Raw genomic sequence first — 72089 nt, 5'->3', positions numbered from 1 at the left:
GGCTTCCCTGACAACAGCTCGGTGTCATTAAAGTGACGTTTTGAACACGTTTGTATTTCAGGCGCCGAAAAAATTACAACCATCCTTCGTATAAAAATTAATTAATTAATTTAAATAGATTAAAAAAATTCGTTAATTTATTTATTTATAATAAATAGGTATTGTCTTTTCTAAAATATTTTTATTAATCATATATATTAGGTAAAATTAGGTTAAAATATATATTTGATCCTTTAACTTTGTACAAAGTTTCAATTTTGTCCCTTAATTTTAAAAAGTATACTTTTAGTCCTTTAACTTTAAATTTTTTTTAAAAAAATGATGACATTAAGATTTTAAATGTTAATAAAATATTCTCAAATATTAATAAATTAAGTTTAATTTTCAAAACATCTATGATTGTTACAAAAAATAATCATTAAAGCCTAATGATTTTAGGGTTAAATGACCAAATGTATGTTTTTTAAAATTAAGGAATCAAATTAAAACTTTGTACAAAGTTAAACGGCCAAATGTATACTTTAGCCGTAAAACTACCATTTGATAAAATATTTAACTATACAACTACTATAAAGCCTGTCTTTAAAAAAATAGATAAATATGATAAACAAAGTGAATTTAAATCTTATATTTAGGACCAAATTAAAAGTTAAGCCAGATCTTATATTGAAGATAGGAGGTAATATATTTTAATAAACAATTTGGCCAAACTTTTCTAAATTAGGTTCATTTAGTAAAATTAAAAGGGGGAATTACAATCAAGTCCTACAGAAGAAAAATAATTACTAAAAGATCCTAATAATAACCTCAATAGCTTATAATGACAAGTCCTATAGTGAAAATGATAACCTCAGAGACTTGTTTTTCAATTGTTTTCCTTACTTAAGACCTCATTGTAATTCTCCCAGATTAAAAAAAAGATACAACCCACATGCTTGTACAAGTTGTACCATTCAAGCTAGTATACTAGGTAATTTTTTTATTGAGATAAGGTGTAAATTTGCCTTCGCAACTATATGACTAGGTGTTATAGGTGTTCGGAAGTTTTGAAGATCTTAGGACCTGTTTGGATAGCAAGCCAAATCATAATTTGGAGACTCAAACCATGGTTTGGGAAAAAAAAATCCAAACAGGCACAAATTATCTAAAACCATGATTTAGGTTAAAACTATGGTTTCGGGAGAAGTGAATCCATTCTGCTTCTGGCTCAAATTGCAGAGTGTGATTATGCCTATTAAAGTAAATCTCAACAATAATATGACTTTAACACCCCATAATTAATTTTTTATAAACATATTTAATCTTATATCTTATAAATAAATATACCCATATTAATTATTTATTAATTACATTATCTTATGTATTATTAATTATGTTGGTAAAAAATATATTATTAACAATTTTATTCCTTCAAATTAAAATATATCATGCAATCTATGTTTTAGGTAATTATCATATTAACTTATACTTTTTTTAATAATTTGTACATATAAAAAGTGCTTCTTATGACAATTATCAAAACACTCTCACTTCTCAGAATCACTTTTTCACAAAATCTATTTTTTTCAGAAACTATTCTCCAAACCATAGTTTGGTTTCATTCAAAGCCCGAGAGTTTAAAAAATGTAACAATTTTTCCCTGGCTATTATTTCGGTTAAATTTGACATTGACCAAACTATTTACATGGCGGCTCGTTGAGTGTCGAGGACTGGAATGAAGGGTGAAGGAATCTCAAAATAGAACTCTCTCACGTCTCCCCCTCCGTAACACTCCTTTGTCCATAAAAGATGAAGAACAGTCCCCAGATAAGATGCACTATTACAAAATACTTCTGTGTTTTATTTATAGGATAAAGGGAGAAGATGTTTTTTAATCCTATATATAGGATATTGAGAAATTTTTTTTGTATGAATATACTGTTTTACTTTTCATTTATTATTATATTGATTTTATTTACGTGAAGTATAATGTATATTAAATAAAAATAAAATTAGAAAGTTCTTAAATTTTAAATAAGAGTTAATGAAATTTAAGATTTTCTTTGATCTATGTGAAATATATTGGAATTAACTTATAAATAGGGTAAGATGAATAAGCAATTTTCATCTGTTCTAAAGCCATATATTCATTTATTTATGGGGTGACGTTCACTGCAAAACATAGATACTAGTTATATATTTGTCTGTGTCAAAACTGACAAATATGGGCATCCTATTCATTTGTTCTAGATAGAACAAACGAACAAATATACTTGTTTTTTTTTAAAAAAAAAAAAAAGTAATGCAACATTTGCACAAACAATTTTTACAACCTACAATTCAGCAAAAGCAAAACAAACTACAAACAACGCAATTCATCAAAACCAAATCCATCGTGTCATACTTTCCATACAAAAATAACACTTTAATTAATTCCATACAAACTTAATCTAATCATGATATAATATAAGAAAGTTCTAAAACTAGAGAATCTACCTTAGTTAAAGCAAAAAGAACCAAACATCCTAACAAAACTAATTATAACAATTTTATCCAATTAAGTTCAATTCTAACAAAACTAAAGCAATTCAGAACTAAGTTAAGCTGCTTAATCCAACACAATCAAATACAACAATTTTAGCAATCCTTTAAAAACACACAAAATTTTTCAACTTCTTCACAATCTCAAATACCATTTTCAATTTTCGAGTTTACTAGCAAACTATGTCATACTCATTTTGGAAAATTTTTTTTTTGACAGAGTTGAAATTTAAGTTTTTGCTTGTTGACAACTGATTAATCACTCTAGGAAGCATGAATCAAGTGGAAATCAAAACCCTTTCCTCATCCTCCACGTCCATATTCACGCCCTCCTCAATTTCAAACTTTCTCTGCGAATCATAACAAATGGTGTAAGAAAAGCTCTACGCAAATACCATCTATCTGTTTAAGATTAAGCAGGCTAATTGTTCGGTCGGTTAATATTAACTTATTATTTTCTTTAGCCTTAGTTTCAATATCTTTGAATATCGAAACAACTTATGGACAGAATATGGTCTCAGAGATGAAAGTAGATTGAATAGAAGAATCAACGCTAACTCCATCATTTGAGACCTGTGGGATTCATAAGCAAGGATTAACTTCAGTTTTGGTATTTTTCAATATGTTCATTGAGAAGTATTCTTTTCAATATGAAAAAAAAACATTTGTAGTACTGGTGGAACCTTACTTAATATTCAACTCAAGCTTTCCAATATAGTTTGAATCATAGCTCTCCCAACACTACTACCTACCATATAATAAAAATGAAATTATAAAAAAGCTATCCATTGCATAAGCCAACATTTTAACAAACATGGTTATATACAATCACATTTCAAGAAAGTCACACACACACACGTATATATATGTTCAAATAACATTTACAGCTTTCTAAAATTCAATGTAGCGATTAAACATTGAGTATACTCAATTAGTTATTATATTCTAATCAACACACACACACACACATTCAAATAACATCTAAAACTTTCTAAAATTCAACATAGAGACTAAACATTGAAAATACTCAATTAACTATTATATTCCAATCAAATTTCTCTCCTAGACATTTTCATAAACATCTTATATGTATTAAGGTTCAAACAAGTTTACCAAGTTTTTCAATCTTCAAATGCAACCCAATCAATGTTGAATACTTCCTAAATGCAATTCTTACCAACAATCAATTTAAATCCAAAACCTACACACCCACACAACACTTACATTCATCCCTCTCAAAACCCATAAAATCCACATAATATAAAAGCCCAAACCCACATATCTTGCATGAAAGAAAAGGAGCTCATGAGCGTCAATTCACTGTTGGAAGAAAAGAATGCACCATCGCTACTGGAAGAAAGAACCCATGTTCATGGAGATTTGGAGAGGTCGTAGGCATCTGGCCGTCGCTGCTAAAAGACGAGAAGTGGCGAGAATATAGAGTCTTAGTTCATGTTGAACGTTGAGAGGTTGTGGGAGAAGAGAAGACAAGCTGCTAGAAGAGAGGAGCTTGTGGCGAAGGAGAGAAGAGAGAAGAATGGCGTTGATGCGTGCGTTAGGGCAATCTGATTGAAGAAGCTGAGCAAAATTTAGAGGAAAAAGACATTTTCATCTGTTACATACTCGTCTGTTACTCAATGTAATAGATGAGTATGTGTGCCCACGCAGGATAACAAATGATTATAAAGGTCTTCTTTTTTTTTTCTCTAGTTTTCAAAATAGACAAAAATAGGGAATGAAAATAAACTAATTTGTACTAGTGACGATGGCCTTGATTGCTTTTTGGGTTTCTTGCCAAGGTTACACACCACCTAGATTTGCTATTTCGCTTACTTGTGGCTTCCTGGATTTCTTACCGGCGTCATGCACAACTTTGGAAATTAAAAAGACTGGGGGGGGGGGGGAGAGGAATTTTCTGGAATGAGATGAGGGTTATGCGGAAGAGAGAAAGAGAGAGATGATGAGGTAGTGTACCATGCGGCTATCACATAAACAATTTAGTCAAACTAAAGGTCAAATTTAGCTGTGGCAACGATTAGGGCAAAATTGCTTTATTTTTTAAAACTTTCGAAGCGATACTAAGACTTCAAAAACTTTTAGACTTTCATAGCTCCTGACAATGTACTTTCAAGAAAAATTTGCATCTCATTTTTTTATTTTAAAAAATTTTCATCACATTTCATAATTTTATTGTCGCAATTCTAAACACGAGCACGTTTTGGCAGATCTCCCTGCATCATGTCCCAATGAAAACATTACGTTTTGTTTGTTCAAGGATATATTTTGGTATGCATACACACAAAAGCTTTCCAACTCTATTTATAAGTCATTTCTAATATATTTTAGTTAAAGAAAAAATATTAAACCTCATTAAATTTGTCTTAAATTTTAACATCATTTCAATTTTAATTAGAAATTTCTATTAGCATATTTGTTTATATTTGAAATTCTAATAGATATTATTCAAATCCCAATTAAAATATTATTCAAATTTAAAATTAATTATTAATTTCTTCATTTGAAATTTTGATTAAAATCCCACCTAAGATATTATTTAAATCCAAAATTAATTAATAAATTTTTCATTTGAGCCTCCAGTTGAAATCTGATTTAATTATAATGCTCCATATTTAATTTAATATATTCAAATTCCAATCAAGATATTATTCAAATCTCATTAATTGAATATGTTTGAATCTCATAATGCCATACCTGACTCATTTTTAAATGAATTGGGTATAACAAGATTTTAAGAGTATAGTTGATTGATGATGATTTTTACCCATATTTAATATTTATGGATTTTAAGAAAATAACAATCTATATAATACTAAATGAAAGGCAAAATAATAATTCATTCATGTCAAAAATTTGATGATGTGATTTATAAAGAGTACTAAATAAAACACCTTATACCTTTTAGAAGTATATGTGTGTGTATACATTTCTTCTGTCCCTAATGATAAGATCTAATTTTTTGAATGGGTTTGTTCCTTTTATAAGATTCTTTTTGAGTTTGTCTAAGCACTTAATGCATTATTACTTATTTTACCCTTAATTTAATGTATTTAATACATTCTCTTTCTTTATTTATTTCACTATTACCCTTTCACGTTTATTTATATATAGAGGTATATTTAGAAAAAAAACTACATTATCTACATATTAATTACTTTTAACTAATTTTAACTAATTTTCTAAACTGCGTAATTTAGTTAAAAGGATCTTATAATGAGGGATGGAGTAGTATTCAATTTGATGTTGGTTATCCATCAAAACAAAGGACATACTTTTTTTTCTCACTGTTTTGCTCATTACACATCCAAGTCATCAGATCAAAATTTGAAAGAGGTTTAAACTTAATATTTACAAATTATTTTTTATTTTTAACTTATTATAATTTTATATTTTAATGAAAATTTTATAAAATTTAAACCATTCAAAATTTAAACTAATGGTTGAAATGTATAACGAAGAGGAAGTTAAATTAAAAGAATGATAACCCCCCCCCCCCCCCGGCATACAGGCATAGTGGCATACATCCTCTATCGCTTATCGAGACTTTTCTATCATTTGTTAAGGTGAAAGATACAGTAAAGTCAATAATTGGATAATTGTTTTTAATCTTATTTAAAAGGATTATTTATCAAACTATCATTTTGTTAATATTATTAGAAGATTCTAAATTTAATCATTCTAGACATGTGATAATTACTCTTATAAAAAATAACATATGATAATTGCTTCAAATTATATATCATAACAAGATAATAAATGTGATGATTACTTTACCTATATGAATTACCATATGGACTCTAATTTCAGAATTCTGAAGAGGTCTCCTATATCATATACTTTTGCTTTTTCTTGCACGATTTCTTTTACCTAACATTGTTATCTAGAGTAAAAAAGAAAAAACTCATGGTTGCATCAAGAACATATAAGAATATGTTGAAAATATTAAACCCACATTAGTTTTGGTTAACATCTTATTTTAGTTAAGATCTTTGTTAACTAAGACTCTATATAAAAGGTATTATTATAACGTGTTTTAGTGTGTGGGGTAATTTAATCCTCACCCAAAAAAAAAAAATTAACATAGGTTCTAGCCTCATGAATACCCTGAAAATTTAGGGTAAATCACTTTTTAGAAGAGTTTATTAGTTTCTTGTAAACATTAATTCTTAATTGATAATTTTTTTATTTAGTTAACATGATATCAAAGCCAAGTTTGATCCTATGACCTGTGAGTTAGGGTTTATCACTCTTTTTCTACAACTGAGTGACATGGGAAGAGCTTGAGGGAAGGAAATCAAAGCCCTCTAACTCTATTGAAGGTTTAGGTTCATATAAAACATTTGTTTTTATCCTCACTTGCTGTGAGATTAATATTAGTAAGGTTATAAAAATATCATTGTATAATAACAAGAAAATGGAACCTTATTAGTTTCTTCTTCATATTTTGTCTTTCCTTCCAACCAAAAAGTTGTTGCGACAAGTTTCTTATGTAAAAGATGGAGGCTACTTTGACACTCTCTTCCCATACTTGTCACTGATGATATAAATTTTCCTAATTTTGAAATTTTCATTAAATCTATTGAGGATGCCCTTATCATAGAAGATTTGAAATTTCTCAAAATTTTTTGTCTTTTAATGTTTCTCCCATAAAGATTAACATTTGGATTAATGCGTTTATCAATAATAAAATCAACCATCTAGAGATGTGGTTTCCATTTAGATTTAGCTCTAGATTGCCCTCTAGGATATTTAATTGTAGGACCTTTAGGATTTTAAAGTTGAAGGGGATAACCTTCAGTGCTCTTTAGGCTGTTAGTTTACCTTTTCTTAAAATTTTGTATTTTTATAACATTATATTTGTAAACTTGAACTATATGGCAGTGCTTGTTTCTGGATATGAGACAATTTAATTCTCACCAAAAGATAGGTTAATAAAGATCCTCAAGAGTGCAGGGTAGATTATCTTTTAGAATGATTAATTTGTTTATTGTAAATATTGATTCTTGATTAATAAAATTCTAATTTGTCTAGCTAACATGGTATCAGAGTCAAATTTGATTCTGATACCTGTGGGTTATAAGCCCATTATGCTCTTGCTACGAGTGACATAGAGAGCTTGCGAGAAGAGAGCAAATACCAACAAGAAAGAGCAAATATCAGTAAAGGTAATTGAAGCTCTGTTATCGAAAGCTCAAGTTCTTCGTATGAAATATTTGTTTTTATCTTCATTTGCTATTAGAGGCCAGACAATAATAAATGACAAGATTAGTATCTCATTAGACTCATTACTTCTTCATATTTTATTTTTCCTTCCAACTAAACAAGTCGCCGCCACAAGTTTCTTGTCCATGAGATGGAGGCCACTTTATGATATATATTTTCTTGATCTTGAAATCTTCATTTAGTTTGTGGATGATATGCTTATCTTAGTATATTTAGAATTTTTAAAAAATTTTGGTCTTAATTGTTGGACATTTAATGTGCTCCTTATGGATATTAACACCTGGTTAACATATTAATCAATAGCAAAGTTGAGCATCTAGAGATATGATGTTCATCTAAATTTAACATTAAGTTGCCCTCTAACATATTCAACTGAATAGGATTTTAAAAATGAATGGGAATACACACACATGTATCCAATAGCGAAGCCTCTTTACCTACTGCCTCTTGTATCGAGGGAGCTTGCAAATTCTATTTTGAGCAAGCCTCTTATGGGTTGTGAGGAATTTCTCTTATTTTTATATGAGAGCATGTATAGTTTAAATTGTCCCATTAAAAAAAAATACACATATATATACACATATAAGTTATGCTTCATCTGGTTCTTAATTGTTGAGTACGTACTTCTAGCATGTTTATAATATAATATATTTTGTATAAAATATTAACTTTTTTCCCATCTAATATGACTAACTAATCATAAAGCTTTCTAGTTAATAGTAACCGACCTCTTCTGACCAATGGCTTTTAATGACGGTAATATTTTATAAAAATTAATCAATTTTATTAGATTATTTAAGGTTATTACTAAGTGCTTATAATAAGAATTGGAAGGAATAGTAATTACAATATTTATAAAAATTATAAATAGTTCAACTCTTCTGAAACTCTTTTTTCATCCGTTAATTCAATTAATGGCAAAAAGGCGCTATGCGACATCTCAATTCATAAAATCAAATAGTAATTTTGGCACTGATGCGGCAGAGTTAAATGTAATTTTCACTATTCTAATCAATAGTATTATAATGAAATGAATAAGCTTCTAGAATATTCGATTTCAGGGACTATTAGAACTCACCGTGTTCTTCATTAATTTTGAAGACATAAACTATATTGATTTAAATACACATGGTGTGTCTCTCATTTTATAGATACACACACACATGTATGTGTATGTATGTTGTTCCTCTTGCTAAGAAATGTTAGTATAAATTATAGGGTTTTGGTTTCATATAATGTGGATGCGTTCCATTCAAATGAAAAAAGACTCTTATAAATATACCAAATAAATTCTCATTGGATGATCTTGTTCAACATTCAGAAGCAAAGTATTAAACAAGTGTCTAAACCGTATCTTTGAATTTAATAAGATGATTAATTTCAAACTTTGGACGCCACAGACGCATCATTTTTATTTCCATTTGATTTATTAATAGCACATTATATTGCTCTCCATATTAGAGATAATACAAGTCACTTTCATATTTTTTTTTTAGGAAAAAGGGTTTGGTGATAACAACACTTGTCACGAGATTATAAGCAATGGGGTGCGTGTGACTATATAATTCTAATGTAAGGAAAGCCGTCTAATAATATTAAAATAGGCCCAGGAAACAAGGTTGCAAATTACTTGAAGTATAAAATAGCTAGGTTTTAAAATATATTATTGTCTACTAAATTTTGTAGAGATTAGACCTAGCTTAGTCGGTTGAGTTGTTAATTTTTTCTTTGACTGCCAAAATAATTAATATATAAGAAAACTTGTTAAGTATGCATATTTCAATTAATTGATATATGATCTTTTACTTATTTTTTTGATAGTCACGCATGCAAGCAACTAATGATATCACGTTTTTTTATTTTCATATCGTTGTCTATGCATATATATGGATAAATTATAAAAAGTTAGGGGTTTATTATCACATTTTTAAAAATTAGGGAGGTTATTTGCATATGATTCTAAATTGAAGGAAATTTTATGTAATTTACCCTTGGGTTAATACAATATTTATTCCTAAAATTTGGATTCATTTCAATTTTGATATCTCAAATTTCAAACATGTGATTTTAGTTTCTAAAATTTAATTCGTATTAAAATGTTAGTTCTTGAAGATGTAATAGTGTTAAAATTTGTTGAAATGCCATAAATGGCATTAAAGTAGTGACGTATACTCATTAGACATTATCTAGTTAGTGTGGATAATAAATTATACAGAGGAGGATGAATTCTCAAAATACAGCATAGTGAATTGCTCCTCAAAAGATCAATGAGAGAGAAAAAGGCACTAAACGACTATGTTTTGAGGACTTTTTTTTTGTTTTTTTCTCTCTGTTATCCATATAAGACTTAGTTAGGTGTCATATGATGAGTCCACATCACCACTTTAATACTCGTTTCGATTCAAAATATAAGCTAAACTTTGCTACAAGGTCTTTTTTTTTATATAACATAACATTTATTTTTGTCTAAGCATTGAATGAGTTTTTTTTTTTAATTTTACTCCCATATATTCTCTTTCTCTTTTAATTTATTTATATATCTTTTACTTATTCTCTTTATTAACAAGGACATATTTAGAGAAAAAAAATACATGCCTTACATATTTATTCTTTTAAATTGATTTTAACTAATTTCTTAATAAATATAAATGGATAAAATTTATCTTATATTTTGAATCGGAGGGAGTACTATTTATGACAATTCAGCAAATTTTAACACCATTACATTTTGAGGTACTAATATTTTAAGACAAGTTAAATTTTAATTATTAAAATCATGAGTTTGAAATTTCAGACAATAAAATCAAAATCGGTCCAAATTTTAAAGTACCAAAAAATTATATTAACCTTGTATATTTTATACTTATATTGCTATTTTTAAAGCATGAGTAGACTCTGTCAACAGTAAAAATTTATCTCTCCTTAGTACTAAGGGGTAAATCACTTTCAACTAATTAAGTTGGAACGTAGCGTGTACAGAAGGGTTGATATTGGAACCCTAAATCACTTATTTAAACGATGAGAGTTCCTACCACTCACGTGTGTGTTTAAGCTGGTATATTTTAGTTACATTTTTGTTCATAAGCTCAAGAGGGGATATATGTTTAATCACAACAGTAATTAAATTGAAAGCCAGGGTAATATGCATGGTGAAAATCACAACAACAATTTATTAATAGTTTTTGGGACAAAACCATCCCCTCTCATTCAATTTACAATATTAAACATACAACGAATAAGTTAACACCAATACGTCAGCCTCTTTTGGACAAAACCATCCCATCTAATTCAGTTTAAAGTTAAACTTTTGTTTTTGTTTTCTTTTGAGAAAAGAAAAAAGGGAGAAAAAGTAGGAACCCACTAACGTGGAGAAGCATGCATGCACATCCATCAACCTGTCGATTCCTTTCCTTGTGTCTAAGCTTGGAGTACTGAATCTGCTGTATTCAGCAGCATCACTGATCAAAGGCGTCTGCTTTATACAAACGGACCCATACATACGAATCATAAACATTAAACAGAAAGAAAACGTGAGACTCTGTTCCTGCGTACGTGAAAGGGTGGGACCAAATATTACATTGTAGGTGGCATCAGCACAACACGTACGTATGTGTGGAGATCGAGGAGGGGCACCGCACCAGAAGCAACGTTAATATTAATGAGCATTGAGCAGTACTTCGCAGGTTGCCACAAGACGACTTGTATCACATTAACTTATGGCTCTGAAACAGCTTTGTCTTCGTGTGGCGGACCTTCTTCATCTTCTTCATCGTCATCTTTATCTTTCAAAACCTTATCTATGTACGAATCCATGAAAGTTATCGTGGAAACGCTTCAGATTTTCGTACGAAGTCCTCAGAGTCGTTCCTGAGGATGCCAGTGGGCAGTTATCAGAGTCACACTCATGTGCTCGAGTTAATTAATTGGAAAATTTGCCGTTATGTTAGGATTATATACACTAGCTGCCTCTAATTTAAGTATAAATCTTGTTTGCGTGTAAATTAGTTCTCTTAGTTTGAGTATATATATAACTTTAGCCTATGCCCTTTATATTTAGTACTGGAGAAGTATACAACTGTTTGTAAATTTTAATGCATGTCTATATACAGTAAGCTGTAGAGAAGGTGATGGGATTTATGTCATTCTATTTAGCTTTATTAGGAGAGAGGCAGAGTTAATTGCTTGTTTGGAGTTGGGGGAAGGCAGCCAACCGATACAGAGTAACCATACGAGTAGATCCAAGGTAAGATTAATGTCACACAGTAACCAGACTTCCTCCGCGGTTGCGGGTGGGAGCTAGTTAATTACGGATTGACATTAGATATAAGATTTTAACTTATTTTGTCTCTTATATTTATTATTAAATTTTTTTAATAAACCCTCCGGTTAATATCAATTAACCCTAAAAAAATTCTAAAATTTTACTGCACTCCCTTGGCCAAGAATATTCTTTATGTGAGAAGATGAAAATACCCTTACTTTTTTTGTATTGCAAATCACTGAATTTGTATTGTAATTGCTAAATTCTTATCGCAAACAGTCAAATTCTTGTTGTCCATCGCCAATTTGAGTTGTTCATTCATTCATTTTCCTCATAAATTTTATAGGATTTACAACTCAAATTCGGCTATTTACAATAAGAATTCAACGATTTGCACACAATATAACAATTTGTAACTCACTCAAGTAACTAAAGATAAAAGGAATTTTATTTTTTTTCTTGAAAAAATTGTTTAAATGGGTTATATTATTGGGTTATATTTTTGGTTTTTGATTAAATAGTTTTTCGTTATTTGTTTAAAACAGGTATCTGATAATAATATACAATTTGGTATTGTTATCATATCTTTTTTTTGTATGAATTTTTAATTTTTGATAAATTTCAACGTATAATTGGCTCTTGAATGGGTTTATTAAAATTTTTCTTTATTATTTTCTCACAAACTAAATGATCTGACTTTTAATATGATACATATAATCTAATATTAACAAAAATATTTTAAGAAAATCATGTCATGTTTATTATAATTAATTCATTCACTCTTTTATTTATCTAAATTAGTTAAATCACTCTTATATTAAGCACCTCAGGAGTAGAAACTAAAGAAATCAAAAACATGTTACATTTGTAAGAATTAATTAATTAATTAGTTTAGCTTCTTTAAACTATCCAAAACGGGATATATAAACTTTTTTTATTTTTTGTTTTGGGTAAATTTAAGAATATAAAAACCTCATACTAAGAGATATGCATAAAAATAATAACATGTCATAGTAGACTAGATTGGAGTAAGTATAATTTACCATATAAAAGATGCTCGTTCCACACACAAATTAAACACAAACTAGCGCAAGGATTAAAGGACCGGACTAGACCGGATGGTCGGACCAGTTGAACCGTCACCCGGACTTGTTAACGGTTCGGTTTGGACCAAAAAACCGTTCACATAGTTGACTCGGCTTAGACCGGAGTTGAGCTGTTATTAAGCCGGAACCAGAGTTGGACCGGAAACCGGAACGGTTTTTAGAAACCGGACGTTTTTTAGCCTAACTGAAAAAATACTAAAAATTTAAAAAAAGTAGAAGAAAAATAAAAAAATTGATCCCCTTAAATATCCTAATATATTTTTAGACTATTTATAACCATATAGTATTATTTTATTGAAAATTTCATATATTGTGGTGTTAAAATCGTGAGTCACTAGTCTTTTTGTTTTGATATTTGGTCTATCTTTTAAAAAAATATTTTGATTTGAATGAATTGATAATTTGTAATATCATTAAATATTTTAAACATACATAAATTTAAATATATAAGGTTTTAGTCCATTTTCAATTATTTCATTATAATTTTAGATTATTTAAATGTATTTCTAAATTATTTAATAATTTGATATTTTTTAGGGAAAATGACAGATAAAGAAGCTCCAAAATGTGAAATGCCAATTTGGGAAGCTAAGGAAATGTAATTACCCATAGGGAAGTCCTTCCCAAATTGGGATTTTGAAATTCAGTGAAATGACAAAAATGCCCTTTGTTCTTTTTTTTTTTTAAAAAAAAAACCCAGCCCCTCACCGGTGGCCGGCGACCGGCGGCCGCCGACCGCCTCCGGCCACCGGCGCCGGCCACCGTGTGGTGGCTGCCGGTGAGGGATTTTTGTGACAAGATTTTTTTTTGGGAATAGGATAATATTGGTTCAAAGTGGCAGGGGTGGGATTTGATCCCACAACCCCTTGGCCACTTGGACCAACAAAAGGATGGCCATTGGGCCATCAAAGATTTCTTAACCTTATAATGCAAACAAAAATATAAGTTAACTCTTTTACTGTGACTCCAGCTCGTGACAACAATTTATCTGAGGATGACAAGTCTTAATTGAGAAATAACAAGTCTAAATTTGATATTAACAAAGCAACTTTTCCTTATACATAACATAGCAGCATCTGCATTAATTAAAAATGATCATAATTTATTTAAAATGACACGTCTTTACTATAAATGACAAGTCTAAAATTGATATTAACAAGGCAACTTTTCCTTATACATAACAAGAAATAGCATCTACGTTAATTAAAAATGACCATAATTTTTTGAAAAAAACACGTCTTTACTGGAAAATGACAAGTCTAAATTTGATATTAACAAAGCAACTTTTCCTTATACATAACAAGAAAATCGAATAAATTGTTGTTATTTTTCAACAAAGACGTGTCATTTTTAATTAATGATCATAATTTATTTAAAAATGACACGTCTTTGTTGAAAAATAACAACAATTTATTCGGTATTTCTTGTTATGTATAAGGAAAAGTTGCTTTGTTAATATCAAATTTAGACTTGTTATTTCTCAATTAAGACTTGTCATCCTCAGATAAATTGTTGTCACGAGCTGGAGTCACAGTAAAAGAGTTAACTTATATTTTTGTTTGCATTATAAGGTTAAGAAATCTTTGATGGCCCAATGGCCATCCTTTTGTTGGTCCAAGTGGCCAAGGGGTTGTGGGATCAAATCCCACCCCCGCCACTTTGAACCAATATTATCCTATTCCCCAAAAAAAAAAATCTTGTCACAAAAATCCCTCACCGGCAGCCACCACACCGGTGGCCGGCGCCGGTGGCCGGAGGCGGTCGGCGCCGCCGGAGGCCAGTTGCCGGCGGTGGTCGCCGGTCGCCGGCCACCGGTGAGGGGCTGGTTTTTTTTTTGAAAAAAAGAACAAAGGGCATTTTTGTCATTTCACTGAATTTCAAAATCCCAATTTGGGAAGGACTTCCCTATGGGTAATTACATTTCCTTAGCTTCCCAAATTGGCATTTCACATTTTGAAGCTTCTTTATCTGTCATTTTCCCTATTTTTATATATACTAATTAATGTATATAATATTGTTTTAAATTAATTATTACGTCTAACCGAACGGTCCGACCGATCCGACTGATTGAACCATGACCTGTTGATCTTTCTAACTCGACTTCCGGTCCGGCCTTAAAACATTGAACTAGCGGTTTAAGATTCATTCACGCGGGAACCGTTCTAGTCTTTTCTTCACTTTTTTTTTCCTTTTAAGTGTACTACTTCTAGTCATTTATATAATATAATATAATAGCCAACACTCATTTGTGAAGGTTGAAAAAACTTAATTTAGTTATGGTAATAACTAAATGTGTGTTGGTAATCCTAAATTACCCTTTTAATTATATGCATTAGAATGGCCTCATGATAAAAAAAATTCCTTAATTTGTGCTGTGCAATTAATGAGAATACTCTAATGAAAAATTATAAATTCATGAGAAACAAAATGAATTATACCTTATATTTAGAATTAAAACAAATATCTTGTTTGACTCTTATATTTAGAACCAGCAGAAGTAATATCATTACAAGAGACAAGGACAACGACAAGGGCGGAAGACGCAGCCGGCTGTATTATAGTTGGCTTGACTTTCCACAAAGGCGTCTACTTGGCCTTAGCTCTCTTTGGTCCTTGTTTCCATTTTCAAACCAACTTTAATTACTACTTCCTATTTTAAATATAACAACTAGTTAATTAATTTGAATACATTAAAAAAATAAATTAAGTTAGTTATTTGTAATAAATAGGTGTTATCTTTTCTAAAATTTTTACTAATTACTAGTAAGTGTATTGGCTAAAACTATCATTATTAAAAGGATTACCTTAGGAAAAAATACATAAACATGAGAGACAAAATGGATTAAGATCTTATATTTAAGATCAAAATAGAAGTCAAACGAGATTTTAAATTAATGATCGGGAGGTAGAATAACTATAAAGTGCTTCTTCATTTGGGTATTGATAGTTTGATACTACTACCAGTTAATGAATCTTCCAAAACAAGCAAATCATGACGAATATTTCACATTATATTCCACAAGTTCATCATTTGCTATCTCAAGACTAACGTACGCTGAGATTGAAAGTGATGAGATAAATGCACTCATTTCCATGAATGAGTCATCCCTTTGTCTTCCTCTTTCTTCTCAAGTGCCACTGCTTTCCACTGCGTACTCACTTCTCAGTCTCATCCATCCCACATCCAAATCTTCCTTTTGGCTCTCAAAAGGAATAAGTTGGCTTATAATTTGATAAGCTGGTTTCTATAAAAATATTTACAAAATATATATTTTCACTTTCCTCCCGTTTATAATGAGGGACTTCCAGTTACTTCCCAAGTGATTATTAAATTATTAAATTTGTTTGTAAATGAAAACAAAATTCAAATTTATTCTTATTTAAAATCATGAGTTATATTTTGAAAAGCGCAATGTGAACTTAATAGGAATTTGTTCTAGAAAAAAACCTAAAAATTACAAAAAAAAAGAAGGATGACGCTACTTTCATTAGGGAATTAATAATATTTTTTTTTTTGTTATTCAGAATATCCACCCACCCAAACAGTAAGAGATTAATCTCTCAGAGTACTTTCAGGCTTTGAATTCATCTCCCAAAGGTTTTCTAGGCCCCTTTATACATGCCTTATGTCCTATTTGAAGGCCTTCTTTATGTATCGCTTCGATTTAGGCTTCATTTGTTGCAAGCAGAATCCATAAGTGATAATTATTGGTTGTGTATCTTAGGCTATATACAGCTTCTCCTCTTGATTTCTATAGGAGAGATAAATGAAAATTGCGTTTAACTTTAAATAGGAATAATATCGGGAAAAAAAAAATTATAACTAATACCCTACTCGATAATTTATCATAAATTAGAAAAATGTTTTATAATAGGAATTGGAGCTGTATATTTTTATACCCAGGGATTTCCATATCTCAAGCAAGTGTCTGGGCATTTGATCTCAACTCTTGCTGCGACTACTTTAAGTGGGGATTTATCCTTTATTTTTATCCTTCATATAATGAAAGAGATTTTTTTTTTCCGACAGAAAATAAACATAACCTCACCGAAAAAAAATCTCACTGTTGGGATTTATCAAAACCACTCGTGGTGGATTAGTATAAGCCCAAATTCATTTAAATAATTAGGACTTATCATATGAATAATTTAAATATAAGGGTCATAGAATGTGATATATTTGTTTTATTTGAATTAATTGAAGGAACAGACACTCATTTTAAGGGAGAAAAGAAGAGTCAGTTTTACAAGTAACTCTTAGCTGCACAAGATTTCCTGATTTCCTAATTCTGTGTGGATTAGCAGTTGGATTCAAAGCATGTTTATCATGCTTCACTTATATTATTAAGAAGAACATACGATCACTTTTAAGTTAATACCGTCTTTTAATTCTTAAAATTTGAGTTAACCCTCTCACTTTTATAAAGTGTGAATTGAATTTTGATTAATTGAACTAATTAATCTTCATTTTCTAGTAACCGAGTAGAGTGGGAGCACAAGATTCATGAGGTTAGTGTCTTTATAACCGAACAGTTTTCTTTATGCATGTTAAATTGTTTTATAATATCATTTTGGTCTTTAATATAAGTTATTTGTAACCTATTTTTGTATGTCAGTTAATGTATTAAATGGACAAAATTTTTTAATTTTACTCGTTAAATTTTTCGTTTTCTCTATATTTATAAACTATTCTCATATATCACCTTTTTTTCCGTTTATATGAGAATTAAATAAAAATAAAATTAAATACTTAGGATCAAAACTTTTCGTAGCATAAACAACAAAATCCAAAATCCAAATGTGTGGACTGAATTGGTTTCAATTTTCAACCTGAAAAGTCTCTATATTCACACAGCGGACAGAGAATTCACGACACGGATGTTTCTTTAGTGATGAGTTCACACTTTCCATTTCCACGAGACAGCTCAAGTAGGGCCCACAACCTCGAATTCCCAAGAAAAGCAGAGACCTTTTTTAATCCAAGCAAACATCCATTGGCTCCCAAAGAATAATATTATACGGAAGAAAAGGGCAGCAAAACCAAAGCAAAATGGACGCTGTCAGCACAATAAGAAGCACAAGTTGGAAAGTAGTCAGTAGTACTGATCACTCCCTTAATCACTTGGTTATCACTTGGCTTTCCATGATTGGTTGTTACTTATATCCTAGTAGAAAGCATTAAAAATAAAAATAGGAGATAAGAATTGAGATTGTAATTAAAAAAATCATTAAAATACTATGACTAAAGTATACTTTTAGTCTTTTAACTTAACATAAAGTTTTATTTAGTGCCTTAACTTTAAAAAGTAAACTTTTAGTCCTCTAATCCTAAAAATACTAACAAAAAATGATAATATTGAGCTTCCTGAATACTGATAAAATATTACTAAATGTTAATATATTAAGTTTAATATTTAAAACAACCATGATTGTTGCAAAAAATATTATCTAAGACTAACAATTTTTGGATTAAAGGACTAAAAGTATACTTTTTTAAGTTAAGGGATCAAAATGAAATATTATGTAAAGTTAAAGGACTAAAAGTATGCTTTACCCAAATATATTTAGTATAAGTAATTACTTATTGCATAAAATTAGACAAATCTATAGAGGTGGATTGGGGAATACACTTCCCCCTATGGTATTCCCTAATCCCACATACATGGGTTTGATTAATCTTATATAACAGGTAATCTCTTATGTTAGGTACTCTTTTAATGGGTTTTTCAACCCTAATTCTAATCACTATTCCTAATTTTCAATGTTTTTTTTTCCAAACACAATCTTATAGTTTTTCATGATTCGTTGGGGTGGTATGCGAAATGTCACTCTGTTCACTTATAGTATAAACCCACAAATTAAGAAATGGGTTTTTTTTTTAAATATTTGCTGCTCCTGTTCGTGACTTTCCATTGCGCATTGCAGCTTTCATTTGGGCCTAAATCCATATGATAGTAGCCCATTTTATCCTCTCCAAGTGTGTATTTGTGTTTTGGGCCTCCAATATATTGCCTCAGACTCTAAATACACATTGCGACCACTTGGATTACGAATATATTTCCTTTGCGTTTCCTCTGCTTTTTTTTTATTTTTTTATTTACCAACGCCTTTCCTTTGCTTGATCTAAAGTGGGAGGAATTGTCATCTGAATTCATATCAATGACTAATGACAAATGCAACAATACATTGTAACATTTACTCACATTTTATTTTAATAATGAATATTATTATCTTAACAACTGGGAGTATTCATAGGATAGGATGAGATTGGGACAACTTGGTCCAGTGTCCGGTTCCATCCTGAAGTCTTCTTAGTTCCAATTATGATGGGATGTCCTGTGAAAATGTTTTTAATTTTCAATGAAAAATTATATTACCATTTTGATTTTAATTTTTTTTTTTGCGAAAAGTAGTTAACCAAAATCTTATTTCCTTCCAAACACAGTTTTAATCATCTAAATAACATGTAATTAAGTAATAGTAGTTTAAGTGACAGTAATTAATATTTGATTTAACTAATAAAATAATCATGCTATCTTTTAAGTTTTGACAAGTAGAGATGGATTACTTAAACTTTTTTTTTTTTTTTATGTTTCAAAATTTCTCAAAGCACATGTTACGTGTGGAGACCATTATCATTGATTCCAATTAAGTCTAAACAATTGTTTACAAAAATGCATCATCATATCATACTGATTAAAGCTTGTTTAATTTACATTTTTAACTTTTTTATAAACATCAAAGTAAAAAACTTGTTTAAATATGTGACTTCTATATACTTCTTTAAACTTAATTTTTTTTTGGTATTGTTGGAATAGATAAATAAAAATAATATATAACAAAAATAAAAATTTAAAATATATGAATGTATATCTGGGGACGGACATGTCTCACTGCCATCTTGTCTCGTCATGATCAGAATCAGATCCAAGATGGGACGACCAGGACAAGACAACTGGGACGGGACAACATGAATAACCTCATTAACAACCATGGAAGCCCATGCTTCCAATGTTATACTATCTCTGGTGTTTAATATATGAACTAGATAATTAATTTGATGATATTAAAAAATTAATTATGTTAGTTATTATTTGTAACAAATACATGTTGATTTTCTTAAATTATCATGTTTAATTATGTGCATTGGAACTATCTGTTGATAGAAATTTTCTTAATACGTACAATTAATAATGATATTTTGAGGGGAAAAGTTATAAATTTTGGAATAAATAGTGGATTGAAAATTTATATTTATGACTAAATTTTAAAGGGTCAAGGATCATCCAACAACCTAAAGTAATTTTTTTAGATATATTTAGCATCCTAAAATGTCAAGTGGTACAATTTCACCCTTAATATATTAAAAACAGATAACAGCCCTTTTAGTTTGATTGTTAAATTGATTATTAGGACTGAAGTTTGACCCATGGATGTTTATTTGGTAGATTAGATGGCAAAATATGTGGCAACAAACTTTTTTTTCCCGGTTAAACAAAAGCTTTTTCTGATCCCAATTGAAGAGGTTTTAACGTAAGATGTTTTCTAGGTTTTGGTGAAACCTGTGTGTAAAGGCAAAGGCAATAGTGCAAAACTCCACAATAGTGTAGAACTCAACAAAAAAAAAATAATAGCGTGCATGTGAGGAAAAGAATCCATTCCCAGTAAGAATCGTTTACCTTTGTTTTTTTATTACCTTGTATGCTATAGCGAAATTCCACCATAGCCCTCAATTAAAAGTGGGTTTTACGAGCAAAGGTTTTTTTAATCAGAACATGGCGGTAGTGCAAATCTGAGAGATGATGTGGATTGGGATGAATATCATGTGGATGTGGGCGAAGATTATTTTGGGGTGCATGCAGATGATGTGGCCGATTGCGAAGCTGGTGATTTTCACTTCCTAGTCTAGATAATTTTTGAATTGTTTCTCCTCTATTATCACGCTCTCTTCTCTATTCTCTTGCTTCCAATATTATTTGCAAAATATATATAATTGATATGTGCGCTGTGATTGAAGATTGAACATCACAATTCGGTCCTCTATTTAAGCCAAGTTGAGTTGATTTATGCTTAACGAGAATGATCAAATATTGGGTCTATACAATTTATATATGGGTTATTTAGGATTGAGTCATTTTTGCGGTTTGAGATAAGCATTCTATGGAAGTTGCCTGCATATATCATCAATGTGATCCTCATCCAGTGCAAAAGTTCTCTCATATCTATCCTTTTGATTTTCAATAATATTTTCATTTATATATTAAATGCAGAGTTTAGCAGGACTGGGGATTGCTCACCACATTTGTTGGGCCATGTGATATGATGCTAATTTTTGTAGGATAACATATTTGATTTTATTTTCCTTTTCTCTAAATTTGCTTTGAACCATATTACCTCAACTTTGGTGTCTTGCATTGCGTGTGCACATTACTTTTCTATTGTTTCTTTTTTTGTTTTTTTTAACTGGTTGAATTTTCATTAAGATATGTGATAGCAAAAACTTCTAGAACAGTAATTGAAGAATGTAAAAGTGAGGAGGACGAATTAGCACTTGAAGAATCTGAAGGGGGGGAGTAAGAGTCAATAAATGAAGAATTTGAAGGTGAGAAGGAAGTGAGGAGGCAAGTTGACTTCTGTGGATTAGACAAAAGGCCCTTCTTCATGTTGGGCATGACATTTGCCAACCATGAAAAAATAAAAAGGGCTATTAACCAATAAGCAATAATGTATGAGGTTAAATTTAGACTATCAAAAAGTGAGCCTTCAAGAGTTAAAGCTATATGTCAAGAGGGATGTCCTTTCATTTTTTATGCTTCAAAAGATGGGGCCAACCCTGGATTAAAAGTGAAAACTCTGCGTTATGAGTATTAATAGAAAAGCAAATAAGCTATGGAAAATGGAAGAAAAGTATTTAATAGAATGTATGTCTGCTTTAATGTCTGTAAGGTGAGATTGATGTTCCATTTATATACTTTAATACCTTAAACTTGTATGTTGACAAAATAAAACGTACATCGAATGCACTATCAAAAGAGGTTGTTGTTGAAGCACTTGAAGTATGAGAAGAATGATGACTCGTAAATGTTGAAGATCTAGAAGTTGAAATCCTTGCAATTCCATGTCTAGCAGATGATGTGATTAATGTCCCTATAATTGAATGTTCTTTAAAAATAGTATTTAATGTGCTCTTGACAATAGCAATCTTCTCAGAAGAAGTGACATGATTAATTTTTGCATAACAATATTTGATGATATTCAACTTCCATCTTGGATCAAAAATCACAGCAAGTGCAAGAAGACATTGTAATTTTGCCAATACTTGTCAAACTTTTCTTTCATTCTTTTTTATATCTCTCTAATCATATCATCAATGCTCTTCACATTTGTATCAAGCAACATTTCAATTTTTGATCCTTGCATAAAATAAGAGTTGGCAGTCGGATAAGATAACTTATAAATCAACCTTGTTATCTTTTTAAAAGGTCTCAAAAAATTACACATTGCTTCTGTCCTATTCCACTCATTTGTCAGATTATAACACAATAGGTAATTTGAATATGATAAAGCAAAGTTTACAAAAGCACGATGGTATTTAAGTACACTCTCAAGCATTGCATAAGTAGAGTTCCATCTAGTGAGCACATCTAATCGCAAGCTCGTAGATGCCACCAACTTGCTCAACAATCATCCTTGCCTCAGAAGCCTTCAATCATTTAATGCTCTCTTTAATCTTCCACATAACAGTACTTGTCACTTTTAAACCTTCCTAAAATATCAAGTTAAGGATGTGGGTACAATATCTTATATGAAAAAATTCACCATTACAAATCAAGCTAAAGTTTTCTTGCAAAAGTAATTTTTCCTTCAGCAAGTCTTGCATGTTATCATTTGCAGATGCATTATCTAAAGTAATTGAAAATACTTTATTCTCAATCCCCCATTCTTTCAATCAATCATACACTTTTTTAGACAATAGTACTCCAGAATATGGAGGCTCTATCTTGCAAAATGAAAGTATCTTGCTATTTAGAATCCACTTTTCATCCACAAAATAAGCTGTCAAGCATATATATCCTCTAGAAGCCACTGAAGTCCAACAGTCAGGAGTCAAACATATTTCTACTCATACTTTTTTAAAATTTTTCTTTCAAATTGTCCTTTTGATGGTGGAAGAACTTCATAACATCAGCCACAATTGTTTTTCTAGTCATGAGCCTTACATTAGGATTCAACATCCTAAGTAGTTCTCTAATCTATCTATATTCAACAAATGAATAAGGAAGACCATGTTCAATTATGACCATAGTCATAACCTCCCTAACATGATTATGATCAAGTTTTCTAGACCTAATATTGCCTTCATTGTCCATCATCATCACCCTAGTATCATGGAATTTGTCTAGACCTTTACAAGACTTAATATGGCGATTTAAATGTGAAGTGCCTTTAGCTCCACCCGATGCATATAGACTATCACAACCATTATACTTTGCCTTCATTACCCCGTCGACCTGAACTCTACTAAGATACTTCCAAACATCAGACATCAAAGTTCTAGCTTTTAGACTTTGACTCTTTGGTCTCTTGAAGAGAAGATGACTGACCTTTGGGATTTACAGCTAATGATGCATTAGTCCCTTGAGCTTTCTCTTGTTGCAAGGAAGACATGATGCTACCAAATAATCACAAAAAAGAAATACAAGTTAAGACCAAAAATAAAGCCACGATGAAAATGGCTAACAGCCTAGCACGCAGTATTGGTGTATCAAACTTACTCAAAATCTTATATTTGAACTACTTGAAAGGCAATGAATGAACAGCAATCAACATCAGAAATGATTTTTGTTAGAAAAATCATGCAATTGATTGTTAATCCAGGAGAAGCAAAAAAAACATAGTTTAAAATACCAAGAATCAACACACAAGCATGGTGACAGCAAGGGGAGAGGTGGTCTAGTTGCTACCGGATGTCTAGAGTCTGGAGAAACTCACTCAAGGCAAGAGACACGCTGTACGCTGGTGAAGCTGCTGCTCAAGTTGACTGTCATAGATGTAGGGAAAGTAGAGATGAAACTTAAGAGGGTAAGACGAGATCAAGCGGCTGTGGCCAAGAGGGAGACAGCGGACTCATGGTCATGGGTGGTTGATGCTGGCCACTGAACGCTAGTCAATAGCTTGACGTCGTTACTAACAAGGAGATGCTAAGAAGCTGCTGCCCACTGCTCAAGTTGACTAATGACTGATACTGAAGCAAGGGAAGCTGAAGCACCAAAGCATAGGTGAAATGCGAGCTGGGTAGGCGAGATCGGAGACGGAGAGGCCACGATGGTGACTGCTTGATTGCTGGCCGACGGCGACACGATTGCAGGAGATTGAGGGGTGAGCTGAGAGTGATGACATTAAGATCTTAAAAAAATATACTTTTAGCCCTTCAATCCTAAAATTTTTTAAAAAATAATGACATTAAAATCTTAAATGTTGGTAAAATATTATCAAATGCTAACATATTAAATTTAATTTTCAAAATATCCATGATTGCTACAAAAAAAATCATCATTAAAGTCTAATGATTTTAAGGTTAAAGAACCAAATATTTGCTTTTTAAAGTTGAAAGATCAAATTAAAATCTTGTATAAAGTTAAAAGACTAAACGTATAGTTTAGCCTTGTTTTTAAAATCAACTTTGGTGAGTGCCAAGCATAATAAAATTAGAGAATGACAAATGCTTATACTGTCAGGCGTTGAAGGAAGGCACGTTGTCCGGCAACCCACGACCTTGCTCCTTGACGTAGTCCACAAGGTTGGCTTGCAGGCAGGATAAAGAAACAAAGGTGGTGAATCAATCAGCCATGAATGATGAGGGTTTTTGGTTATTGGGGCTGGAGTGTTTGATTTGGCTTTTTAGAAATCATTTTACAATATTCAAAGTACTACTTTATGTGATAGAAGTTTTATTTTGATTTATGTAAAAGTATATTTTTTTTAAGTGTTTTTAATATATTTCAAACACCTCCTAAAGAGATAATGAACAATAAATGGGAGGAGTATTTGAGTAATGGTTCTTAATTGGTAACTATGGCCGGAGAGGTACTTATCCTCTCTTTTTTCCCTCCCTCTTCCTTCTTTTTCTCTTTTTATAATCATTAAGCTAATATTTGAATGGTTGTAATCTTTTATAAAATTATTATTAAAATGTTAAATTTTAAATTAAAAATAATTAATTAAATTTAAATGGCTAAATTTGGACATGAATTATGCAATAGTGCTGCAATAAAAAACAAAAAATAATATTTTGTATAAAATTAAATCCAGACCATTCCACCGCGGCGTTTTTTTTCTGTTCACCTTATTTCGGAGACCCCAAAGAATCCTCCTCCTCCATCACTCTTTTTTTTTTTTTTTTAAGTTCTCCTGATTTTTATTCTCATATAAGCCTCCCATGCCTCACATTTCAACTATATATATTCCTCTGGTCCTACACAGAGAGGGGGGAGAAATTCTTTAAGATTTTCCCCTCATACCGAGTTTTCCGCTGTTGTTTTCTCAAGAACAAGAAGGAGGTTTTAGATTGTCTTGGATTTTGTCCTCAAATTATAGAATGTTCTGGGCTTGGGTATAAGCTCGCAGAATGCTGCAGAGAATCATAATTTGCTTTAGGAACATGCCACGGGTGGTAACCTTGCTTACTATGTAAAAAAGGGTAGGTACTTATCAAAGTGATATGTCCAATCTAGATTTGATACTTTTAGTTAATTAGTTTTAAATAATTTTTTCAGGGACCAAAAAGATGATTGAGGGTTATTTTTATTCTGGAGTGTTTGGGTCATTTTTTTAGTTAATTAGTTTTAATTGTCATTGAAAGTCTTTAATAAGCGTATCACATCAAAATATTAAAAACGATTAAAGGAAACAACAAAAAGCGCTGAGCAAATTTTTTTTTTTTTTAAAAAGAGCCCCCCATCAACTTCCGCGTCTTGGTAACAAAAAAAGAGAGGGTGATTAAGAATTTAAAAAAAAATAAATCAAAACTATGAGAAAGTTTAATTAAAAAGTTTCCATCGTTTTACTTTACACATGTTGAAATTTAACCTGCCAATCCGTCACTGTTTACTTTGGAACAAAGTCTTAAAGCAAAAGCAAATAGAGAAGAAATTAAAGCGTTCGTTCTCTGCGAGTCTCACGAGATTCTCGAGCAAGATGAGTTACGAAGCAAATAAAATGATCATGTCGTCTGTTAGTTTGCTTAGCTAAATTTTTTGAAATCCTTTTTGAAATCCCCATAAAGGTTCTTCATGAAATTTCTTCTATCTAACATTGTTAATAATAATAATAAAATTAAAATTATATTTAAATAATGATAAATAATTATCAGAATTATATTAAATTATGTTCTTCTTATTCAATCTTCTTGCTTCTTGATGATACATATTTATAAGTGATTTTAATAAATGAAATGTAAACATGATCAACATTTTCAAAATCACTTATAAAAAAAAATGTAAACAGAAATTACGGTTTAATGATCATCGCCACTTTCAACAAATATCATCCATAAAAATCATGATTACCTAAAATCACAATTATTTACTACTAATCCGATCAGTGCCTAAATCTCTTTAACGGAATGTTTAGATGAAAACAAAATTATGGTTTTAAAATGTTTTTACGGTATATGAAATAAATATAAAAGAGTTTATTTCGATTTATAAAAAATTATTTTTGAAAATCATTTTTCTCCTAATCAAACACCCCTTAAATCTCAAGTTTCGATCCAACCTATTTAAAAATTTGTATTTTATAAAAAAAAATACAGAGATAATAATTAATTATTATCATTATTGAAAAAGAACACGAAGAATTGCTTTTGCTCTTTGAAATTTCGAAGCATCGTCTTCGTCTCCTTAATCGGTACTCTTTCTCACACCGTCTTTCTCCTTCTTTCAGAGTCTTCCTCACACACACGCACACACACTCACTCTTGACTCCCACATTCAGAACAATTTCTTCTTCTAGGGTTTCTGCTTCGTTCATCTATGCCATGAAGAAGGCCTACCGACCCATTCACCATACGGGTTTCCCGCGAAACCCGGAATTCCATCGAAATTCTCACCCTCCCTCCAATTTTCGTCCCCGCTGGAAACCAGAATTTCGCCCCAATCAACGCCTGGACCGTCCACTGGAAACCTTTTCTCATGCCCGTCGACCTAATTTCGTCGTTCTGCTCCGCTCTGGCCGCCGCGATTTCACCAGGGCGGATGTCGAGGTCTTGATCACAAAATGCAAGTCCAAGCCCGAGAATTTTAGTGTTTTCCCCGGTGATCATGTTGCCGCCCGCCTAAACTTTTTTCAGTGGTGCGACGCGCTTGAGGCCTTTGTTTTCTTTTGGGAGTTTTGCCTCAATGAAGTTCATGAATTTATTCCGGAGCTCAAATCGCATGTTCTCGTACCTTCTGACATGGACGAGCTACGTGACCGACTTCGGTCCCTTTTCGCTGGTCATGTCAAGGGCTTAATGGAAGGCAAGGAAGTCAAAAGATGGCGTGAGGAAAGTGAGCGTGCCTCGAAGGAACTTGCGCGTTTAATGTATTTACTCCAAAAGCCGAATTCAATCGGCTCGTGGGAGGAGCTCCAAGAAAAGACAAAAGGGATACATTCAGAGAAAAAATTGATTGAAAGGAGAATAAAGGAGTTTCAGTCTGCCATGGAGTGTATATTGCGGTATCTCGAGAACAGCGAGGAGGATGAGGGTGGTATCTCTGTTTTCCGAAAATTGAAGTTTGATGAAACTTCGGATTGGAAGCGTATACATAGGATGATAATGCGGGAGCGTCGCAGACTTGAGGAGGGATTACCCATTTATGCTTACCGGATGGATATTCTTGAGGAAATACATTCTCAACAGGTACCTTATACGTACGTTTAAAAATATCGTAATTTCTTTTGAATTTGGTCAGTGGCTCGCTTTATCCAGCTGCTTGATTCTGAATATGCATACTGGGAATGCTTGAATTCTTATCTCTATGGAGGGCGTTTCGTTCATGCTATCACTTTAACTTGAAATCTGGTTTTTTAAGAGTTTTCAATTTGAGCCCACCTTGTTTATTGTTGACCGAAGAGGATTGTCATGTAGGAGCTTGAGTCCAACGGACCCAGCTTCCTTTTTTTTTTTTTTTTTTTTTTTGGGGGGGGGGGATTAGTGGAGCTCTGATCTTATCAGTGTCGCTATTAGGAATTGGTTCTCCTTCTAAACAAGAAACCATAACTTTCTTTTTTTCTCGTTTATTTGATATTGCTTTGACTGTTCTTCTAACTAGTATATATGCACACAGATAATGGTCTTAGTTGGGGAGACTGGCTCTGGTAAGAGTACGCAGTTGGTACAGTTTCTTGTTGATTCAGGCATAGGTGCTAATGAATCCATTGTATGCACTCAGCCTCGAAAAATTGCTGCCAGGTCATTGGCACTGAGGGTACGGGAAGAAAGTAGTGGATGCTATGGAGACAATTCAATCAAGTTTTATCCGACATTTTCATCCTCAAATGAGTTCAATTCTGGAATAATATTCATGACAGACAACTGTCTATTGCAGCAGTACATGAGTGATGATAATTTGTCTGGGATCTCATGCCTCATAATCGATGAGGCTCATGAAAGGAGCCTAAATACAGATCTACTGCTGGCATTGGTAAAGAGTTTGCTCTGTAGGAGGGTTGAAATGCGGCTCATCATTATGTCTGCTACAGCTGATGCAAAGCAGCTATCTGATTACTTTTATGGTTGCGGAATATTTCATGTGGTAGGGAGAAACTTTCCAGTCGATGTGAGATATGTTCCTTCTGCTTATGAGGGACACCTTGGTCCTACCATTGTTGCCTCATATGTTTCTGATGTAGTGAGAATGGCTACTGAAATTCACAGAACAGAGAAAGAGGGAACAGTTCTTGCCTTTTTGACCTCACAGATGGAGGTAGAATGGGCTTGTGAAAAGTTTGAAGCTCTCTCTGCTGTAGCATTGCCCTTACATGGCAAGCTTTCACCTGAAGAGCAGTTATGTGTTTTCCAGAACGTCCCTGGAAAAAGAAAGGTGATATTTGCAACTAATCTTGCGGAGACATCGCTCACAATTCCTGGTGTGAGGTATGTCATAGATCCTGGGTTGGTTAAAGATAGTCGATATGAGCCTGGCAGTGGAATGAGTGTCCTTAAAGTTTGCCGGATCAGCCAAAGCTCTGCTAATCAACGGGCTGGTCGTGCTGGGAGGACTGAGCCTGGTAGATGTTATAGGCTCTACTCAGAACTTGATTATGATTCTATGGCACCAAATCAAGAACCTGAGATTCGACGAGTTCATCTTGGTGTAGCAGTGTTGAGAATTCTTGCCTTGGGAGTGAAGAATGTGCAGGATTTTGATTTTGTTGATGCTCCAAGTCCTAGCTCTATTGAGATGGCAATTAGGAATCTAATTCAATTAGGAGCAATTAGATTGAACAATAATAATTATGAATTAACTGAAGAAGGCAGTACTTGGTAAAAATGGGTGTTGAGCCTCGGCTTGGTAAACTTATTCTTGGCTGTTACCAGTATGGTTTGGTCAAAGAAGGTCTTACCCTTGCAGCCGTGATGGCCAATGCCAGTAGCATTTTTTGCAGAGTAGGTAATGAAGATGATAAACACAGATCTGATTGTCGCAAGGTGCAATTTTGCCATTGTGATGGTGACCTCTTTACTCTTCTATCTGTATATAAGGAATGGGAAGCTTTGCCCCGAGAGAGGAGAAACAAATGGTGTTGGGAAAACAGTATTAATGCCAAGTCCATGAGGAGATGTCAAGACACCATTAAGGATTTGGAATCTTGCCTTGAGTATGAACTTGATGTTGTTGCTCCAAGCTACTGGCGATGGGATCCTTACAACTCTTCTGATTGTGATCGGTATCTGAAAAGGGTTATACTGTCCTCACTTTCTGAGAATGTTGCCATGTACTCTGGATGCCATCAACTTGGTTATGAAGTGGCATTGACTGGGCAGCTTGTTCAACTGCATCCATCTTGTTCGTTGCTAGTATTCACTGAGAAACCTAGCTGGGTAGTTTTTGGTGAGATACTCTCTGCTTCAAATCAATATTTGGTCTGTGTGAGTTCTTTTGACTTTGAATCATTGTGCAGCATTGGCCCTCCCCTTTTGTTTGATGTATTTCGGATGGAAAGAAAGAAGTTGCAAATGAAGATGTGGACTGGTCTTGGCTGTATTCTGCTTAAGAGATTTTGTGGAAAGGGAAACTGTAATCTGCTTGGTCTTGTGTCACGCATAAGGACAGCTTGCATGGATGAACGTATCTTCATTGATGTTAACGTTGACCAGAATGAAGTTCATCTTTATGCCTCCCCATCTGACATGGAATTGGCTATTGCGATGGTTAATGAAGCTCTGGAATATGAGAGAAAATGGCTGCGTACTGAATGCTTGGAGAAATGTTTGTATCATGGGTCTGGAGTCTCATCTCCAGTAGCTCTGTTTGGATCTGGTGCCGAGATAAAGCATTTGGAAGTTGAAAACCAGTGCTTGAGTGTTGATGTATGCCATCCAAATATAAGTGCATTTAATGATAAGGATCTTTTGATGTTCCTTGAAAAGAATTCCTCAGGTTGTATCTGTGCTGTGCACAAGTTTACAAATGTAGTACAGGAAGTTGAAGATAGAGAGAAGTGGGGCAGGATATCGTTTCTCTCCCCTGATGCGGCTAAAAGAGCTACTGAGCTAGATGGAGTGGATTTTCATGGTTCATCCCTGAGAATATTTCATTCACAGGCTACTAACGGAGGGGATAAAACATTTCCATTCCCTGCTGTTAAAGCCAAATTGTGTTGGCCTCGTAGACCTAGCAAGGGTTTTGGTATTCTTAAATGTGAAATAAAGGATGTTAATTTAATTTTAAAAGATTTCTATAACCTTGTAATAGGAGGGAGGTATGTTCGTTGTGAAGCTGGCAGAAGGGGCTTGGATAGTATTGTGATTGGCGGACTTCATAAAGAACTCTCAGAAGCTGAAATTTTAGATGTACTAAGAACTGCTACAAGTAGGAGGATTCTGGATTTTTTCTTGGTGAGAGGAGATGCTGGTGAGAATCCCTCATGGAATGCTTGTGAGGAGGCGCTTGTAAAAGAAATTTCTCCTTTTATGCCTAAAAGGCACCCCCACACGACTTCTTGCTGTGTTCAGGTGTATCCACCTGAGCCAAAGGATGCCTTCACGAGAGCTTTGGTCACTTTTGATGGAAGATTACATTTGGAGGCAGCAAAGGCTTTGGAGCAAATTGAAGGGAAGGTATTGCCTGGATGTCTTCCTTGGCAGAAGATAAAGTGCCAGCAGTTGTTTCATAGCTCCTTGACATTCCCCGTTCCTGTTTATCGTGTGATTAAGGAACCACTGGATAAGTTACTTGCTAGCTTCGCCTGTATAAAGGGTACTTTATCACTTGTAACTCCTAATTTTTTCCCCTTAAATTTCATATATCTGTTCCTTCTATACCAAATCTACATGGTTGCAATCCCTGGTTCACTTTTTGAGGCGAAGACTTATAATCTGATTATTGCTTAAGCTTATTCTTACCATTTTATTTGTGAATGTTATTCCCAGATTCTGATGAAAAGCATTTTTTTCTTCTTGTTATTTTGCTGAGATGCACTTGAGAATTTTGGGAAAAAGGAAGTGATTAATTCGTTTTTCTTATGGGGTCCTTCTGCTCTTGTATTATTCTTTTAATAGTTGTGCCACTGGAAGTTATATTTGTATGAGATTTTACTAATCCCATTTCATTTTCCGTAACTGAGTCTCATGAGACTCTAATGTGAGGCATATTGTAGTATATGGTTGATAAAATTATAGCAAAAGAAAATGGAAGTTGTATAAGGAAAAAATTGTACACTCTTGCAGTTTTTATTTTTCTAAGCCTCACATGGATTGTTGGAAGACTGTTTACGCAGTCAAATCATTTAAATCTACTGCACATTTAAATATATTTCTTACTGTGATATGAGTGCTAACATGTATTTCTATGATTAAAGGTCTTGAGTGGAACCTAGACATGACTGCTAATGGTTCCTACCGCATCAAAATAACAGCTAATGCCACAAAGACAGTGGCAGAGGTGAGGAGACATCTTGAAGAACTCACAAGGGGGAAAACAATTGTCCACAAGAGTCTTTCCCTTCCGGTTCTACAACTGCTATTGTCCAGAGATGGCATTAATTTTAAAAGCTCAGTACAGCAAGAGACAGAAACATACATTCTTTTTGACCGGCACAACCTGACTTTGCGGGTGTTTGGTTCCCCAAAGAAGGTTGAACTGGCCCAGCAGAAGCTAATTCAATCCTTACTCGCTCTCCACGAAAGGAAGCAGTTAAAAGTCCACCTCCGAGGGAGAGGTCTACCTCCTGATTTGATGAAGCAAGTGGTTAAGAACTTTGGGCCAGATCTCCATGGGCTGAAAGAGAAGATACCAGAGGCAGACTTTTCTCTCAACACACGTCGCCAGATAATCTATCTTCGTGGTAAAATGGAGTTGAAACCAAAAGTAGAGGAATTAATACATGAGATTGCCAGTTCAAGTAGTCATTTGGCTGAGAGACCTGGGACTGGATTGGACTGCCCAATTTGCTTGTGTGAGGTGGAGGATGGTTGTCAGCTTGAAAACTGTGCTCATTTGTTCTGTCGGATGTGTCTGGTGGAGCAATGTGAATCAGCTATAAGAAACCGGGGTAATTTCCCGATACGCTGCAGTCATGCGGGCTGTGGGGATCCCATTCTGCTTGTGGATTTGAAAGCTCTTTTATCTAACGATAAGTTAGAGGAACTTTTTAGAGCCTCTTTGGGAGCTTTTGTAGCTGCTAGTGAGGGCGCATACAGGTTTTGTCCATCTCCTGATTGTCCCTCCATTTATCGAGTAGCTAGTCCTGAGGCAGCAGGCGAGCCATTTGTTTGTGGAGCATGTTATGCCGAGACATGTACGAGGTGTCACTTGGAGTATCATCCATACATTTCATGTGAGAGGTACAAGGAGTTCAAGGAGGATCCAGACTCATCTCTCAAGGAGTGGTGCAAGGGGAAAGAACATGTCAAGACCTGCCCTGCGTGTGGCTATACAATCGAGAAGGTAGATGGGTGCAACCACATTGAGTGCAAGTGTGGGAAGCATGTCTGCTGGTTTTGCCTGGATTTCTTTGGAACCAGTGATGATTGTTATGACCATTTGAGAACTGTACACATGGCCATCATATAAATTGGCCTTTGCTTTCTCAATCTCCTTACAAAGCTGATTTAGTCATGTACATAATACGTAGGCTGAGGTAAAGTGTATAGCTTTAAGCTCCTGTATAGTGTATATGGGTTTTAACTCTTGTGTACAGCTTGTTTCAACGCTTACTCGCATCCTCACGTTTGAAGAATGCTTTTCCCTTTTACTTTCCTACAACTTTGCATATATGTATGTTGCTTTGTGGTAAACCAGGTGATCCCCAAAGAACATCTGCATCTACAACATCATGGTACAAATGGTTTGTCCTGATTGGGTTGCTCTGAGGAAAATATGTGGCTTTGCGAGCATGGGCCATTCAGTCTGTCACTCTCTTGAATGAGTGGTCTATTTTCTCCCCACCTCAGGAAATTGACTCCACCAACCAACCATTACCAACTATTCACCCCCTGTGCAAAAACTTTTTCCCCTTCTGAGATGTTAGTCTATAGACCCTATACTCTGTCAAGATTTCTCTGACCAGTCATGCAAGTTTATTGTTGAATTGTACAGTAACCAAATTTGGTTTGGTACCCCCTAACATCCATAGACATTCACATGTTAACTGATTCATGGTATGTGAAAAAATGATTTTGAATGATAGGTTTTTTTTTTTTTCCTCCTTCAAAGGCTGTTCAATCTAACTTTCTCAAACTGCTTTTGCTACCCAAAATCTTAGTTTCTAGGTCATTAATCACTTACTGATTTTTTTTTTTGGTGGTTAAGCGAAATGGCACAAAACCTTGGCTTAATATTGGTTTTGTTTGAAAAAATGATTTTGGAGTATGGAAAACATCAAACCGGTTGGTCAGGGACATGAGGTGAACCATAATGGGCAAAACCAATTTAAACATAGTTATTTATTTATTTTTTAATTTTTTTAAACTTTTCTTAAAATTAAGTTTTTATTTTTTATTTCCCAAGCTATGGTTTATGTAGATTTACATCTAATTAAAAATGAAGACTAACAAACAATGATTGTTAAAATATATTGCTTAAATATATGTACTTTTAGTCTTTTAATTTTGCACAAAGTTTTAATTAATCTTTTAGTTTTAAAAAGTATATATTTAGTCCTTTAATTCTCAAATTAAAAAAAAATGATGATCTTGAGATTTTCAATGTTGATAAAATGTTTTCAAATATTAATATATTAAGTTTAATTTTTAAAACAATCATAATTATTACCAAAATTCATCATTCAAGACTAATGATTTTAGGGTTAAAAGACTGAAAATATATTTTTTCAAGTTAATGTGCAAACAGAAAACTTGATCAAGGGCCAAATATATTTTAGCGCCATAAATCTATTACTCCTTCAGTCCTATTTATACGGCAGAAAGAGAATATATTTTTTGTCCTATTTATAGGGCATTAAGAGACATTTTTTGTGTGGATGTATAATTTTATCATTCATTTATTATTATATTGACTTTGTTTATATAAGGTATAATGTATATCAAATAGGGATAAGGTTGAAAAATTGTTGAATTTTAAATAAAAATTAATGAAGTTTAAAGTTTTTTTTGTCTTTATGAAACATATGGAAAGTGACTTATAAATAAAATTAGAGGAGTATAAAATTATAGTTTACAAGTATATGCCTTGTAGACAATTGAAATTACTCATTTGAATCTTAATATAAGACTTATTTAATTAATTTGATTGGATTAATAAAATTAGATAAGTTAGTTAATTATAATAAATATACCTCATAGATATTTTAAATCATGTAATATTTCAATCCTATTGTTTATGGTTTTTTTTTTGTTATTATTTATTCTCCCTTGTATAAAATATTTCACGGTTTAGTTGCGAACCAAGATACTCTTCTGATTCTATTTATAACTCACTTTTAACATGTTTCACAAGATCAAAGAAAACTTTAAATTTCATTAATTCTTATTTTAAATTCAACAATTTATCCTTGTTTAATATATATTATGTCTTACGTAAACAAAGTTAACATAATAATTAATGAAGGGTAAAATAATATATTCATACAAAAAATTTCTTTTAGTATTTTATGATAAAAAAATATTCTCTCTTTCTGCTTTATAAATAAGATTAGAGGAGTAATGGGAAATCAGATATCTTACCTCGCTATATGAATGACCAATTAGAACCCATCTTGTTGTGGTGCAACGTGAAATTGGTAAGATACGATGAAAGGATTTGGAAATTGTGGATCCTTTATGGTTGATGGAACTAAAGGGAAAGGTGAAAATTAACGCGTAAACGACTCCATTAAGGTCCATTGACTGGGATTGTAGCTGTGGAAAAAGAGACTCCCAATTCCAATTGGAACTCATCTTAGTCTTCTCACGCAAGAAGAATTCAGCCATGAAAGCGACCCAAGTAATGCCCCCTAGTTACTTGTCCACACGCTCTCCTCCTTAATCCCTATCAATATCACTTTTTTTAAAAAAAAATTTATAAGTCATTTATAAAAAAAAATTTGTTACTAAATATAAGTCACTTATAATTAGTGAATTTTTTTTTCAATTTTACCTTGGTTGATCTAAACAAACAAATATAAAACATATTTTTAATATTTTTTTAATAAGGATAAATGTAAAAACAATTATCAATTTAATATATTTATTGTTGGGCACTTGTAAATAGAAACAAGTGCTATCAATCAAGGATTTATCAAACAAGCTTCCAATAAATTTCCATATTCCCCCGAATTTTTTTTTTTTGGAATGTAGTGTAACGGGTTCACATTGTTTTTGAGCAAAATAATGGGTTCATTGTCACCCAAAAAAAAATATAATGGGTTCATATTTATTTTTCCCCTTCACTGCAAAAGTTCAATTTTTCTCACTGATCGTCTCTTCCTCTTCCTCTGTTTCCTGTAACTGCGCCATTTACACCATTCAACTGTACTTCCATGGCTTGTGGAAGAAAATGCAGTCCATTTCCTTCCCCTCTTCAATCGCCGGATCCGCTCTCGCAGTCCCATGGGCCATTCTTGTCCGTCGAAGTTGGTCATAACCTTGGTCAAATTCATGTTCTTCAAGTCGTGATGGCCGCCGTGGCTTCCATATTTGGTATGCTTCTCCTTTTTTTCGTTGTGCTAAAATTTTTGGGAAGGTACTTTTCGAGGAGATATTACAATAGGAGAAACAACCCACCGATACTGTTTGATATTCGCGGAGATTCCGCGTTCTCTGATGACGATGGACCGCCGATTATGCATCCGATCTGGTTCATCAACACCGTCGGTCTCCAACAATCCGTTATAGATTCAATCGCAGTCTTCAAATACAGAAAAGACGATGGATTAGTGGAAGGAACAGAGTGCTCTGTATGTTTAGGTGAGTTTCAAGAAGACGAGAGCCTCCGTCTGTTACCTAAATGCAGCCACGCTTTTCACGCTCAGTGCATAGATACGTGGTTGAGATCGCGTAAGAATTGCCCCTTGTGTCGTGCTCCGATAGTTCGTGAGACTTCCGGAAGAGAGGTAAGCGCCGCCGTGACTGTGCCTGAACTCAACGTCGCCGGCGAGACCCGTGCGGAGAACTCGGATAGTAGTGGTGGGGTAGGCAGTTCTCAGGTTGGAGAAGGTGAGAGTAGTGAATTGAGGCTTGAAGATGGTGATTCTGGGATTGTGCCAGCTGCTGAAGAGGGAGCAGAAGGTGAAGTTTCAGATAAAAATTTGGGTAATTCTGAGAAGATGAGGAGAGTGAGTAGATCAGTTTCAGTACATTCTTATCCTTCTACGTTTGAAGCACCAAATCAGGAGCTGAATTCTTATTCTCTACACTCGTTTTAAGATTGGACGCTCCGGGATCTATCTTCTCCATGCCATATATATACCTCAATCATATACAGAAGGAGGAATTCAGAGTAGAGAGTACAGAGCCAGAGCTCAAGTATTTCTCCTCTGTTAAAGTACTATGCATGTATTGTGGATTGACCCACCAAATCCTTGAAATTCTGGGTCTTGCATAAAAGTTAGTTGGATGTTAGTTTGCCCAGCTTTTCCAGGTAGTTAGATATGTTCATGGCAAATTAATTCGTGTGTATGTAAGAATCTCTGCATTCCCTTCAGAACTCAGAGAGATGTTTCAGTTTTGCTTCGCTTTCTCAGAAGAGACCGTTAGTCATTGTACAGTTGAGTTCGGCTTAAACTCTTTCCATTAGTCTTCATTGCTCTTCCGCACTAAATGTTAGGTTTAAGTTCAATAATACTATTTTCAATCCTAATTATAAGATTCCGTTTGTAATACCGAAGTCTTATAATTAGGACCGGAAGTAGTAATTTTACCCATTAATGGTTGGAGCCTCTTGTATTAAAAAAAAGAAAAAAGAAAAAAGAAAAAAGGCTGAAGCCTCAACCACAACTAGATCTAGAGAGAAGTTGCGAGCATTATCTTCTTGAAGAACTTCCGTGCTAAGGTTAACACGGTTGATACTATAGGCTTAGTATTGACCTCTAATGCGATAAACAAAGTACCTCCTACAGGCGGGCAGTCGGAAAGAGATGTAATGAACAAGAATTGTTCAAGTTAGCATATTATAAGATTAACGGGCTAAAATAATCATGAGCAGTTACAATATAGGTTTCATTATTAATAAAAATGCTGATGTTGAAATTGTAATTTTAAATGTTGACAAAACAATCTAAAAAGTATTCTTCCGTTCTATAGTATAAAACCTAATAAAAGAGTTTATATGTAAGATCTATTTCATATATTTATCAAATTTTTTTTCAAAATTAACTCTATTGATATTTCCTTAACAATAATCAAGTAAGAGATAGAGTGAGAAAATTAAGTAGGATATTTAAAGTGTTTTAGAAGAAAAACATACCACATTAACTAATCTAATTAGCATCCTTAATTTATTCAAATTGGTTAACTATGTCTTACATTAACAACCGGATGAGTAATATTTTAGTGTGCACTTTCAAAATAACAATGCTTGTTACAAAAGAATTAAATAATTGAAAATGTACTTTATTTTTTAAAATTAAATAATCAAACCAAAACTTTGTATACAATTAGAGGACCAAGGTGTATTTTTACCCATATTAAATTTTAATGATGCATATTAATTTATATTTTCTTAAAAAAATTAATAAATCTCAATCATTAAGATCAATCCAAGAGACTATAATTACGGTGGTCTCTTTGCCAAGTGAAGACAGGCCACTTTCCTCATAGAACAGGCAATAACACCAAAGCATAGTCTTGCCTTCCCAAGTTGCACGCTAATTTGATAGGACGTCTTAATCTACTTAACGTGTCCAAGAGAGAAATTTAGTCAAGCATTAAAATTAATACTAAAGCCATATGAAAAATTGGTTCTTTTTCCTTTTTCCATTTCCCCCCCCTCCAACGATATTCTGTGGAAACATCACACAGAATAGCAATGGGAGATCCAATGTTGATAGTCAAAGCCATCTTTTATAAACCAATATGTAAATTCTCTTGACCACCTGGCCAATTATGAAATAAACCAGATAAAGAACAACCAAAAACCCAAAATACGACAGAGGTAGACCAGTGAGTCCCATGACTTCTCCAATGGGTGTGAATGGAAGAGCAATTCCAATGGAGGAAATCACAACGGTGGAACAAATCACAGGCCACGAAGCTATGTCCTGTACAAATGGAATTTTCTCAGTGCGTATCAAGTGGATAATCAGAGTCTGCATCAGCAACCCCTCAACAAACCAAGCTGAATGGCAAAACTTTTGATCCCCAAAAGCCTTGTAGTAGAAAAAAATAAACAAAAGAGTCCCAACATCACATACAGTGCACACAGGATTATTCCACAATATGAACATAGGCAATGCTCTTTCTGACCATTTCTTAGGAGTCTTCACATAATCTTCCTCCATCTTATCCCATGGAATAGCGATCTGTCCTACACTATACAGGAAATTCTGAGTAAGAAGCTGCCTTGAAGTCACAGGCTCAAATTTAAGCACCAAGGTTGCTATGAGCAGCGAAAGCACACTTCCTATGTTAGCAATAACTGATGTTTTGATGTATTTCATTGTGTTTCCAAAAGTGAGTCTACCGTGTTCTACTCCTGCCACAAGAACATTAAGATCTTTCTCAAGCAGTATAATATCTGCCATGTCCTTGGCAATCGCTACACCTGAGTCCACTGAGATGCTTACATTGGCGGCATCAAGGGCAAGTGAGTCGTTAATACCATCTCCCAGGAACCCAACAACGTGGTTTCCCATTGTCTGTAGGGACTGGACTACACGCAGTTTCTGAATCGGGGTTAGCCTAGCTAAGACTGTGGCCCTTTTGACGGTCTCATGGAAAGTTTCTTGGTCTAGCCTGTCTAGCTCAGGCCCTGTGATTACATGGGTAGTTCTGATGCCTACTTCCCTGCATACCCTCTTGGCTAAGGAAAGTGAGTCACCAGTCAAAACTTTTGCTTTGACTCCTTTCTCTGCTAAGCGCCACAGTGCTTGTTCTGCCGAGTCCTTGGGAGGGTCATAGAACGTTATGACACCAAGGAAAACCATGTCCGTCTCAACATTTTCTTCGCTGCTCTTACTTCCGGTACTCGTTTCGCCCGTTTGCTGAAAAAAGATGGATAAACTGACATTGTCACAGAGGCAGAAGTAGTAAAGCATATGTTGAACGATTAAGATAACAAACTAGCTTGCCACACAAAATGCCGAACTAGCTATATCAATTAGGATATTACTTGTCTTATATGCCAAGATATTGTGCATGTGACTCCGGCCAATTTCAACATAATGTATGCAAGCCTTCTTTCAATTGTAGTTAATTCAAAATCCCAGATAAGGAACCACAAGCAGATGGTTGAATGGTAAGTAACTCAGTATTCCTTAGGCTAGGCATCATATTGGAAGAGCTTCTCCCTCATCAGGGCCCAACATGAAAACAAAATCCTGAGAATGAAACAAAATAACAATTAAGAGAATAGAAGACGCACCATTTCTAGCTTCTTTATAGCTACTCCTATAATTCTTAATCCTTCATCGCTCAATCCTTCCGCCAAGGATAAAATTCTGTTATAATCGTCTGCAGAGAACTTGGAAACTTCGTTGCTATTGAAGTTCTCAATGAAAGAACAAACTCTCATTACTTCCTCCAATGCCCCTTTAGTTACCATAAACCTGCCAGATAACTGAGACTGTCCGTCTTCAATACGCGACTCTGTTTCTACAATGACGGATACTCTTCTACGTATGAAATCAAAAGGGATCTCATCTATTTTCCTCCATTTTGAGGGCTGAAATCTGAATCCATTTGAATATACAAAAGCCAATATGGCATCATCCAGAGGATACTTCTGATCTGTCTTGAAGTAAGAATTGAAGAATGCAAAGCGTAGAACTTTCTCCTGCGTTATTCCCTGGCAGTCAAGATGATTTACCATAATGGCGCGGTTCATTGTCAGTGTACCTGTCTTGTCAATACATAGGATATCCCTGCAACAAAATAATTGAAGTACTTATCAAAAATTTTTGCTAATTTCCAACAAAATGAAACTGATGTAAACAAACTTACATGGATCCCATGTTGCGTATTGATGCTAAGCTTTTGACTATACATCGGTCTCGAGCCATGGCGAGTGCTCCTTTTGCAAGGCAAGTGTTGACGATGAGGGGGAGCATTTGAGGAGTGAGGGCAGATGCCACAGAGATGGCAAAAAGAATACTTGTGCTCAAATTATTTGATGTAGAGTAATCTGCTATAAATATGACTGTCACGACCACTAGCATAATAGACATAAGCACATAAAATATCCAGCGTAGACCATATTCAAATTCATCTGGTGGCTTCTTCTTCCCAATCTTTGAGAACATGGTGTTCATGTATGTATAAGATCCGGTAGATATAACTAGGCCAGTCCCATTTCCAGATACCACGTTTGTGCCCTGTAATAGTTGTGAACCAATCAGTTCTCACTCACAATCTGAAAAACTACTTTTGAATCCTTTTGTAATAGAAAATCTCAACATCAAAGGCCACAGAATACTTAGTAATGGAAAATCTGACTCAAATTTGGATCCTTTTGTCATTGACTGAAATCAATCAGTTTGCGTGGCATTAGACAAAATATCCAACTGCTTAAGATTGTTAATGGCTAAGTGGATATAAATGAGCTGTTGTTTCACTAGTCATATGAAATAAACCTGCCACTAAATACGAGTTTAGGGAAGTAAGGAAACTCATGAGGTCATTGTTGAAGCTGAATTTTCCTGTGAAGCTAAACAATGACAGTAATTACATCATCCCCCTATGATACCTCAAAATATTTCCACCTTTTGTGTCCTGTAATGATCATAAAACTGTAATTTCCAAACGAAATTTCTAATTTACTAGAATTCTATCTTGTGCATTGTTCGAGGGGTTTTGGTCGTGCAAAGTAAATATATAAAGGCTAAAATTGCTCAAATCATTAATTGATTTGATAAGCCTGTGGGTCCTGCGAGATTAAACTAAATTAAACAATAAAAATAAGACCAAGATAGTGGAAGAAGATGGTAAATCACAAAGCCCAATATAAACCAAATATTTCAAGTTAGAGCACTACTCATAAGCCAAAATACACAAACTGGCTTCCTATATATATGTATTTTAGATTAAAGACTATATAGATTATAAATGATTGCCAGAAGGTTCGTTTACAACACGACAAACTCTGTAAATTGAAAGGGGAAGAAAGAGGAAATCTGGCGATACAGATTGAGATTCTTATTTGTTCAATGCAATAATGTTCGTCAGTTCTGAAATATGGCTGTTTAAGATGTACAGGAAATTTTCCTCACCAAAGAAGAAAAATAAATTTCTAGACGCTCCATTATTCATGTGAACTATTCATACGGTTGCTTATGGGAACTAGTCATGGAGTTTTTGTTTAGAGAAAAAACTTTCCTTTGAAACAGCACATATGAATTACACTTACTCACCATGAAGCAAATGTTTTTTAATTCTAGCAAAGGAGTGCTTAGACTTTCTCTGACATCGGCAGTTTTATCAGTCGTCCAAGATTCCCCAGTTAGTGAGGACTGGCTGTTAAAAATAGAAGGAAAGTCATTAAAAGAACTTATCACTACTGTAAAAGAACTAAAAAAGGAAAAGGAATCTCAGTTAAAATACCTTACAACAAGATTTTTGGAAGATAACAATCTGACATCTCCGGGAAAGAGGTCCCCAGCTTCAAAAATCACGATGTCACCAGGAACTATATCCCTCTGATCAACTTGAACTACTAATTCTTGCTGCACAACTCTGCCCGCACATCTTTGAACTTTTATTGGGTATCTTAGAAATTCCGAAAGCTTCATGGCTGCTTTTGAACTGCTGTACTCCTATAAGTGACGTGGGAATTCAATACCAAGAATAGAAAGGAAGAGAAGATAAGCATTCGACCAACAAATGAATGTAGAAGTCACCTGACAGAAACGAAGGGAGACACTGATGAAAACAAGCGTGAGCATGATACTACCATTTGAAATGTCACTGGTTATGAAGGACAAGGATGACAAGACAATCAGAATGATATTGAAAGGATGAAAAAGTGCACTCCATAGAAGATGCCACCATCTTGGATAAGTACGCTCACGCAGAACATTTGGTCCATTTTCCTTCAGTCTCCTCTCTGCTTCAGAGAAACTTAAGCCTGCGTGCACCCAACCAAACAACTTCTTCATTGAGCGACTAAATTGGATTAACAGAGGCTTTAACTCGATGCTCCGACTTGTTTTATATTACAAGCAAGAGAGAACAATTGAAATGCATTAGGCGAAATTCAACATGTACCTACCTCTTTCAGTGGAACGAACGTACTCAAAGACCAAGTTTTTTTCAGAGCGAGCCAAAGCATATAACCATGAGTAAACTCTTTCTTCTTCCTCTGTCCTCGAGCCCCCATCAGCTTTCTCTGCAAGCGAACACAATAGGTTTTAAATTCAAAGAAAAAGTGAAAAATTAAAAATGCACTTCTCTCTCGCTCCCTCCAGTCTTGTCATTCCACACAAAACCAAACAATGAGAAGAAAGAATTAAAAGGAGGAACGAAAAGAACAGGGAAGAAGGGTTGAACCATACTTGCAGTGAAGAGGCGGCGGAAAAATCCCAAAACGGAGCGGGGAAAGCGTTGTTTGCTCGAAGCATTGGATTTTTCGATAAGGGTTTGTCTAATAGAGCGGGGAAGCATGTGGGGATTGTATGAAAGAAGAAGAAGAAGAAGAAAGAATTGGAATGTGGCAAAAGGGCACTGATGGGAAATGGATTGAGAAGAAAGAGCATATTGGGGGTTAGAGTTTGGATTGGAGATTTGGAATGGAGAGGGAAATGAAAGAAAGGGAAGACTGAAGAGTGAACTGTGATTCTGTTAGTTATCTCCAACTACCATACCACTCTAGACGGTTAGGTAGTGCTTTCTTCCCCGCCTCGTTCCATTTGCCTTCTTGTCTAATAGTCCTCTTGAAACAAACATTGTATTAACTAACGATTAGTATTTTATTCTCTTGACGAATTTCAGGGTCCTTTAGGTGAAGATTTTTTCTTTTTAAATTTCAAAATAATCAACGTGTATTCAATATATCAATATTTCGAATGAAAATATCTATGAAAGTTACGAAAAAACATACATAGCATTTTTTCAATAGTTTTTATATTGCTTTAGTTAATTTCATGATTTTTCTCATCCTCGTCTCTCACATTTAATAAAGGGATATTTTAAGAGAATTAATACACAATTTTACATAATAATGGAATATAACCAATTTAATTGATTTTTTTAAGGAAGAATTACAATGAGATCCCATGTAAGAAAAAAATTACAAAACAACTCCTAAAGATTGTTATTTTCCACTCTATAACTTGTTATTGCAGGCTGCTCAGGTTGTTATTAGACTTTTTAGTAGTTATTTCTCTTATGTGGGACTTGATTGCAATTCTTCCCTTTTTTTAATCTTCATAAATTAATTAAATATGTTTTGTATTTAATTCTATAAGGAGTAATATTTGGTATTTACAAAATGGATCATGTTTATTTCAGATTTTGTGAAAATGGATATGTGAACAATTTTTTTAATAACCCACTGATGGTCTCAAATATAGGACATCTTATAATTTTAAGAAATATTTTTCAATTTCTACTCCTATACTGATTAATGTATTCTGAGTGAGTAAAATAATTCCAAGGAAGCAAAATTTTTTTTAAAAAAAATAATATACTGGTTTGACTCAAGATATATACGACAAAATGATTGGTGTAGAACCATCATTATAAAATACTACCTCCGGTTTTTAATAGAAGACCCTGTTTGACTTTTATTTTAGTCCTAAATATAAGACCCCAATTTACTTTGTCTCTCATATTTATACATTTTATTTTCAAAGTAACCCTTCTAATAATGATAGTTCTAGTCAATATACTTGATTAGTAAGGATATTTTAGGAAAAACAATACCTATTTAGGACAAATAACTAACTCAACTTACTTTCTTAATATCCTCAAATTAGTCAACTGGTTCTTATAATTAGGACCGGAGGTAGTACATAAAGTTGGTACCAAAATATGGTATGATTAACTTATTATGAGAAGTGCAACTAATTTTCCAGATTTCATATGAGTTTAGTGGGTCAACTAGAACTACTTAATGAGGTACCTCGTACCAAAGCACCAATCCTGCCCCTACTTCCACTAAATTCTGCCCCTTTATTTATATAGAATTTGACCCAAATATATATACAGGGAAAATGACCCCTTGAAATTAGCAAGTTTTTGAAATTCAAGTGAAGAAAAAAACAAAAATATCTACATATTTAAAAAAAAGAAAAAAAAGAAGAAGAAAGTCAAGAGCCTCCTTTCGGGAGATCCTGCCGGTGGCCAGTAGTCAGTGGTGAACCACTTGCATCGTAAATTTAAAAGTAACTATGGAGCCACAAAATTTCATCAAGCAAAAAAAAAAGAAAAAAAAAACGTTGACTCCTTACTGAGGTTATTCACAACTTTTATATAGATATTAATTATATTTTATTAATTGTTAACGAGCTTCGTTTAGCAAGTAAAGGCCACTCTTTTAGATTATTTATAATTTTTGTACAAGTGTTGGCTACATTTCAGTAGATATTGACAACTTTTGCTTAGTAAGTAATAAGGTCAATCTTTCAAGTCATTTACGATTTTTATATAAATATTAACTATATTTTATTAGCTATTTACAAGTTTGTTTAGCAAATAACATGGTCACTCTTTCATGCTATTTACAACTTGTGTAGGTTATTCATTACATTTTATTAGCTATTAATAATTTTTGTTTGGCAATTAAAAAGGCCCTTTTTTAAGGTTATTAGCAACTTTTGTTTAGCAATTCACCACATTTCATTAGCTACTTTTAGTATCCATTTAGATTCTAAAACTGCATGTTGTACGCAACGACGTAGACTGACACAATTCTTATATGTGTGTATGTGTATGGATAAGTGGCCAAAAAAGGAAGCAGAATCAGGGGAGAAGGAATTCAAAGAAGTAATGAAAGATAACATGGTACTAGAGACAGGTTGGTATAGATATATAGCTGGGCTTGCAACTCGGAGGTTGTGTGTATCGCAGATCGATGATGATAATAATAGTATTGAATTCAGTGCTCTAAAATATTTTTCGAAGTACAATTAGCATATTAAAATATTTTATAGTGCATCTAGCATCTCAAAATATTTTTTAGATGTGTCTAGCATTATGAAATTTTTTTTCCTTCATGCTAGTCTAGTACTAAAAAATATTTTTAGATGCTGAACGCATTTAAAAAATACTTTGAGGTACTGAATGCATCAAAAAATATTTCACAGTGTTGGCCACATCTAAAAAAAATTTTCAGAGTGCTGATGCACCACAAAATATTTTAAAATGTTAGATGCACCCAAAAAAATATTTCGGGATACTAGATGCACCTTAACCTATATATATATAATGCGCGCAAATGTAAAGAAATAGACCACTAATCATTAAAGGAATTGGATCTTAAAACAAACAAAAACAAGATTAGTCACTCACAATATAATGGACCAATATTCAAATCTCTAGTAGGAGAAATGCCACAATATTTGAAGATGTCTCAAATACATCACCTCCAATTTAAAAAACATACCTGTATATGTCAAAAAAGGGAAAAAAAAAAAAAAGACAGACCACTAACGCCACATTATAAATATTATTGCACAGCACATGTACCTAGAGCCGGTAGTCAACCGGCCAACGTACCATAAGGTGACGGATTGGATTGAAGAAAATAGAAATCATTTTGATGCGGTTCTTTGCAACCCGCATCCGCCAACTCACAGTCTACCACAGGTTAGCTTGCCAACCTGCTAACTTGTTTTTTATTTTTTAAAAATTTTTATTTTTATTTTGGTAAGAAAAAGTTATCATTTTTACTTAATTTACATATAATTTTGTATTTTGTTAAAAACTTTAATTATAAATTTGATTTCTCATTTTTTTTAATTATTTTACCCAACAATTAATAATGAATTATATGTTTATATTTCAACTTGTGAAACTAATTTAATTATATAATTATATAAAAATATGAAAAATTTGATCTGTAAAAATTTATAATTTAATTAAAAAATTTTAAAAAATATATAAAATTTTAAAATAAAGACAGAGGTTGGCAGGTCTCTTGACGAGGCGGGTTGGTAAAATAAAGCCCGGCAAGAGACAATCTTTTTAGGACTTGCTTGAGCCCACGGCAGGTGTACCATTGTTAAAAAAACACTTGAACACAATCTATATATTTAATGACGTAGCTGTGGTCCCATCTATTATTACTAAAAGTAAATTACTCCGGAGTCCCTTAGAAATTAGAATAAGTCATTCCATCATTGAAGTCTTAATTAAAGTCCCTTTATTATAATTAAGTTTCCAAACACAATTACTAAAATGCTTTTTATTTTTCCCTATATTAAAATTACATCCACCCACTGCCGGCGGCATTGAAGCCATTGCTGTCAGTCTAGCCATCGTCAATGGTTATCGGAGCCCTATTACAAATGGCCGATATGAATTTAAACCCACAACCCCTTATCTCACAAAAAAAAAAAAAACAAAAACAAAAACATAGCTAGCCACTAAACCATTAAAACCTTCTTCTTTTTTTGTGTAATCACCCGGTATCCTGAGCCAGATTATCTTTCAAACATAACAATGAGTTCAGACTAATCCAAATCGAGGCATGACAGAAATTATTAAGGCTGGGTCCTTGTCCTAGCCCCCAAAACGTTGGATTCTCACGTCTCGAACTCAAAACTCGTGGTTAAGCTAGAATATACCCTAACCAAGTGATCTAATCGTTGGGGTTAACCCATTAAAACCTTTTAATCATAAATAATGCAAAATTTTAAAGACTAGGTCTACAGACAACAATCAGATGATCGAAATGCCCTTGATAGGAACATAAATATTTCTCTCGAGTCAGAAAATTTTTCATCAAAATATATATTACCTTCTATGCCAATTATAATACCTCGTTTATAGACTATAAATGAGGTTTTATAATTAGAACTGAAGGCAGTACTTACATTTATGCATGGCTAACATGATTTTAGAGGCACGTTTTCCTTGAAAATGTGAATACATGTTCTGAAATTTTTGTGTGAAACGGAGTTTTTCTGAACAATGTTACAATTGTATCCTTAAAACTTGTTGATTACAAACACAAAATAAAGTCGCATATCACGCTAGAATCTTTCTTACACATCGTTGAAACTTCCTTAATTGCACACATTGAAGCTTTCTAATCACACATGTTGGAGATTTCTCTTACACGCGCTAATATACATCATATACACACACTTGGCTGCTATCTCTACAAAAACATTCCAACTACTTTACAAGATATTAGATTCGATACTTAATATAAAACCCAATTGACTAATTTAAGAAAATTAAAAAAACTAAAAAATTACTTGATTATATAACATATGTTACATGATCTCTCTAAAATACTTACGCGTATATCATTAGATTATATATTAGTTTATAAATGAAATAAATTAGTTTAGAGAAAAATAAAAAATACAATATTAAGAACCGGAGGTAGTAGTCATTTTTAGTTAAGAAAATCATCTGATCCACACGGTTATCCTAATAATATTTTCGTTTGATCTCCATCATGATGGAGACATAAGATAGTATCATCTTAAATAATATACAAGATCTTCTATAGTGTCACAACAAATTAACATTGCGCAATGTTAAAAATTATTATCAGACTGTATCATACATAGATAATTAATTATATATTTTTATTGATATATATATGGATTGATATGGTCGAGGAAATCTTGCTGTAATTAGCTAAAAACCAAAGGTAACATGCACACCAAACAGTTTTCTGCATTCTGCAAAACGAAAATTTTAATGTCTCTTACTAGAGAAAACGACAATAAAATATAACAGACCTTGTCTCCAACATTGTCACAGTTAATTATAAAATTAAAACAGAAGCCATTAGCCTTAACTGGAAAATTTTCTCGGAAAGAAAAAAAGTAAAGCTATTTATAAATTAAAATAGAAGCCACTTGAATTTGAATCACTCAATTCCTTTCTGGAATTCACATCGGTAATATATAATTTCAAAGAGAGACACACAAAATAAAATTGTGCCACTCAATACATTAATTAAATCATGAATCATTTAGAAGAACAATAAGTTCATCCAAAAAAGAAAACACTAAGCTCCTCACCAATAATGCTTCCCTCAGGATCGATTAAATGGAAAGATTCACAATTGGTAGATTCCGATCGAACTCGTCGAAAATTAGCTCTCAGATACAGAACTTCATCATCATCATCTTCTTCTTCTCCTCCATCCAGCTTCTTCTTCTTCCTCTTCTTCTTCTTCCCTGTCATAATTCCAGCACCTGCAACAACCTTCCGCGTCAACCTCAAAACTTCCATGTCCACACTCTCAGGCTTGCGCTTCACTGCGTAGCCTTGCTTCTTCCCGTTGCAGTACAAAGCCCAGAGAGGGATCGATAAAACCCTACTACTGCAACAACAGCAAGATCTTGGAGTAATACTTGCTCTCTGTAACACCATTCTCAGTGTTCCTCCTCTCATTTGCCTTGCCAGCACAGTCGTCGGAATCGGAAGGTGAAGAAGAAGAAGTGGGGTTGGTGAACTCGGCTTCTCTTGAATACACAAGTTGGCATTCCCATGGCGATATCCAAATATAGTGCCGGAAATTACAGAGGAACACGACGAAGACAAGGCCGTGATCATTGAGCTGGGATTATGATCAGCTTCTGGGTTTAGATATTGATGACGTTGGTCCAACAAGGAGGAAGAGTTGCAGGTGGGGATTAGGACTTGGATGAGAGAACGTAAGAGCCTCCATGATCGGACCTGTTTGTGGCACTCAACTCCAGTGACGGCGTCGGCGGTGGGGTAGCCCATGGTGTTATAATTAGTTTCTGGTTTAATTTCTTTCTCGATGATTTCTGTTTATTGTGAGTGTGTGTGTATATATAGGCAAAAACACAAATATGAAAAGGTGGAGAGGTGATTTAAAAATCTGGGTGTGTCGTCCACAAAAATGGTGGTACGTAATTGAATATTATGATTGAGTTGTTCTTGAGGATACGTGTACGTACGTGGAGCATGGAGCAGCCATAGCTTAAAAAATGGAGGCAATAATTTAGGGTATCATGGTCGTGTTTGTGTCGGACTTTGTTTCTGGTTTCAGCTGGAAAGCTGAAAAACAGAGATCTGCTAATTCTCTCCCATAAAAAAATGTAATAATTTTTAGTTTTAAAAAAATATTAAGTAGGATCATACACTATCGTGATCAATTTTTTTGGCAGGCACAAGGGTATCCTCTTATTAAAAGCAATTTTATCCAAAGTATTATCCAATAATAAATGTAGTACCTCTATCATGAAAATTTCTAATTTTGATTCACCATGCTGTAATGAGATACTAGATCCTTCCATCTAGTGTTGTTCCCTGAAATTTCCAATTTTATTTAAATTTTAAATTTTAGTGCATGTTTAACTTGTACATTACTCCCTTTAGTCAGTCTTCTTAATTGTAAAAGTTAAATAACTCATTTATGAATATTAAAAAATTAATTAAATTAATTATCTATAAAAAAATGTGTGTTATTTTTTTCAATATGTCCATTTAATTATTTGCCATGAAAACTAAACTACGCTTATATGAAAATATTTCCTTAATATGTTTAATCAATAAATAAGAATAGTTTGGGGGAAATTATAATTTTAGGAGACAAAATGAATTGCAATATTGAGATATTGTATTTATAATCAAAGCAAGTCTTTCAAGTAGCTCATGTGTTATGGATTAATTATACGTGACATTGAAATATATAATGTGGCCTTTTTTTCACTCAATTATGAGAGAGGCATATATAGTCTTTCTGGGTTGATGTGTGTGGATGATAAAAAGGAAACGTAGTTGATGATAATATGTGGAGTTTTTTTGTGCTCTTTCTTTACTTCTCATCATTTGATGGCCCCTACACAGAAAAATTGACAAGATTAATTAACCCTAAAAAAAACTTCATGTAAATATTTCATTAATTAAAATGAAATTAATGAAATATTTATATGAAGTATATATAAATTAAATTGAATTATATCCATTTTATTATATTGTATGTAATTATATAAATATTTCATTAATTAAAAGAAGGCAATAGTATATATTTGTTTCTTTAACTTTATATAATGTTTCAATTTAGTCTCTTAAGCTTAAAAACGTATATTTTTAGTTCTTCAATCCTAAAATTATTGATCTTAAATGATATTTTTTTGTAACAATCATGATTGTTTTGAAAATTAAACTTAATATATTAATATTTAAAAACATTTTGTTAATATTTACAATCTCAATATCATCATTTTTTAAACAATTTTAGAGTTAAAAAACTAAACATATATTTTTTACATTAAGAAATCAAACTAAAAACTTGTATAAAATTAAAAGATTAAAATTATATTTTTGCCACAAAAAAAAAAAAAACTTGACACAGAGAGACTCGCATATATCACCCATTGTTCGATGAGAAAGTGGCATTTTTCATGGTTGCTAGTCTTTGGAAAAAGTCCCTTTCCAGAGTCTTCTCTCAAGAGTGATGGGTGTTGAGTCTCGTCTGGTGCTGGTGTTTGTTCACAGCACCTCCCTCCCTCTTTAAATTTCTAATAACTGTTATATATGTCTAGCTAATTCTTCAATCGCTCATAACATATGTCTTATTTTTTTCATATAAAATTTATAATTAAATTACTATATAAAAAATGGGACACTTAACAAAGTATAATTTTTAAAAAAAAATTAATATAACGATTGCAACTTGCAAGGAACTTAATCGAAGTTTTATCCTTTGTGCAGTTTTTTTTTTTTCTGTTTTCCCTGGCTTTTGATTGGGTCTTCTAACGAAATAATGTTTACTCATCTTAATTTGAAATCAATGGTAACCATGAAAAGTGGTGAGGATGAGTTCAATCTGTTGTCAAAGAATGAACAGCAATGGACCCGTCTTAACAATGCTTTTGGAGCCAAAAGTTGTGTAAATAAGTTATAGAATTAACAACCCACTCTAAATCCTATATTTAAGTTAAGCCCACGAATCCTTCTCTAAAATATTGGAAGCTTGATGATACCTTTAGGGAGTAAAATGATACAGAAGGTTTTCCAAGTTTTGAAAGAGACATGTTTGAGATGGAAGCATGTCCCTAAGATATGTAAACTGGCCTAACAACACTTTTCATATTGGGAAGTCACCTCCCTAAGTTGTACAAGGAAGATTAGAATCACATAATATATTTCATGCAAACTGAAATATTATTAGTCACTGAATTTTATCACTAATTTTCTTTTTTCTTTTCTTGTAGTGAAGAAACCTCTTTTATATGTGTTTACTGTAATATCACTTATGAAAAACTAATATAAATACCCTTGGTGTCATTATTAGTTTCTTAGAAACACTTTTACGCAAGTCATCTTAGATACTGATACTTATCTCATATAATGTAAAATTATTTTCAAAAACTTAAGCCTCTCTAAGGTGCATGGAGAACTTGAGAGAGCACAACTTCCATGTAAAAGGGACTTAAAATGATGTCATATGAGATGAAATTTGAGAGTGTTTAGTTCACCTAAAAAATGCTTTTAAAACATGATTTCATATAAATCGAAACAAAATTCTTCTCATATACTTAGTGGTGTTTGATTTAACCCAAAAGCACTTTTAAAAAGTATTTTCATACAAATCGAGACAAAACTCATCATATACTTACTTTGTATATCATAAAATAACTTTTAAAACTATGGTTCAATTTTCACCCAAACATTCCACTTCATATGCTATAAATTATTTTTAATTACCCAAATACCCAATCAAAAACAATTATATGATATATTTCTTTGGGTCCAAAAATTGTATAAAACCTAATTCAAACACAATTATAAATAGAGGTATGGGAAGTTTAACATTGGTTTAACAATAAAATTATCTACTACCTCTAGTCCTTAATATAGCTAACTAAGCTAGATTAAGAAAATTAGTTAAGTTAGTTATTTGTAATAAATATGTGTTGTCTTTTTTAAAGTATCCTTATTAATCAAGGATGTTGGCTATAACTACTATTAGTATAAGGACTACATTGGAAAAAAATGGATAAATATGATAGACGAAATAAATTAGAATCCTATATTTAGAACCAAAATAAAAGTCAAACGAACTCTTATATTAAGATTGGGGGTAATATTAATTAAGGAAATTCAAACTCTTTCAACACAATGAATAAATATTTGAAATAAATTGTTAACGCTAATTCACAATCAATTTCCACCATCTATGAAAGTTATGAAAATGGCAAGAAGAGCATTGGGAGGAACAATAGGTTAGGGTACCGGCGCGGAACCTCTTCATTGACCAGCCTCTCCATTGAGCATCCATTTATATAGAACGTAGTGTTTTACATCTTTTTTTTATAAAAATAATAAACTATTACATAGGGCAGCATTTAAACATTGTCTTCTGACTTCAAACCTTCAAAGAGACAAACCATGATACATAGCACAGTATTTAAATGCTGTTTTCAAGGGGGAAAAAATAAAAGCAATATTAAGAAAATAACGAACTATTACACCACTTTTTTTTAAAGAAAATTGGGAATAAATCTCTCATTAAAAATTTAATTAGCAAATGAAATCTAAGGACTTTGTGCAACTTAACTTCTATTTTGCAATTTATCTTATATTTTGTGCAATAATCTTTTTTTTATGCGATATACAACTCAATTTCTTTTTATGCAAATAAAATTCTCTTATGTGCAAGTCATCTTCTTTATATGCAAACTAATCCCTTATATCTAAATAATGTTTTATGCAAATCATATTTTTTTTGTGCAACTTACTTTCCTTTACGTACAACTAATCTTTTCTTGTACAATCAATTATCTAGAGATCATTTGCCAATTAAATTTGTAATGAGAAATTTATCCCCAATTGTTTTTTTTTTAAAAGCAATATTACTCTGCCAAGTGCTTTAATAAAATGCACTGGAATTGGTGTATTTGAAATAGGAGGGCTATATTGCATTGGCAATGATGCACATGACGTAACAAAGCCATTTGCATTTGAACTGGTATTTTTGATATAGGGGGGCTATATTGCACGGATACTGGTCTGCATGACATAACAGGACCATGTTGCACTAACTATGATGTAGGTTTGTCATGTTGTACTAGAGTTGATGAGCTAACTATTTCCAATGTACTTTGAGTCTCCTACAACAACATTAAAAAAAATCTCATTAAAGAAACATGAGGTTATATTGCTATTTACTTAAAAAAAATCAATGTAAAAATTTTTTGCCTTTCAAGATTGCGAGGGCTTATTACTAAACTTTTTCGAATTTTTAATTTTTTCTCTTTTCATATTAGGCTTGTCAACCCAACTTTTATCAATCTTTTTGCGTTCTCTCTTTTTGAATCTAATGCCTTGACCATCATTCTTACCATCATCATTATCAACATCACCTTCATTGGTAACACCATTTGATGAGTATTTAATAAGAAGTGAAGATACTTTACTGCTAAGTTTTAGCACTGCTTGATGAACCATAGAGAATGTTTCTAGACACTCAGATGCATCCCTTGCTAATTTTATCGGCCTTAGACACAATTGCTTATATCGATTTGAACATTCCAATTTAGGATCAACCTCAATTTCCTTTCCCTTGTTATCATACACCACACCTCGCTTCTTTTGTCCACCTCTTTGAAATATACTTATACGGAAGTAGCTTGATATCATGGTAATATAATATATATTCTCAGTGCATGACAACATAATATTCCCTATTGTTCAAACTTCTCATAACTACAAGTAATTGTAGCCTCCTTTTCTTCTCTTGGTGGTTCAAGTGTCAATGTCCACTCTCCCTTCTTATCAATCCTTGTGATGACATAATCAAATATAATAGCATCATCATCGTCTTCTTTTATCTTTCTTTCTTGTCTCTCTTTTATATAGGTAGCATTACTCAAATCATACTCCTACCAGAACAAGTCAAAAAGTAGAGGAGTGTAAATTTGAGAAAGTTGTTAAAACATAGTTGAACTCTTCAAAATCAACCCCAGCAATCTTTGATGTGAGTACCGTTTATCCATATCAGCCTATTCAAAGGCTTCAAGAAATTGATTGATATCCTATTTAGGATTTGTGCAATTTTTAATGAATGAAATGATACTCTCATTGAGTCGTGTGCTCCTAATACCAAGAGTCTTTGAGTTCTTTATATAACATGCTGCCCACTTTTCTTTTAACTTGTAAATAGACATCAACCATGGATTATTTGTTATATTAAAATTTGATAATAATACTTTCCATGCTTCCTCAAATACTCTTCATTACAGTGATATATGCACAAACTAAACTTACCCAAAAGATGAGAGTCACCTTTCATTAAATTTTTAAGATGTTTCACCATGTTTCTGTTAATATGGAATGCATACAAGCCATGCTTTACATATAACATCACTTCTTCCAAGGCTCATGCTATTGCGGCATCTTGGTCAGTAAATATAGTAAATGGCATTTTCTTCTTATATGCTTCTAGAAAAGTTTCAAAAGCCATTCAAAAGAATAGTCTCATCGTATAATAAAGCAGCACCAAATATCATTGTTTCTCTATAATGGTTAAAATCTGAGAAAATGGCAAGTGGTCTATTTTCACAATTTGTAAAGTATGTTGTATCAAATGAAATAACATCTCCAAAACAAGCATAATCTATCAACAAACATGTGTTAGCCCAAAACACATTCGTTATTTTTTCTTCTGAATCTATTTGATAAGCATGAAAAAATGAAGGATTTTTTGTTAGTTGTCGTTGAAAAGAACGAAATAGACATCCAGCTTCACCATAGACTATTCTTCGTTTCCTCCTTGATGTTAAATAACTTTTTACATCATCTTTAGTACCGCCCAAATTAGCCCTCCCTCCTACATATTTACTCATTAAATTAAAAGATTTATTTTGCTTAATCCCAACATCTTCACCAATCTCCAAAGCACAGCCTTATGCTTTTGCTAAATTCCTTTGTGATGCCAACATACAAACAATTTCATGAGGCTCTAGAGAATGATTATGGTCCAAAAATAGTTCAGTAATTTTGTATTTTCTATGTACTTTTTTAACTATCATTCTGAATTCACATCTCGTTCTTATCTCTTGTCAAGGCTTCTTAGTTTTGAAGTCTCTTTTATCTAGTTCCCTCACTCCTTCCTTATTATAAACATATCTATAATATGTGATAGAACCATCTTTTCTGTTCTTATTAGAGTTTTCTTTTGTAATACCAAATCCCATTCTTCCCCCATAGCCAACCCAATATTGCCATGCCTCTTCTATATTATTAAATTCAAGACCAAGTATGGGAACCATATTGGTATCTATTACTTAAAACTTAAATATAAGCTAAAAAAGGAAACACGAAAAAAGAAGGAAAAAAAACATCAACATAGGCCACTATGAAAAATCAACGTTTGAATAAAAAATAAAATAAATATAAAAGCATGACTTGAATGAAATTCCTTAGGGGCATCCATGAATTCACAAACAATTCCACAATTTTGAATAGGAGAGTTTCCAGATTATTAAAGACAAATTTTAATATTAAGGAGGAAAAACTTAAATAAGACCCGGATTATTAAAGACAAATTTTAACATTGAGGAGGAAAAACTTAAATAAGAACATCTAAAGAAAATTTTTATCTAACGTTGTCTACTTATTCTCATAAATCACCGTTTAATCGTTCTTGTAAATTCAAGAAAATTTTCATGCCATCAGCCTTGTATTATCATTGTAGTTGCTGTTCCCATCAAATAGTAAGGTCAGTGGCACAGAAATTTTCCTTCAAGTCAGGCTTGTGTCTTATTATTATTATTTTAAATAAAAAAAAGATGTTAAACGCTGTGTTTTATATAAATGGAGGCTCAATAGAGAGGCTTGTCAATGGAGAGATTCTATGTCGGTTAAGATACCTCTACTAAGGCAACACTTGTGTTGATTATATTAATGAAGACACACTTCAATATCCCAAGCGGTTTCATAAATTCTAAAACGATTCAAAAGCTCATGCATAGTACTACTATTATATGCACTAATTAAATATATGCAACACCTCCGATTAGATCTTATATTTAGAATTAGAGATAGTATTAGTTTTTTTGTTAAATCCAAGAACTCAGGAATCATATAAAAAATTGTATACGGAGTCACATTATTTTGTCATTATAGAAAAAACTAACAAATTAGTCATCATATATATTCAAAGTGTTGATTGGATTAATGGAAAGGTATTTATAATACCCAATAGGGTTTCTTGAATTCCAAAACCCACCAATCACCACAAAAATGCTCATGCATAGTAGTACTACTAAAGTCTATGGCTTTGCAGGTAATGAATGAGTATATTATTGTTTCGTTAAATTTAAGAACCTTGACATCATGTTAAAAATGCATATAAAGTCACATTATTTCACCGTGAGCATGTATATTTGCTACCTCCAATCTTAAATATAAGTAGTATATCCCTTGCAAATATTGTTAACCTTATACAAAGTAAGAAAGAAACTTTTATAGAGAATCCTTACCATTAAAAAGAAGTACAAAATGTATGAAAAAGGAATAGAAATTAATAAGTCATCATAGGTATTCAAAGCCATTATATAAAAATGAAATGTCAATAAAGAAGCCAAGAACTTGGACGTCATATAAAAAATTACATACGGCATCATATCATTTTGTCGTGATAGAAAAAATTGAAAAGCAATAAGTCATTATATACATTCAAAGCGTTGATTGGATTGATAAAAGGCTGCCTATAATACCCAATAGGGTTTCGTGAATTATACAACCCACCAACAACTATTAGAAAGCTCATGTATGGTATTACTAACAAAGTCTATGACTTTGCATGTAATGATTGAGTATATTAGTTGTTTCGTTAAATCCAAGTATCTTGACATCATGTTGAAAATGTATATGGAATCATATTATTTCACCTATACTACCTTCATTCCTAAATATAAAAGCTAATTGGTAATGCAATTTGCACTACAAATTTGCTCTTATATTTAGAACCAGAAGTAATATATCCCTTCTAAATATTGCTAACCTCGTACAAAGTAAGAAAGAAACATTTATAGAGAATCATCACCATTAGAAAATAGTACAAAAATATACGAAAAAGCATTATAAATTAATAAGTCATCATTGATATTCAAAGCCATCATATAAGAAAGAAACGTCAATGGAGAATCCAAGAACTCAAATGCCATATAAAAAATTGCATACAGCATCATATTATTTTGTCGTCATAGAAAAAATTAGGAAATAATAAGTCATCATATAGATTCAAAGTATTGATTGGATTGATCAAATGCTGCCTATAATACCTAATAGGATTTCGTGAATTCTAAAACCTACCAACAATTATTAGAAAGCTCATGTATGGTATTACTAACGAAGTCTATGATTTTGCATGTAATGATTGAGTATATTAGTTGTTTCGTTAAATCCAAGTACCTTGACATCATGTTGAAAATGTATATGGAATCACATTATTTTGCCTGTACTACCTTCATTCCTAAATATAAGAGCTAGTTGGTAGTGCAATTTGCACAACAAATTAGCTCTTATATTAGGACTAGAGGTAATATATCCCTTCCAAATATTGCTAACCTTGTACAAAGTAAGAAAGAAACATTTATAGAAAATCATTACCATTAGAAAAAAGTATAAAAATATATGAAAAAGGATTTGAAATTAATAAGTTATCATAAGTATTCAAAACCATCATATAAGAAAGAAACATCAACCAAGAATCCAAGAACTCAAATGTCATATAAAAAATTACATACGGCGTCATATTATTTTTTCGTTATAGAAAAAACTAGAAAATAATAAATCATCATATATATTCACAGTATTGATTGGATCAATAGAAAGGTGTTTATAATACCCAATAGGGTTTCTTGACTTCCAAAACCCATCAATCACCATAAAAATGGTCATGCATACTATTACTAATAAAGTTTATGGCTTTGTAGATAATGATTGAGTACATTAATTGTTTTGTTAAATCCAAGGACCTTGACATAATATTAAAAATACATAGGTATTCAAAGCCATCATATAAGAATGAAATGTCAATAAAGAATCCAAGAACTCGAACGCATATAAAAAATTGGATATGACGTCATATTATTTTGTCATCATAGAAAAAATTGAAAAACAATAAGTCATCATATAGATTCAAAATGTTGATTGGATTGATCAAATGCTGGTTATAATACCCAATAGGGTTTCGTGAATTCTAAAACCCACCAACAACTATTGGAAAGCTCATGTATGGCATTACCAACAAAGTGTATGACTTTGCATGTAATGATTGAGTATATTAGTTGTTTCGTTAAATCCAAGTACCTTGACATCATGTTGAAAATGTACATGGAATCATATTATTTTGCCTATACTACCTTCATTCCAAAATATAAGAACTAGTTGGTAGTACAATTTGTACTACGAATTAGCTCTTATATTTAAGACCAAAGGTAATATATACCTTCTAAATATTGCTAACCTTACACAAAGAAAGAAAGAAACATTTATAGAGAAACATCACCATAAAAAAAGTAGAAAAATATATGAAAAAGGATTATAAATTAATAAGTCATCATAGGTATTCAATGCCATCATATAAGAAAGAAAAATGTCAATGAAGAATCCAAGAACCCAAATGTCATATAAAAAATTGCATACAGCATCATATTATTTTGCCATCATAAAAAAAAATAGAAAATGAGAAGTCATCATATATATTCAAAGTGTTGATTGGATTGATGAAATACTGCCTATAATACCTAATAGGGTTTCATGAATTCTAAAACCCACCAAGGACCATTAGCAAAAGTGTTGATTGGATTGATGAAATGCTGCCTATAATACCCAACAGGCTTTCATAAATTCTAAAACCCACCAAGGACCATTAGCAAGCTCATGTTTGTGGCTTTGCATGTAATGGTTAAGTATATTAGTTATTTCGTTAAGTCCAAACACCTTGACATCATGTTGAAAATGCATATGGAGTGACATTATTTTGCTTGTACTACCTTCATTCCTAAATATAATAGCTAACTAGTAATGCAACTTGCACTATGAACTAGCTCTTATATTTAGGACTAAAGGTAGTATACTCTTTCCAAATATTGCTGACCTTGTACGAAGTAAGAAATAAACATTTATAGAGAATCCTCACAATCAAAGAAAGTACAAAAATGTGCAGAAAAGGAATATAAATTAATAAGTCCTTATAGGTATTCAAAGTCATCATATAAGAATGCAATGTCAATAAAGAATCCAAGAACTTGAACGTCATATAAAAAATTGCATACGACGTCATATTATTTTGTCGTCATAGAAATATTGGAAAACAATAAGTCATCATATAGATTCAAAGTGTTGATTGGATTGATCAAAATCTTGCCTATAATACTTAATAGGGTTTCATGAATTCTAGAACCCACTAACAACTATTAGAAGGCTCATGTATGATATTACTAACAAAGTCTATGGGTTTGTATGTAAGGATTGAGTATATTAGTTATTTTGTTAAATTCAAGTATCTTGACATCATGTTGAAAATGTATATGGAATCACATTATTTCACCTATACTACCTTCATTCCTAAATATAAGAGCTAATTGGTAGTACAATTTACACTACGAATTAGCTCTTGTATTTAGGACCGGAGGTAATATATCCCTTCCAAATATTGCTATCTTTGTACAAAGTAAGAAAGAAATATTTATAGCGAATCATCATCATCAGAAAAAAGTACAAAATATAGGAAAAAGGATTAGAAATTAATAAGTCGTCATAGGTATTCAAAGCCATCATATAAGAAAGAAATGTCAGTAGAGAATCCGAGAACCAGCGTCATATTTTTTTGTCGTCATAGAAAAAATTGGAAAATACTAAATCATCATATATATTCAACGTGTTGATTGGATTCATGAAATGCTACCCATAATACCAATAGAGTTTCATGACTTCTAAAATCCACCAATGACTATTAGGAAGCCCATGTATAGTATTACTAATAAAGTTTGTGGCTTTGCATGTAATGATTGAATATATTAGTTGTTTCGTTAATTAATCCAAGCACCTTAACATCATGTTAAAAATGCATATAGAGTCACATTATTTCGGCTATACTATTTTTGTTCCTAAATGTAAGAGTCAATTGGTATTGCAATTTGCATTGCAAACTGGCTTTTATATTTAGGACCAAAAGTAGTATTTCTCTTCCAAATATTGCTAACCTTGTATAAAATAAGAAAGAAACATTTATAGAGAATCTCACCATCAAAAAAAAGTACAAAAATGTATGGAAAAGGATTAGAAATTGATAAGTTATCATAGGTATTCAAAGTCATCATATAAGAAAGAAATGTCAATAGAGAATCCAAGAACTAGGACCTCATATAAAAAATTCCATACTGCGTCATATTATTTTGTCATGATAGAAAAAATTGAAAAATAGTGAATCATCATATATATTCAAAGTGTTAATTGAATTGATGAAATGATGCCTATAATACCCAATAGGGTTTCGTGAATTCTAAAACCCACCAACAACCATTAAAAGTCTTGCATTTAGTACTACTAATAAAGTTTGTGGCTTTGCATGTAATGATTGAATATATTAGTTTGTTTCGTTAAATCCAAGTACCTTGACATTATTTTGCTATGTATGTGTATATATTACCTCTAGTCTTAAATCTAAGAACTAGTTTATTGTATAATTTATAGTACTAACTATCTCTCATATTTAGGATCGGAGGTAGCATATCCCTTCCAAATATTACTAATATTGTACGAAGTAAGAAAGAAACGTCAATATAAAAACTTGCCATCAAAAAACAGTACAAAAATATACAAGAAGGGATGAGTAATTAATAGGTCACATGGGTATTCAAAGTCAACATTGTGCTGATTGAATTGATGAAAAACCCTATAATATCTTATAGGGTTTCATGAATTCTACTACCCTTAATATAACATCTAATTTGATTTTAAATACTAGATCCCAATTAATTTTTTCTATCATATTTATTTATTTTTTTAAAATAATCATTATAGTAGTTGCACATGTTAAAAATTTCATCAAATGGTAATTCTAACTAATACACATAATTAGTAAGGGTATTTAAGAAAAAAAAACACATATTTATTATAAATAACTAACTTAATAAACTTTCTTAATCTACTTAAAATAGTTAATTACCTCTTATATTAAGGATTGAAGGAGGTAGTAAAACTTATCAATGATCATTCAAAAGCTGATGCATGGTACCACTATAAAGTTTCCTGCTTTGTATGCAATAATATTAATTAAATACATTATTTTTTTTCATTTCATCGTATATACATATATAGCGCATACGCTGACCTTTTACGATGGGAGGGGAAAAATACTAGTTGAGAATTCTCACCATCATAAAAAGTACGAATATACACAGATAAAGGTTGGAAAAAAAATAAGTCATCATATTCCTATGTATTTAAAGCCCATATTTGTGCTCATCGGATTGATGAAAAGGCGCTTATGATATCCTATAGGATTTCATGAATTATATATAAAACCTTTCAATGACTATTCAAAAGCTTATGTAAAGTATTATTATAGAGTTTTCCCCTTTGTATGTAATAATTAAATACATTAGTTTTATTTTTAAATCCAAGGACTCACATGAAATGGTAAAATTTGTATACGGGGTCATATTATATATTTTGCGATATGATCCCTAGCAAATATTGCTGACTTTGTACAAAATAAAGAGAAAAAAACTAATTGAGAATTCTCATCATTAAGAAAATTACAAAAATATATTAAAAATTGGGAAATAATTTAATTATGATATTAATGTTTGATAATAATTTGAATATAACTATTATTTATTATTCAATTTTTTTATATTTACAATAAACCTACATAAATTTTCTATTGGTTGTTCAAAGTTTGCAAATTGATTTAAAAATAATTCTCTTATATTTATAAATCTTCCTCTAAACTTTATGAGGCAAATTTTGAAATTCACAGCTTAACAAGAACATGGCATAACAAGGTCTACTTATGGTCTAAGAGGTTAAATTTTAAATATGAGAAATTGAACTGGTGAATATGAAAGTATTAATAATTTAGTTAAAAATGCTTCTGCCGGTCATTGACCAATCAATGCTTGTAGTCAACAGAGTTAACAACTGACCAATGCAAACGGTAGGGCTGCACATGGGCAGGGCTGGATAGGGTAGGACCCTTGCCCGATGCCCAGCCCGAAAAATGAACGGGTTTGAAAATGCAGCCTATTGCCCGGCCCTGCCATGAAAAGCCCTAGTAAATTCGGGTTGGGCAAATGCGGGTTGGACAGGACGGGCTTCCATGCCCAGCAAATCAATATACTATATTACTTAACTAGTTATTTATGTTCCTCTAGATAATCTAATGTAACTTTATATTAAAATGGCAACTTGACCTTAATTTAGTTATTTCTAATTAATATATTATGAAACAACATTTTATAGTAGCTAAGAGGAGTAAATTATGACAAACAAAAATATTGTTAGTATACTTTATTAAACTTAATTGCTTTTCTAGTTTCTAAAATTTCTCAACCAAATGTAAATATATTTTTTTCCCATAACTCCCAAATACTCATAAGAGCATGGATCAATTATATAAATTGCTAATGGTCATAATGTTTGTACTAAAAAAGAAAATGGTTATACAAATCATAGTAAATGATAACACATTTACTCTCAAAATCATTTGAAAATAAATAAGTATAATGAATATTGAATATTGATGCAATAATGTGTTTGATTCAGGAGATAAATATGAGACAAATAAAATATATATAAATAAAATTATATATATTTTTGCGGGCAGGGCCAAATGGGCAGGACAACATACCATGCCCGATGCCCAGCCTTACCCGACAATTTACCCAGCCCGAACATGCCCAATATATCTTTTGGGCCATTTTTTTAGGACAGGCTGGGTATTTTCTTGCGGGCTTGGGCGGGCATAGCGGGCCACTGGACTCCATGAACACCCCTAGCAAACGGCTAAGCCAAAGGATATATTTGTCCTTTCTTATGAGCAAAAAATTACATCCACATTTCAAGAGACTTGACGGTATTTTGATAAATTTGTGGGGCTTAATGATAAATAATCTGGGATATGCTCATTGGTCTCATTTATAAGACAAAAAGAGAATTTTTTATTTTATTTATAAGGTAAAGAGAGAAAATTTTTATAAAAATATTTTATTTTATCCTTCATTTATTATTGTGTTAATTTTATTTTCATAGAGTATAATGTATATTAAATAAAAATAAAGTTAAAAATTTAATGTAGAGTTAGCGAAATTTAAGATTTCTCTTTTAAAATATGTTGAAAGTGATATATAAATAGAGAGTATATGTAATTTTTTCATAATTCAATATTCTATCTTATTCTAAAACTAAAAGCTATGGAACTAAGGTGCAAATATTAAAAAAAATTGCGTTAATTATTTATAATAATCATATGTTTATTTTTCTAAAATATTTGTTTAATAATTTTTATTAAAAGTTACCTTAGTTCATAGAAACATTCTTTTAATATGTGCAATTAATTATGATTGTTTAGAAAAAGAGTTGTAAATTCATAAAATAAAATAGATTGAAATATTACATTTAATATGAAAGTAAATCCTATATCTCTATGAAAATATGAATTCATTTAATGTAATATAATAAATATTGTAAAGAAATTGTTGATGGTCTAGAGATCAAATAAAAGGTACACTAATTATCAATCACATATTGAGGATGAAATAGAGGAAATTGAAAAATAATAATTAGGAAATATATACACACAGTACACAATTATATATAACATTAAATTGGGGGAATACCTCTGAAATTACATTATTTATGTTTATAAACAAGATAATTTATATATAACATGAACAGATTTTTACGCTGTGTTCTTTTTTTGAAAATTTTAGCAATAAAATTTTATGCTTTTTTGCTTGCTACCAAAACTTTGAAACTTTGTATTAGGTTTGGCCAAAAAAACTGTATAGCAGGTTATAGATAACAAAATCACTTATAAGTAAGTTTAATTTGATTTTTTGCTTTTTTTTGTTTGTTTGTTTTACTGACAGGTTCCAAATCCAAATGAATCACAGGGCATCGTGGAGTTTTTTTTTTTTTTTTGGTGGGGTGGGGTTCCCTTTGACCAACTTTGACCATCTCTCTTTTGGCACGGATAATAAACTTTAATCAAAGGAAAGTTATAGGAATTGGCTTCCCTTCATTTATCTTTCATTTTGCTACCTCTCCACTGCATATTTAAATTATTAAATCAAATTTTAAATAACATTTACCATTTTACAATTTTGTTTATTTGTTCACTATAATTTTGAATTGTTCAGATTAAGTTTTAGTGTGTGGTTTGCATTTCTTCATTTACTTCATAATTTTATATTTTGATGACAATTTTAACAAAATATTAAATTTTGATTATTTAAATTTTGGTCATAATTAATATGTGTATAGTAGAGTGTATAGAAGGATAATAGAGGGAAAGATAAACAGAGAAAAGCTAAGTTCAAAATTATGTCTTTTCCTACTAATCTCTAAAGAACAATTAGGTGACCTCTTAGCAATAAACTAATTAAATTCAGAAAACTAATTCTCTCCAATCTTAAATGTAAGGGATCGAAGATAATTTTATTTTAGTTTTAAATATAATATCTCAACTTATTTTATCATTCAAATTTATAATTTTTTTAATTTTCTTTATTAATTGTACGTATTAAATAATTTTTCATCAAGTGAGTAGTTCTCATACAAATTATCAAAACGGGTACTTTAAGAAAAAGGTTTAGATGCATCCAACGTTCTGAAATATTTTTTCAAATGCATTCAGTACTGAAAAGTATTTTATGGTATATCCAACTGTCTAAAATATTTTTCATGTGCATCTAGCATCATAAAGTATTTTTCTTGTCTTGATGCTGGATGTACCAAAAAATATTTTAGGATATTGTACACACTTAAAAAATTATTTTAAGGTACTGGATGTACTAGAAAGTTTTTCAAGATGCTATATGCACTTAAAAAAAATACTTTAGGATTCTAGATACACCACAAAATATTTTAAGTTACTGGATGCATTCGAAAAAATATTTCAAATTATTGGATGCATTCGAAAAAATATTTCAAAATACTGGATGCATTTTAACCCTTAAAAAAATTAACACAAATAACTTTAATAAGAGTCACCCTAATTATACACACACAAAATAGAAATTATTAAAATAATAATTTTAATGAAAGTATGAGATGATTTTACGTAACGTAACTTGGGAAATGAAGCAACGTGTATTGAGATGGAAGAATTCCAAAACGTAGATCGATCCATAGGAATGTTGTCTGTATAAGGGAAGGGCGGAAACTAACAGAAAATTTATGTACAAAAGTAAACAGAGAAGCCGTGTAAGCCGGCGACGAAGATGAAGCGGCAAAATTTAGCCGCCGCCAATTTTTGTGGCTCATGACTTCACCCCATCATCGCTTTGCGGCTCTCGTCTTCAATTTTTTCCTTCTTTTGGGTTTCCTTCTCGCTTCTCCCGCCTTCTTTCTCACCTCTTGTCTCTTTTTTATTTGTTTCTTTTCTCATTTTCAATTTCAATTACTCCTAATTCTAAATATAGAAATTATTTAGAAGCTTATTTTAGTTCTATCTTAATTTATTTTGTCCACTGGATTCATAATTTTTCCCTATCAATTACATATATTAAGAAGATTTTTATCAAGTTTTAATGCAAATAATTAAAAAAAGATATTTCAAAAAATAATACTTTTTTATAAATAATTAAGTTAATTATTTTTTATATTTAAATAAATTATTTATTTAATTCTTATAGTAAATAGTAACAAAAGTTTGTGTTAGTATCGCATTCCTTGGATTTATTGATTTATATAACTGCATACGTTTTACGCGTAGAATTCTCTCTTGCCCCTATTGTATTCTTCTCTGTATGATGGATAGAATTTGATCTAAATTGTATTAATTAATAATTAGAAAATAAACACTTGAATTTTTAGTTAACATTATTTTTTGAGTTCGTGGGCCTCTTTTTAAAAATGTAACATAAAAATCTTTAAAAGTTATCTAACATAATGTTTTTATATGATCAATTTGTTTTTAAAAAATTAAGATAAATTAGTAAATTCCATTTTTCAAAGCTAATATAATCTTTAGTTTACCTTCATTTCGATTTTAATCTTTTAAATTTTAAATTATAAGTTTTGATCTCTCAAAAGATAAAATGATTCAAATTTTTATTGAATTACAGAAACCAATATTTTAAATAAAAAAATTAAAAAATCAAAATCAAAATTAAATTAAATTTAAAGAACCAAAAATAATATTAACTTTTTTTAAAAAATGCCGAGAAACTTACTAAACAAGGCTCAAGGCCGTACAGAATTCAACCTCTTCATCAAGAAAATTCCAATTTTTTTCCCGAGAAAGAAACAAGGGGCACCGAATTTGACAATATGCCAACCCATGCTACCGGCTGATTGTGTACAAACCAAAATAAGCTCTTCTGCAGCGTACGGACTTCGCGGATCTTTTGGAACATTTCTTGGACAGACCAAAAAAGTTTAAAACAAAGACCACAAACTAAAACAATAAGAAATACTGATATAATCTTTTATGAGACATTTTTAATATGTTTTTAATAAAATAAAGAAAAAATTTAAATCTACAAAATAAATTATTAAGAATAAAATTGTACTTAATACAATAAATTTAATAAAATGATTTATATTAAAAATAAAAAAATACTCTCTTTTTTTGAATTACTTCACCCGATGTCTTGGCCAACCTCTCAGAGAATTACAATTACAAATTATCAAAAGGATCGAACCTGTGACTTTTGGTTAAACTGGAACAACACTTAATCAGTTGATCCAAGTGCTTGGTGGTAAAAAATACTCTCTTTATTTTATAGATAAAATTACAAGGGCATGTTGAAATCGATTATCAATTATTGATATGGAGATCAACAGCGCAAGTTTCAAGTTGGAGTTTTTTTCCCGCAAATTAATTAATGTCATAATCTGCATTGATTTTGATAATATTTTAGGGGAAAATGACAAGAGCACCGAATTGCATGATATCAAAAAGACCTGTTGTTTGTTTAGCAGTACTCTCTGGTTTTTAATATATTGTTGACATTGAATTTGATTTTAAATATAAGATTTTAATTTATTTTGTTTTTCAGATTTGTTTTTTCTTCAAAATATTCCTATTAATAGTAAGGGGTTCTTATTAAGGCATAGTTCTAATACATATAATTAAAGGGAGTAATTTAGGAAAGTTAGCATACATTGTTATAAATAACTAATTTAACTAATTTTTTTAATTTCAAGATTGGTTTTGAGCCTAATCAAATAACTTGCATAGTAATTTGTGACCTAAATTTGTTACAAGGTTATTGGCTAATAAATACTACATTTGATTCTTAATATAAGAGCTTAATGATTAATTTGAGTAAATTAAGAAAGTTTGTTAAACTAGTAATTTGTAATAAGTATGTATTATCTTTTGTAGAATACTTTTACTAATCATGTGTATTAGTTAGAATTACCTAACATGTATAACTATTACAAGAAATACTTTGAAAAAAATAAATAAATAAGAAAGTCAAAACAAATTAGAGTTTTATATTTAAAACCAAATTAAATATTAAATTAGCTATAATATTAGACATTGGAAGAAGTATTACTTTCAGATCTATTTATAAGAAACAAATGATAATTAAATAAATTTTAACCATTGGCACAAAGCGAGTACAGAAATAGACGAATTGAAATGAGACGAGATGAAAAGAATCAAAATCTTAACAGAGAATATTCTTGATGGGGGAGGTGGGGAGACTTGGGGGGAAAATAAAACAAATGAAAATGAAAATTGCTGAAAAATATCTCATCCCGAAATTTATTGCTCAGAAATATCCAGTGACTCATATTTTTAAAGGAGTGTAGCTCTTCTTCTTTTTTTTTTTTAACACTATATACAACATATTTCTAGCTATATGTGTAAATATGTTTCATTATGTACATAATTAAAAAAAAAAAGAATCAGACTCAAGTTATATATGAATTCTTAAATCTTGGTTTAAAAAAAAGAATTCTTAAACAAATTCAAAATAATTTAAAGAATACACTTTATAATGGGAATTGCTCAACAATTGTTTGAAAATAAGCAAGCGAGAGAGCTTACTGAGTGAAGTGAAGTGGACAAAACAAAGCAGGAAAGGAGCTTTGTTGGGGCTTGACAAAGCCACCTATATGTTTTCCATTTTCTAGTTTGCCACGTGTCTTCTCAGGAGAATGCCACCCACTACAAAACCCACCTATATAACTGCCACCCTCCCTTCCTCCTCCATCGTCTTCTCAATTCCCTCTTCTCTATACATGAAATAAATAAATCGTCTCTCTATATATTTCACTTTCCATACATATATCCTCCTATACATTCCCTTTTGAGACCTTCTAATTTTATTTATTTATTTATTTATTTGAGTTTCACCTGAAAATTAAAGTTGCCTGAAATTGAAAATCTATTTCAACGATGGAGTCAACACCCATACACTGGGCCCACCTGTTGTTGCTAGTCTTACTCTTCAGCCTCCGCCACCGTTGCTCCCATGCACAGCCCACCGGCGCATCGTCCGCCTGGGTCGGCTCAGTCTTAAAAGAATCTTTGAGCAAATCTCACTTCAATATTATTATTGTTGCCTTCCTCGGTGCCATTGTCTTCTTTATTTTCTTCTCCCTCTTGGTTCGTCACTGTGTCGATTCCTGTGCCAGCAGTGATGCTCAGAGTGCCGCGGCAGCCGCAGAGCAGCGCCGCCGTGAAGTCATCGAGAGATGCCCTGTCCTCGTCTACTCCGAGGTGAGGGATCTCAGGATCGGGAATTCAGCTCTGGAATGTGCCGTTTGCCTGAGCGAGTTCGAGGACGCGGACAAGATCCGCTTGCTGCCAAAATGCAATCACGTTTTCCATCCCGATTGTATCGATAGGTGGTTCGCCTCACGTCTCACTTGCCCTGTTTGCCGCGCCAAGCTCTCTCCCTCGGATTTCGCCGAGAATGAGGAGGCCGACGCCGTGACGGAGTCGAATCCCGATGAATCACCGGCTGATGCAGATGCTGAAATCGAGGAACAAAGCACCGTGGAGTCGTCGGAGCCAATGGCGGAGACGATTGACGTGGGTGAAGAAAGCGGAAGCACTGGTCTGATTCCGGGGACAACAACGGCGTCGGAAAGATTTGAGAGGTCACACTCAACGGGTCACTCTCTCACCATGGCACGCGAGGGGATGATGATGACTGAGAGGTATACACTGAGATTACCGGAGAATGTGAAGGAGGAGATATTTGGGAACCAGAGGAGAAGGCTTCGACGTTGCGCTAGCAGCAACGACGTCGTTTTGCAGGGAGAATGGAGCACGAAGGAAGGAAGCGATGATATGGAGAAATCGGCGTTGACGATCTCCACGACGCCGCCATTTGTTTCGAAGGATTGGAGCTCTGTGAAATTCCTGAAGCAGAATGCTACTGATCAGAGTTCGCCGTCGACGTCGCGAAGGCCTCCGGTTTGATCTTTCTCTACCCAGAAACCTCGACCTTCCTCTGTTGTTTCATTAGGATTCTAAGATCGTAGTAGGCATGTCCAGACTCCAGTGCAAGCACTGCACTCTGCAGAAAGGTCATACATAGGGCACCAGAAAAAAAAAAAAAAAAAAGCAAAAGAAAAAGAAGAGGTCATGTGTATTTGTCACCGGTAACTTATAATTACTTTGTTTTTTTTTTTCATATTAAGTAGATGATGGATGGCATATGAAGTATAAGAAATGTATCCAAGTATTTATTAATTTGTTTTATATTTTAATACCTTCAAACTTAAATATAATATCTAATTTGTAATGTCAATTGTACTATAAACTAAATTTTATATTTAAAATAATAGATTATATTACCTTCTGTCTTAATTATAAGATCTTTTTTGTAGACTATAAATAAAGTTTTATAATTAAAACCAGAAGTAATATATTTTATATTTCATAGCAACTCAGTGCTAACTCGTGTATCATGTGAAACTTGATAAAGGAGTTACGATACGAATCATATCGTTTGGTATAAAAATTTTATTGGTGGCCAAAAAAAAGGTCCAGAATTTATTTATTTTTATATATTTTACATGGATGATGATGGATTAAAGGAAAAGAGGGTGTCATGAGGTTTTAAAACTCTTTTTACTAATGGCTTTTATCCAGGACAATTTTGATATTTTATTTTTTTAAAAAAATAATTTTAACTAACTTCATTAACTTAATAAAAGTTGTTAGGATCAAAGAGAGTAACAAACAAGTTTCGGGTATTGAGCCATATATATATAAGGGCAACCAATAAAATGGTGAGAAATTCAGTTTCCTGAAAATTGATTGATTATTAAATTCAAAGGAGAAAGGGAGTTAAAAAAAAAAAAAAAGAGTGCATGGGGTGGAATATGTAATTTGGAGGATGGGAATCCATAAAAGTGGGATATAGGACCACAGAAAATATGGAGAGGGGAAGAAGAGGGCATTCTGATTTCTGAATCAGGGAGAGAGAGCAGGGCAGGCGGTCCATTAAAAAGCCCTATTTTTATGACCTGCCTTCCCAATTCAATGTAGGAGCAGAGCCTGAAAATTAACACTGTGGTCCTCATATGAACAGAATCAGGAATCTCCTTCCTCAAACAATTTTTTAAAAATATTTCTCCTAATTTAATTTTTAGATATAAAGCGCAACTACTTGCAAACAAAATACTCCTCATGTTTTAAATATAGGAAGTAACTAATTTCAGAGATATTAAAAAAAAAACTAGTTATGTTACTATGTTAGTTTAATCACTCATATTAAAAATAATTCCTGTTGGTTGAAAAAACTTTCTTCATATGTATCACCAATAAAAATGATTTGAGAAAAAATAATAAATT

General features: G+C 32.2%; 5 protein-coding genes across 5 annotated transcripts; 3 read left to right on the top strand and 2 right to left on the bottom strand.

The window, feature by feature from the left end:
* Window positions 1-27144: 27144 nt before the first annotated feature.
* Window positions 27145-33631, top strand: LOC114712049 (ATP-dependent RNA helicase DEAH11, chloroplastic-like). The gene is given in 4 exon segments (XM_028896499.1): window positions 27145-28030; window positions 28458-29649; window positions 29652-31592; window positions 32194-33631. Coding segments are annotated over 4 exon segments (5211 nt in total). The 5' UTR covers window positions 27145-27166; the 3' UTR covers window positions 33408-33631.
* Window positions 33632-36231: 2600 nt separating this feature from the next.
* Window positions 36232-37440, top strand: LOC114712051 (RING-H2 finger protein ATL54-like). The gene has a single exon (XM_028896501.1). It carries the CDS (start codon window positions 36313-36315, stop codon window positions 37195-37197), a length of 885 nt encoding a protein of 294 aa, XP_028752334.1. The 5' UTR covers window positions 36232-36312; the 3' UTR covers window positions 37198-37440.
* A 1313-nt stretch (window positions 37441-38753) lies between these two features.
* LOC114712050 (magnesium-transporting ATPase, P-type 1) lies at window positions 38754-43688 on the bottom strand. Its single transcript, XM_028896500.1, has 8 exons — window positions 43477-43688; window positions 43194-43310; window positions 42823-43049; window positions 42527-42738; window positions 42337-42439; window positions 40931-41301; window positions 40353-40851; window positions 38754-39972 (listed from the first exon to the last, which is right to left on the bottom strand). The coding sequence occupies exons 1-8, from the start codon at window positions 43583-43585 to the stop codon at window positions 38821-38823; spliced, it is 2790 nt and encodes a 929-aa protein (XP_028752333.1). The 5' UTR covers window positions 43586-43688; the 3' UTR covers window positions 38754-38820.
* Window positions 43689-48736: 5048 nt separating this feature from the next.
* On the bottom strand, window positions 48737-49837 carry LOC114712054 (protein MIZU-KUSSEI 1-like). The gene is made up of 2 exons (XM_028896505.1): window positions 49303-49837; window positions 48737-48780 (listed from the first exon to the last, which is right to left on the bottom strand). Exons 1-2 carry the CDS (start codon window positions 49835-49837, stop codon window positions 48737-48739), a joined length of 579 nt encoding a protein of 192 aa, XP_028752338.1.
* Window positions 49838-69677: 19840 nt separating this feature from the next.
* On the top strand, window positions 69678-70709 carry LOC114712053 (E3 ubiquitin-protein ligase ATL6-like). The gene has a single exon (XM_028896504.1). The coding sequence runs from the start codon at window positions 69678-69680 to the stop codon at window positions 70707-70709; it is 1032 nt and encodes a 343-aa protein (XP_028752337.1).
* The last annotated feature ends 1380 nt before the right edge of the window (window positions 70710-72089 follow it).

The sequence above is a fragment of the Neltuma alba genome, unplaced genomic scaffold (genome assembly GCF_004799145.2).
Source record: "Neltuma alba isolate B1F8T4 unplaced genomic scaffold, ASM479914v2 tig00011331_pilon, whole genome shotgun sequence".
NCBI classification, from domain to species: Eukaryota; Viridiplantae; Streptophyta; class Magnoliopsida; order Fabales; family Fabaceae; genus Neltuma; species Neltuma alba.
This window is presented reverse-complemented; position numbering and strand designations above follow the sequence as displayed.

Bases quoted from the DNA above. Each gene is read 5' to 3' on its own strand.
- LOC114712053 (XM_028896504.1), top strand. From the start codon at position 69,678: ATGGAGTCAACACCCATACACTGGGCCCACCTGTTGTTGCTAGTCTTA.
- LOC114712051 (XM_028896501.1), top strand. From the start codon at position 36,313: ATGGCTTGTGGAAGAAAATGCAGTCCATTTCCTTCCCCTCTTCAATCG.
- LOC114712050 (XM_028896500.1), bottom strand. From the start codon at position 43,585: ATGCTTCCCCGCTCTATTAGACAAACCCTTATCGAAAAATCCAATGCT. The intron at 43,311-43,476 runs GTATGGTTCAAC...GTTCGCTTGCAG, and splicing joins CCGCCGCCTCTTCACTGCAA to AGAAAGCTGATGGGGGCTCG. The intron at 39,973-40,352 runs GTGCGTCTTCTA...ATCTTTTTTCAG, and splicing joins CTATAAAGAAGCTAGAAATG to CAAACGGGCGAAACGAGTAC.
- LOC114712054 (XM_028896505.1), bottom strand. From the start codon at position 49,837: ATGGGCTACCCCACCGCCGACGCCGTCACTGGAGTTGAGTGCCACAAA. The intron at 48,781-49,302 runs GTGCTGGAATTA...TTCGTTTTGCAG, and splicing joins GACGCGGAAGGTTGTTGCAG to AATGCAGAAAACTGTTTGGT.